The sequence below is a fragment of the Macaca fascicularis genome, chromosome 3 (genome assembly GCF_037993035.2).
Source record: "Macaca fascicularis isolate 582-1 chromosome 3, T2T-MFA8v1.1".
In the NCBI taxonomy this organism is placed as follows: domain Eukaryota; kingdom Metazoa; phylum Chordata; class Mammalia; order Primates; family Cercopithecidae; genus Macaca; species Macaca fascicularis.
In genome coordinates, this window is record NC_088377.1 from 127,439,286 (window position 1) to 127,511,374 (window position 72,089).

Consider the following 72,089-nt stretch of genomic DNA (forward strand, 5'->3'; position numbering starts at 1 on the left):
CAGCTTGAAACTGACCTTAGTGAGAGCATTTACCCCCAGAAATCAGTGAACTATACAAACCATCTCCCTCCCATTTTATTTTTTCCCTACTGGAGAGGTGACAATTAAACATTTACCCTTATAGTTTCAACTATCATTCTTAATCATAGATATCTGCTAATCAAAGCTGACAGCATTTCCAGATCAGGCTGGTTTTCCTAGGACTGTGACCTTGTAACATGACATCAGAATGACTGAAAACTGGCATAAGGATATAATGTGCAAAATATCTCAGAGTATTAACCCACTTTGAGCAAGTGTATCCTATACTTTTCAGGGCTTCCTGGAAACTTGAAAGAGAACTTCTATAAACTACTCCCAGTATCCTCAGAAGTCAAGAATAATTATTTACTTGAGAATGTTGAATAGAACAAGAGAAAAGGGGAAGGGAAGACACGTATATTAAAATGTCTTCAAAAATATCTTTAATATTTTATGTAAAATTTCACTGTAGGTAATTGTTTGTATTAAAAAAAAAGTAGGTCACAAGCTAATATGTCAAAGGAACAGGGAACTTTAATAGATGTACTAACATTAGGAAACGTGTGGCAAGACACTGATCTGGTCAAATCTTCAGAACTCCCCAAGGCTATCTCTCTGGACTACTATGTTTCATCTCGAAAAACATAGCTACATACAAAAACGTAGCTCCATACATGCTTGGTTCGGGTGTAAAATGGTACAATCATTCTGAAAAAATTGTTCGGCAGTGTCTAATATTTCTAAGTATTTTATCCAAGAGTAATAAAAATTGCAGGTCCACACAAAGCAGCTTTATTCATAAGAGCCCCCAAACAAACTAGAAACAACACAAATTCCAGTAATAAGACATTTGTGATATATTAGAATATTACTCAATGATTTAAAGGAACAGACTATTGATACACACAGCAACATATTTATACATTGTGGGATAGTCATACGTTTTGTAAATTCATACCTCGGACTACGAAGGAATTAAAAGAAACAGATTATTGATGCAATGACCTGGGTGTAGCTCAAAAACAGGAGGTGTGAGAAAGAAATACTACACAGTGAATGCTTTATAATTCCATTTATATGAAATTTCAGAACAGGCAAAACTAATGTATGGTAATAGAAATGAGAAGAGTGGTTGTCCCTGGCCTGAGGATGGAAGGACTGATTTGGGAAAAAGTCTGCAGGAGCTTTGTGGGGTGATGGAAATGTTCTAATTTACTCTTCTTCTTCTTCCTCTTCCTCCTTCTTCTCCTCCTCCCCTTCTTCCTCCTCCTCCTCCTTTCTCCTTTCTCCTTCTTTCTTCCTTCCCCTTCCCCCTTCCCCAGTCCCCTTCTCCCCTCCCCTCCCCCTCCCCTCCCCCTCCCCCTCCCCCTCCCCCTCCCCCTTCCCCTTCTCTTCCTGAGACAGAATTCCACTCTGCCGCCCAGACTAGAGTGGAGTGGCGCCATCTGGGCTCACTGCAGCCTCCACCTCCCGGGTTCAAGCCATTCTCCCACCTCAGCCTCCCCAGGAGATGGGACTACGGGCGCCCGCCACCACACCCGGCTAACTTTTTGTGTTTTTAATAGAGACGGGGTTTCATCATATTGGCCAGGCTGGCCTCAAACTCCTGATTTCAGGTGATCCACCCGCCTTGGCCTCACAAAGTGCTGGGAATACAGGCGCGAATCACCGCACACCGCCGAAATGTTCTAATTCTTTATTGGTGGTTATACAGTTGTCAAAATTTACCAAACTGTCCACCTACGATATATTAAAAGCCTGTATTAAATGTAAATTCGAACTCGGTTGAAATCTATGTGTATAAATATAAATATACACTTATTTACATTTCTAATCTAATCTGAAGGTCTATTGCAAGGAATCCCGCTCCGCTCTGACCCAAGAATTCCGCACTTTCTCTCCACCAGTCCTTCAAATACCTGGACTTCATGCCTTGAAGAAGTGGATTCAGGCTTCTTTACAGCACAGTCACCAGCAGGTCATTCCCGTCTAGCTTGCCGATTTCCCACCACTGACACAAACCCTCCCTCAGGGCGTCCCCGTCTGGACTACAGGAGAAAGTTTGGGAGGCAGGTTCAACTTTTCAACTTGGCGGGGAATTCCTCTCCCTCTTACACAGTTTGTAGTGCGGGGGCGGCGGGGTGACAGCCCCAGTGCATGAATCAGCCACCCCTCAGGCTCCGCCCCGGGGGGGGTCGGCCGGACGCTCGCCCCGCATAAAGCGGGCACCCGGGCTGCCTGGAGCAGAACGCTGCGCACCTCCTCCCGCCAGGCGCTTTCTCGGACGCCTTTCCCGGCGGGCCGCTCGACCCCCTGCACCATGGACCCCACTCGCCCCCTGGAGCTGTCGATTCTGCTGCTGGTCCTGACGGAGGCTGCACTGGGCGATGCTGCTCAGGAGCCAACAGGTATCTGGCTACTCCGGGAGCCTCTCTCCCCAACCAGCGGATAGGGCGCAGCGGGTCATGGGGCCCCGTGCACCCGCCCTCCAAGCCTCGCTTTCTGCAGGTCCCTGCCGCGCGCTCCGCGGGCAGGGGGGAACTCGCTCCCAAGTTTGCACTTTCTCTGCAGAGGCTCCTCCGCTCGGAAGGGGACAGAACTCCTCGGGATTCTCCTTCCTCCTAGGAGCTACGCCTGACCACTTTCCCTGTCTTTTGCTCTCCTTTTGCCCCTTCTTCAGGAAATAACGCGGAGATCTGCCTCCTGCCCCTAGACTACGGACCCTGCCGGGCCCTACTTCCCCGTTACTACTACGACAGGTACACGCAGAGATGCCGCCAGTTCTTGTACGGGGGCTGCGAGGGCAACGCCAACAATTTCTACACCTGGGAGGCCTGCGACGAGGCTTGCTGGCGGATAGAAAGTAAGTGCCCCGGCCGCACCCAGGACTCCCGCGCTCCTTGCGCCGGCGGCTGGTAGCAACTTCGCCAGTTTCCCACGTCTCGGTTTCTACTGGAAGTTGTAGTCTGGGTTTTCTCAAGTGTTAAGCAAACCTCATGGTTTTCAGTTTCTCAAAAATAATCACAAATTTACAACCACTAATACATTTTCTGTCTCCCAGTTGACATTGATCATAATTCAGTGCCTATGCGGACTCAGGGAAAGACTCGTTCCTTCACCATAGGGTATAATAAATGCAAGAGAATAACGTGTTTAGGTGCAACGTAAGTGCTTCTCTGTGTTTTTCTTTAGTTACAAACCTATGATTTTTATCTCTCCTACAGTACATCATTTCCTCCTGTCGATTGTCCATCAATCTGAAATACTTTTAGTGGATTTTATTATTAAAGTGTGACTTAGCTCATTATATAACTCTACTTTTGTCCCGATACCCAAACATGTGTTGGATTAGTTGCGGGATATGGTGGAGATTCATAATAATGTTGTATTTTACTTTATTTTTAATTTTTAGATTATATCTGTTAAGGCCTGTAAGAGAACATGGGGCTTTGCGATTCAAGGAACTGAGCCAGGGGAAAATGCATATTCATTTGAATAAGCTTTGATTAACTGCATATGTACAATCAGAGAACACCCAGAGAAAACAAAGTGTCTTTCTACGGAACATGAAAGATACCTCACAGCTGAGTCAGCTCTGAATACACTCTTTTAGAAAAAAGAAAGAAAAAAGTAAATATCTGGATTCATAGGAGTATTCTGGGGATTTACTATTCCAACACTAATACGACTTCTCTCCCCCCATAAAATGTTGCTGAATATACAGTGAAGTTTTGAAAGTAATAAGAAGGCTACTTTGACTAACATTGTTCTATTACTCTCCTTTTCCTAGAAGTTCCCAAAGTTTGCCGGCTGCAAGTGAGCGTGGACGACCAGTGTGAGGGGTCCACAGAAAAGTATTTCTTTAATCTAAGTTCCATGACATGTGAAAAATTCTCATCTGGTGGGTGTCACCGGAACTGGATTGAGAACAGGTTTCCAGATGAAGTTACTTGTATGGCCTTCTGTGCACCAAAGAAAAGTAAATACGATTTTTATGGTACTTCTATTTCACTTTTTTAAAAAGACATTTGGGTGGAAAAAACTCAATTTGATGCGAAATTAACATGGTGTGCATTCTCATGATTTCACATTACTTGACAAGTTAATGACTTGTCAAACTCTTAGGACTGGAAAGTGACAAAGCCATGATTCAAATTTTTGCTTTCTGCTTCTTCTGATTTGTTGTTGTTGTTGTTGTTTTGTTGTTGTTTTTGAGACGGAGTCTCGCTCTTTCGCCCAGGCTGGAGTGCAGTGGCACAATCTCGACTCTCTGTGACCTCTGCCTCCCGGGTTCAAGCGATTCTCCTGCCTCAGCCTCCTGAGTAGCTGGAACTACAGGTGCCCGCCACCATGCCTAGCTGATTTTTTTTTCTTTCTTTCTTCTTCTTTTTTTTTTTTTTTTTTTTTTTTTTTGTATTTTTAGTAGATAGGGGGTGTCACTGTGTTAGCCAGGATGGTCTCGATCTCTTGACCTTGTGATCTGTCCGCCTCGGCCTCCCAAAGTGCTGGGATTACAGGTGTGAGCCACCGCGCCCGGCCCTGAATTGTTTCTTTAGAACTATTTCTCATCTACTCAATTTACATATAAAAGATTAAAGTATTCATTAATGAATGTTATGACCTCAGATTTGTACAGAATCAGTTATACATGTGAGATAGTGGAATATATACAGAATTAAGATGGTGAAACTTGAAAATTTATTTATAAAGTTTTCGGTTAGATTTCTGTATTCTTTAGTAATTGCAAATTGCAGCACAAACATCTCTACACTTTCCTGTCCTATCCGTTTGTTACCTCTCCCACCACTACACCTGATTCATTGAAATGATGGTCTGTTGAGTAGTAGTTAATATTTGCAGAGGGAGACAATACAGATATTTCCCCTAGACACAGAGATTTTTGAAAAGTTCAACAAACAAGGAAAACTTGCTTTGGCAGAGAATTTGATGAAGCTTTATGGCTATACTGTGTTGAATATGCAAACTCTTGAGTTAATGTGGTGATGGTTGCTGTGGATGTTCTCTTGTTTGTATAGATATAAATGTTTTGCTCCAGTGGTTACCTGGAAATTAGTATGCATATATTCTTGATTAATAATGGAATGAGAGCTGCTAAAAACATTAAAGCAAAACTACCAACACGACAAAATGTACCAAATCATGCCACATATTGTCCTTGAAACTTACCCCAGTTTTACCTAACCATATCTGGTATTTGGGTTTAACTTCGTTTTACATTTAAAGGATACAAAGATGTAGCTTCAGAAGAAATTCTATCCAGTTTACAAAAATTTAGAATTACCAAAATATAGCATGTAAGCTTACCTGAAATTTGAAGCACATCTTTTTAAAGGTTTAGTATGATATTTTGGATTCAGACTGAGGCTTCTATGGGATGAGATTTTCTTCAGTTACTTCAGTAATCACCATACTTTAAAAATTCTGGTATTATCACATTTCTAATTTTCTTCTCTTTTTTCTAAAGGTCCATCATTTTGCTACAGTCCAAAAGATGAGGGACTGTGCTCTGCCAACGTGACTCGCTATTATTTTAATCCAAGATACAAAACCTGTGATGCTTTCACCTATACTGGCTGTGGAGGGAATGACAATAACTTTGTTAGCAGGGAGGATTGCAGACGTGCCTGTGCAAAAGGTAGTGAATGTTTTCTTATTCTGCCTTTAGATAAACTTTATAAATAACTTATCAGCAAAATTGTATTTTTATTTATCCATTTTACTAACAGCAATTTGCCATTTCTAGACTACTTCTACATAAGTATCTCCACAGTGTTAATCAGTTTTGTCAAAATGCTTTTACTGGCTAGCTGCAGTAGACAGTAGCCGTATTTTCATATCTTAAAGGTAAAATATTATTAACTGAGCGTATAATGAGTTTTGACTTCACAGTCCTTAAAAACAAGATGAAGTGAGCTCAATAACCGTGTCAGAAATAGTGATTTATAGTGAGCCTACAGACTGGAGATGTATGATTTTCACTGTTGTTTTATTGATTGTAGCTTTGAAAAGGAAAAAGAAGATACCAAAGTTTCGCTTTGCCAGTAGAATCCGGAAAATTCGGAAGAAGCAATTTTAAACATTCTTAATATGTCATCTTGTGAATGCTTATTTGCCTTTATGGTTATATGTGAAGAATAATATGACAGCATGAGGAAACAAATCATTAGTGATTTATTCACCAGTTTTTATTGACACAAGTCACTTTTTAAAAAATTTGTATGTTTTTTATACACAGCTAGCTGCTATTCAAATGTGAGTCTACCATTTTTAATTTATGGTTCAACTGTTTGTGCGACTGAATTCTTGCAATGCATAAGATATAAAAGCAAATATGACTCACTCATTTCTTGGGATTGTATTCCTGATTTCAGAAGAGGATAATAACTGAAACAACGTAAGACAACATAATCATGTGTTTTTTAAGATATTTGAGAATATAAAGGACTAGCAAATAAAACTCATTTTGCTTTAAAAGTTGGATTATATTTTAGGCCCAAGAAGATGAAGTCGCAGATTTACCAACACTTTAAAAATATTACTCCCATTTTATTGTGTTAGATTGCAGTACAGTGAGTGAATAAGGGGATTTATTTAAAAGATCATAACTTTCTTGACTGATTTAAAAAGCTGATCAATTTATTAAAGCCAGAAATGTTGTCCTCTGGGAAAACAATTTCTATCTATTTATCTACCAATCCCCACTCACATGTATATGTTTGTGTTTACATATAGATAGATGGAAGGATTTTCCTGGTGTTACATTATTTCCTAAGACAGAGTGGGTTGGAGACCACTAAAGTTATAAAAACCAAGGAAAGTAAAGTTTTTCCAATGTTTGTACTGTTTAAGGTGTTTATTTATATAAACCATGCATAAATTTAATAATTTAAATTTAACCAGTAAATTATCATTGATTAAATATGGTCATTCCAATGAAACAGCTTTTTTCTTTCTCTGTAATAAAATAATTTTTCAAAATTCTTACATTTTCATGGCAAGATTAACGTATTTAAAAGTATGCCTCATATTTGGCAGAATTACAAATGCATTTACCTTTTGCCTGAACAATCTTTCATTTAAAAATTTATCCCAGTTGTTTTGACAAATAGGTATATGCCTGAGAACTCTGAATGATGCTGAAAACTAGAAGCAAACCAGGTACTCATCAATTGGGGACTGGTTGAAGATTTTATGGATGAGGAGTTAGCAAAATATCTATATATGTGTATCTTTGGACTCCCAGGATACATAAGAAATACAGGGCCTAGAACAGTATGAATAAACATATATACAAACATCACAGAAGATACTGAAGATATTAAAAATGTTTACCTGTAGAGGGATGGAGGGAACAGAGGGGTGGACAGTTGTGGAGATAATATTTATGTAAATATACCTGTTATATAGTTTTGATCTTGGACCATGTAAGTATTTGACATAATTCATAATCAAAATTAAATAAAAAAGAAAAAGCATTTCCTTAAACATTCAAACCCAACTGAATACCAAATAGTGGCATAACTACACAAAGGATATATACTTATTTTCAATGACTTCAAAAATTAATATGAGAATGTCATTTGGGAAATATAAAGGTCAAAAAATTCTGAAGATATCTCAAAATGCATTTTAAAATTTATTATTACTTTTTATTTGAATAGTTTTGGAGTTACAAGTGGTTTTTTATTACATGGATGAATTATATTGCAGTGAATTCTGAGATTTTAGTGCACTCTGAAGATGCATTTAGTAGTCTCATTGTTATTAGTAATACTGGTGTTATTTTGAACCTATTGTATCTAGAATACTATGCTGTAAGAAAACAAGTAATTACATTTCTTTAGAAGTCAGGATTTTCAGCGTTAAGAGAAAATGAGATACAACTATACAACGAAAGAAATTAAGTAAAAATCTTTGACTTAAATTCGAGTTAGAAATACTCATATAAATTAATAACTGATTTTCTCTATCAAAAAATCTGTATTTCCCACTTTTCCATTGAAAAGTCCTTGAAGTAATGACAACTCAGTAGCAGTAGTTACAATTACCATCCAGACTGTGGTCTCTCCATACTATTACTAAAAAGAACTAAAAGAACCAGTGCTCTTAGGAGAAGAGCTGAATCCAGGTCTGGGGCAGGAAATATGTAAGATAAGCTTGGGCCATCTTACTGCAGTAATCAAGGAAGCTATCAAAGACTAATGAATCATGTCACAAAAACAGAAGAGTAATATTAAGGAGCTCCCACTAGCCTACAATGAGACAATATGACCATCAAAACAAATAATGACCACAATGTATATAAATACATAGAAATCTGAATTTATGATTATACACACACACTCACCTCCTTCATACCTTTTGGAAGTTTCTAGGGCATTATCTCATTAATTTGAAAACTGATGAATTAACAGAAAGAATAAAGAATTTATCCTTTTTTTTTGTTTATTTTTAAAGACTGTACCACAGGGAAAATAGTATATGGATGTCATTGATATAATTCCACCTAATATATGCATTAAAATGTTAGAAAATACCCCTAACAAAAGTATGAGTATAGGTAACCATCATCATTGGGTGCTGAAACCATTGTATGAAAGGGGACAGTCTCATGGGAAATCAGGCTAATGTCTCTGAACTCACAGATCATTCTGACATCCATAATAGTTTAGTCATAGACATTATTTGCTTCCTGATATGATACAATAATAAGTGGACCCTCCCCATCAAGTATTCTTGGAGAAATAAAATACAGTCAACCCAAAGATAGTCAAACCTCTAGATCTCACTATCATATTGCCAGATTGTAGGGAAATACTGGGGATATAGGAACAAATTATAAGAAACCAAGGAAAGTAAATCCTTAATGTTGGATACTCTACAGGACAAATACCCTGGTTTCTCCATACAAGTCAATAAATTTTTTTTTTGAAAAAACAGCAGAGCAGAGGCAGTGCTTTAAGAAAAAAGATAATAGATAACCATGACAAAAAGCAGTATGCCATTAAAAGCTTGGTTAAGGCCTGAATTTATGACTGTTTTTGGTGGGAATACTTAGAGGAGAAGGATCTCGTGTGTGTTATGGGGATGCAGAGTGAGTGAGTCAGAGCCTTTGAGGATTCTGGGGGCTCCTAGAAACCCCAAAAGGAAGCTGGATTTGGTATTTGCTCCCTTTATCTCCCATGTAGCCAAAGCCCTTAAGGGATCATGGATCCAACTCAGCCTACATTTACATCTCTTTGATCAGCATGGATAGGAAGTAGATATTTTGGATGAAATTATTCTAATGCCCTATTACCTCTGCAGTGTTAGTTTAATTAAGAAATATATAAAGTGGTCACAGGACATTCGGCAGTCAAAGGGAAATTCCTTCTTGCCACAATCATTGTGAAGGCAAGTCGTAGCTGTGGTTTCACAGATAGCCTAATTAAAAAGGAATGTCTCATTCTGTGACACAAAAAGTCAAAATAGGAATGGGATGGCTTTTAATAAGACAGTATTTTTAAAATTACCCTGGACTACCACTGATGTGTCCCCTCTGCACACACATTGTCACAATATTTAACCATAGAAACTGCAATGGAGGCCTCCAAATTGCCTGGATCATAGCACCCTCAAGTGTGCATGCTGTCTCCCGCAAAAGTCCTGTTAGGCTTTTAGCCAACAATCTTATCCAGTCAGAGAATATCCTGTGGAGTGTCTGTCCATACATTGTAATAATGTCTGTAGACATTTTAGCTCTGGTGCATCCAGAGATAAATCTCTAGGGTGTCCCCAAGGATCTGACCTAAAATAATCAGCGTAAGAAGGATGTCTTGTCATCCTTCATCAGCCTTCTTATGACCTGATGGACTTATTGTAGTGGCAGGAACTTATCTTTACAAGCTTCAGGTTTCCAGTAAAATTAGGTCCTGTGATAAAAATAAGGAAAAGTAGAAAAGTACAGAGTTGTAGATTTAAAATATCCTTTGTCCCTATATATTGTTATAAACTTAGATATGGAAGCAGGCAAACATGGGTATCAGAATCATCCAAAATTATTTCTTCTCCCTTCATCCACGTAATCAATTGTTCACCAATTATACCTAAGTAAGCCTTTCCTAATCCTTTCTTATGCCGGAAAAATTAAAACACTCTGGAGTTTTTCTTCCAATCTATGTCTGCCTCATATCCAGTCATCTACACTGATGCCAGGGTAATCCTGGAAAGAAAAAAATATGATCAGGTTACTCCTTTGCTTAAAACTCTTCAGTGGTTTCCTCTGGAATCTTCACATACTGTCCAAGCCCCTTGTGTGTCATTTAAGAATTCTTAGGCATGTACCATAACATTCTTTTCCAGATTCATCTCTCATTATCTGTAACCTATAATACAGTTGCACTAAATTATCTGAAGTTTCCAAAGCATGTCATACTGCTTTACTTTTCTGCAATGTGGTTCTGAAATTTTGTGCGTGAGAACCATCTTTAGAGCCAGGTACACAGCAGGCTTTTATGCCCTGTGCCCAGGGGTTTTTACTTAGTGGGTTTGAGCTGGCGCTCAAAGATGCACATTTTAAACAACAACTCCAGACGATTAGGATGTACACTTTACTTTGGACTTTAAGGAACACTTTTTTTAAGCTTTACCATAAGTTTCTTTCTTTGAAAAAAATATCATTCCCTCCTTGCAACTATTTAGCAAGTTGAATCTTCTCCTTGTTGATGAAGTATTCCTTGCCCAACCTGAAGCAGGTTTAATCATTTATCCTACGGGCTTGCCTAAACCTAGAGCAACTTCCTAGTTGTACTACTGCAGTATTTAATTATTTTCCTTGAAGTTTTATTCTTAGGATATCTAAGTCTTTCATGTAAAATTAATGTTATTTTATATTTCAAAATATATTATTAAACTAATTGTATACTGTATAGAAAATTAAATACATAAGGATAAAAATAAAAGCAATGCAGAATTTTACTACCAAGTGATGAATAACTCCATTTCTGTTCTCTTAAGGTGGAAATAACTTAGTAAAGACATATACACATTTTAATGTCCTTAGTTTACACTGAGAAAGTGTATTACAAATTATATCAATCTATCCCCAAATAAAAATGTATGAAAAAGGCCAATACATTAGGTATAAACAGAAAAACATTAATAAATCACTTTTCACTTTAATTAAATGGTATTTTAGTTTATCTTTGTTTTATTTGGTATTTCCAAGATTATTATAAAGGTTGAACTTTTTTAGTTGTGTAAATTTAGGTTGTACAAAATTGTATATTGATATACATATTTGTAGTGAAATGACTACTACAGGTAAGCAACTTTAACATGTCCATCACGTTCTGTAGTTGCTAGTTGCTTTTTTCTATCTTTACTTTTTGATAAGAGCACCTAAAATCTACTCTTGAGCAAATTCTCAACATGAAGTATTAATAACTGTAGTCCTCCTGCTGATATTAGATCTCTAGACTTGTTTATCTTAACATAACTACAAGTTGGTACCCTTTAATCAACATTCTCTCATTTTTCTCCCCTTCCCTGTCCCTGGTAACCACTACTCTACTGTTTCTATATATTCAACTTTTTTTCTTTTTCATTCCACACATAAGTGAGATTGTGCAGTATTTTTCTTTCTGTATCTGGCTTATTTCACTTAGTATAGTATCCTCTAGATTCATACTTGTTGTTGCAAATAGTATCTCCTTTTGTAAGACTGAATAATATTTTACTGTATATATGCATGTGTATGTGTATATGTATAAGTGTATGCCTGTGTGTATACATATCTCACAACTTCTTTATCCACTTACTCATGGATGGGCACTTAGATTGTTTTCCTATCTTGGCTATTGTGAATAATGCAGTGAACATGGTAGTGCAGATATGTTTTTGAAGTACTGACTTCAATTCTTTTGTGTATATACCCAGAAGAGATATTTCTCGGTCATATGATGGTTGTATTTTCATTTTTTTGAGAAACATCCATATTATTTTCTACTATGTCTGTACCAGTTTAAATTCCCAACAGTATACAAGGATTCCCATTTCTTCACACCCTTCCAAACACCTCTTGACTTTTTCATAATAGCCATCATAACAAGCATAAAGTGATATCTTTATATTTTGTTATTTTTTAATTACAAAATTTTTTTAAAGTCCAGGGGTACAAGTGTGGGTTTGTTACACGGGTAAACTTGTGTCATGGGGGTTTGTTGTACAGATTATTTCATCACCCAGGTATTAAACCTAGTACCCATTAGTTATTTTTCCTGATCCTCCCTTTCCTCCCACCCTACACCCTCCAAAAGGTCCCAGTATGTGTTGTTCCCTCTATGTGTCTATGCATTCTCATCATTTATCTCCCACTTGTAAGTGAGAACATGCGGTGTTTGAGTTTCTGTTTCTGTATTAGTTTGCTAAGCATAAAGGCCTCCGGCTTCATCCACATTCCTGGAAAGGACATGGTCTCATCATTTTTTATGGCTGCATGGTATTCCATGGTATATATGTACCACATTTTTTTAATCCAGTCTGTCACTGATGGGCATTTAGGTTGATTCCATGTCTTTGCTGTTATGAATAGTGCTAAAGAGCTTCTGCACAGCAGAATTGATATCTTATAGTGGTTTTGAGTTGCATTTCCCTCAGTAGTTAATGATGTTAAGCACATTTTAATATACTTGTTGGCTATTTTTATGTCTTCTTTGGAAAAATGTCTGTTTAGCTCTTTTGCTTATTTTTTACTAGGTTGTTTGGTTTTCGTTTTTACTCTAGATTTGAATTGTTACATATTTTGAATATTAACCCCATGAGGTGTATGTTTCACAAATATTTTCTTCCCATCTGTAGGCTTACTTTTCATTTTGTTGATTGCTTCCTTTGCTGTGCAAAAACCTTTTAGTTTGATGTAGCACCACATATTTATTTTTGCTTTTGTTGTTTAATCTTTTGGGTTGATATCCAGGAAATTATTGCCAAGTTCAATATCAACAAGATTTTTCCCCTATGTTTTCTTCTAGGAGTTTTTTGTTTGTTTGTTTCTGGCCTTATGTTTAGGTATTTAATCCATTTTGAGTTGATTCTGGTGTATGGATATCCAGTTTTCTCAACTCCATTTATTGGAAAAAACTAATCTTTCCTCATCATTTCTTCTTGGTGGCCTTGTTGGAAATTAATTGACCACATGTGCTTAGGTTTATTTCTGGGCTGTCTATTCTGTTCCATTGGTCTATGTGTGTATTTCATGCCAATACCATACTGTTTTGATTACTATTGCTTTGTAGTATAATTTGAAATAAGAACGTGTGATGCCTCCAACTTTGTTGTTCTTGCCTTCATTAATAGATTTACTAACTGTACTTATAGTAATAAAAATCCTTTATTGTCTTTATATGCACCTGTGCCAACATACACAAATTAATGTAATACACTATATTCAGGGAATGAAAGATAAAAATTACATGATTATCTCAATAGATGCAGAAAAATACTTAACAAAGTTCAACATATTTTCATGATACAAACTCTCAACAAAATACATATAGAAGAAAATTTCCTCAACATAACTAAGGCCGTTTATAAAAAGCCAACTGCCAACATAATTTTATTTGAAGTTTTAATGACCATGGATCGATTTTTTTCTTTTTGTAGCCTAATCTGATTTTTATATTCATATCTCTTAAGGCATACACAATAGAAATTATATGTTGACACTACCTTTAAAGCCCAGACTCCTTAACCTATACATGCATTTGTAACTGTATCTTACTCGTTATTTAATGCTAAAAGATAGAAAGGTTTTCCTCTAAGATACGGTACAAGGCAAGGTAAAAAGATGCCTACCCTTTGCACTTCTATTTGACAGTTCTATTAAAATTGCTGGAAATACTAGCAAAGACAATCAGATAAGAAAAATAAATAGAAGCCATCCAAATGGGAAAGAAAGTAAAATTATCTTTGTTTGCAGATGATATGATCCTCTGTGTAGAAAATCCTTAAAATGCCACAAAAATTGTTAGAACTAATGATTGAATTAGTAAAGTGGCAGGACACAAAATCAACATCAAAAATCAGTTGCATTTATTTACATCAATAATGATCTATCTGTAAAAGAAATCAAGATGATCAGACAGTTTTTATAAGATAATCTATGGAAAAATATGTAAAAGTTCTTCTGATATTATACCATTCTTGAATCTGAAAGATACAACCTATTTGTATATTATTTTTTAAATGCATTGCTAGATTTTGTTGGTTATATTTTAAGTATATTGAATCTATACTCATACATAACATTGTTAGATGTATTCGCAGTGAACTGCAACTTTTACCATTATTTTTTAGTATTTGCTGTATTTTTCTTTTTATTGAACTATCAAAGAAGTTTTCTAATTATTTTCATTTATGTATAAAATCATTTATATATAACATATGTAAAATCATCTTATATAAAAATTATACATAATTTATGAATAAATGATCTTACATTATTTCTACATTAGGGTTGTTATTGAGATTTTCTTTGTGACTTAATGTAAGATCAATTTACATGTGCTATTGAGAAGAAAAGATATTGATTTCACTGGAATATATATTTGTTATTACTATATATGCGTAATTTTATACTTATTTAATATATATATACACACACACATATCCAAATATGTATATATCTGCCAGTGCTTGTTAACGATTACAGACTTTATGTTTGAATGTTACATCAACATTTTTCTCTGTTGCATATTTTAGGACTATTTTCATGAAATTAAACAACTGAGTTTCACTTTCTTTTTCCTACACAATTGTACGTAAATGTTGCCTGACTTTCTGTTCATTCTAAAGTGTCTTGGATTTTCCAGGATCAGCAACAACAAGCATTCCTATGATACATTATGAGGGGTTTTGGCAGCTTGCTAGGTTGCTTAGTTCAAGAGCACTCTCTTCTGAGGGTGCATGGAAGTACAATGCCTTTAATAAATGATGACTTTTTTACAAGTTGATATGTCTTCCACTTGTTATTTTCTTTTTTAACTTTCTATGAGATCCTTACTTTTCACCACTTTATTTTTTCTTTGCATTCACTATCAAGTCTCTTTCCAAGGGATATCTACTTTTTTTAGGTTGCGTCACACTCCACCCTAAGCAATGCCTTCTCACAAGGTTGCCACCTCTCTGGTCCTGCAACTTTCATGCCTCTCCTACTTCCCGCAGTTCCTCAATAGCCATTGCTTTGGTCCACCAGGCCACACATCTTAGTTGGGGTAAGGTTTTGTCTTATCCCAAAGAAAACACCAAAGAAAAAGAGTGTTTTCCTTGGGGTAACATTATCTGTATTTTACCAAGTCCAGGACCCTACTGTACTCTCTTCTTTTTCACATAATGTTCATATTATTTCCTCACTTATGTGTAAATAGAAGTCTATATTTTCTCTTTTTCTTAGTTTTGCTCTCTAAGTAACTTATGAGTGGTTTTATTAAGGTCTCCTGATGCATCTGTATGGTTTGGAAAATTACATGAAAAGATTATTATTTCTGTACATATCCATTATTTTCTTAAGGGAATTGGAAGTCTCAAACAATGTGTTAAAATTTTCTTTGAAGTTTTAAAGACCATGGATCGATTTTTCTGTTTTTGTAGCCTAATCTGATTTTTATATTCATATCTCATAAGGCATACACAATAGAAATTATATTTTGACACTACCTTTAGAGCCCAGGCTCCTTAACCTATAAATGCATTTGTAACTGTATCTTAGCTGTTATTTGATGCTAAGACACAAACTGATGTGGTTCTAGACTAGAGTTTTGCAGTAGAGGCCAGCTGCTTCCCTCTAAGTCTAAAATGGAGGTTAATCTCATATTAATCTTGCATCGTTTGCTTAGCCAGCTCTTTAGCTATTTGATAATAAAGAGGTCTCCCCTCTGTTCTTAGCCATCCTCTCCTGGGATTTTTTTTTATCTGAATCATGGTACTATAATTCTTTTGACAAATTGATATTGTGCATTGTATATTAAAATTAATCTTTTAGGATAACTTTATTTTTACTTGTAAAATACAAATTCTTTTTTTGTATAGAGTTCTTAGCTATAGGTTTTCATTTTAAAAATATAGTCTCAGTCCTTTTTTATTTATTGAGTTCATTACAGGTAGATAAATGTTAGTATATCACCAGTTTAATTATTACATAGTAAAAACAAATGTGTTTTGAATACAGTCTACAATTTTCAGTGAGTAAACAAAGCTGTTTACCACTTTTTAACAATATTTCTATCTATAATAAAATGTGGTAAAAAAATTTTTCTGAATCTGACTTTTGTGGGAAAATGTCATTTCTCATAAGTAATAATCATGGTAGTTTTACCTCAAACTTAAGTGTTAAGCTCCGTGGAGGCAATTATGTTTAAAATAAGGATATTTCAAAATTATTAACTTAATAGTCTTAACAAACATTAAAACAAACATTTAACTGCTAATGACAGGTATTTTCCCTTTTTGAAAAATAAGCAAATAGTTATTGACTTTCTTTTTCTAGGATTTGTACTGATTTTTGCATATTACAGTGTTTTATTTCTCTTTAATAGTAATTTCTTAACTATATGGAAACATTCATTCAGGTTTACTTTATGATCTGTTTTCAAGTTAAAACCAATACCATCCCACTAATTGGATTTGTATAATATCTATGTTTTCCTTCACAAGGTAATCATTATCTCTAATGTAAGAAAGTTATCAATAATACGAAGGATACAGGTAGGGTTATATTTATGTCTTCTTTATTTTATTGCCTTTTAATTTATTATTTATCAAATTACAGACTTTTGTATTCTACCATTCTAAGACCAATGGAAGGTCTAGTACCAATGTAGGATAATGCTTTTGCTTCACTTGGATAGTTTACTTTGAGCTAGGAGACATCTTTGATTACAAATGAAAGCTCTGGACATCCACCTTTAGAGATAAGGAGAACCCTTCTCTCTGTCATTAGTACCGCTATTCTTTCATGAAATAGGATATACTATCAAATAATTACCTTCACCTGTGGGAAGTTTTATTCCTCTGTGCTGTGATAGGGTTGTTTTGTTAAGCCACTTGTCTAAATCAACTGGTCCTTCAGAGGAATGTAGGTCCACCTTGAATCCATATTACTCTGGTATTTTGCTGCCAAGATGTTCCTCATTCAGACACATCTGAGCCTTATCAGCTTACTCACAGCCACCATCTTCTGAGATATGTCTTGGAGGTGCTAAGTCTGAGAGGAATCACGTTTCTATCACAACACCTATAACCCTTGCCCTTTTGCCTGTGTCAGTAATTTCCCAGAATTCCATGCTTTATTTGTTAAGCCTTGTGGAAATAAGAGGCTGACAGTCTTTCCCTGCAGTGGGATGAGGCCCAACATTATAAGGATGATTGCGATAAATCCATGGTTCTCATTCCTTTCCAAGACTGACAACTGGAATACCTACCTGCATTCTTCAAACACAAATTCTCTTTACTACCTTAAAGGTGAAGAAAGGGGTAAAACATAAATGAGCTTTTCTCGTAGGACACATTCTCAGATCCACATCTTTCGTGGTGTATTAGTACATGTTCACACTGCTGATAAAGACATACCCAAGACTGGGTAACTTATAAAGAAAAAGAGGTTTAATGGATTCACAGTTCCACATGGCTGGGAAGGCCTTGCAATCATGGTGGAAGGTGAAAGGCGTATCTTACATGGCGGCAGGTAAGAGAGACAATGAGAGTCAAGTGAAAGGGGTTTACCCTTATAAAATCATCAGATCTTATAACACTTATTTGCTGCCATGAGAACAGGATATGGGAAACTGCCCCCCATGATTCAATTATCTCCTACTGAGTCCCTTCCACAACACGTGGCAATTATGGGAGCTAGAATTCAAAATGAGATTTGGGTGGGAACTCAGCCAAACCATATCTTTCCACCCCGACCTCTCCCGAATCTCATGTCTTCACATTTCAAAACCAATTATGCCTTCCCAACTTTCCTGCAAATTACTAACTCATTTCAGCATTAGCTCAAAGGTCCACAATCCAAAGTCTCATCTGAGACAAGACAAGTCCTTTCTGTCTATAAACCTGTAAAATCAAAAGCAAATTAGTTACTTCCTAGACTCAATGAGGGTACAGGCATTGGATAAATATACCTATTCCAAATTGGAGAAGTTAGCCAAATGGAGGGATTACAGGCCCCATGCAAGTCCAAAATCCAGTGGGGCAGTCAAATCTCAAAGCTCCAAAAAGATCACCTTTGACTCCATGTCTCACATCCAGGTCACACTGATGCAAGATCGGCGTTCACATGGTCTTGGGCAGCTCCACCCCTGTGGCTTTACATGATACAGCCTCCCTTCTGGCTGCTTTCACAGGCTGGTGTTGAATGTCTGCAGCTTTTCCAGGCACACAGTGCACACTGTTGGTGGATCTACTAGAGGATGGTGGCCCTCTTCTCACAACTCCACTAGGCAGTGCTCCAGTAGGGACTCTGTGTGGGGACTTCAACCCTACATTTCCCTTCTGCACTACCCTAGCAGAGGTTCTCCATGAGGGCCCCACCACTGTAGCAAACTTCTGCCTGGACATTCAGGCATTTCCATACATCTAGATGGAGCTTCCCAAACTTCAATTCTTGACTTCTTTGTGCCTGCAGGCTCAACACCACATGGAAGCTGCCAAGTCTTGAGGCTCACACCCGTTGAAGCCATGGCCTGAGCTGTACCTTGCCCCTTTTAGCCATGGCTAGAGCTACTGGGATACAGGGCACCAAGTCCCTAGGCTGCACACAGCAGGGGGGCCCCTGGGCCTAGCCCACAAGACCATTTTTTCCTTCTAGGCCTCTGGGCCTATGATGGGAGCAGTTGCCTTGAAGGTTTCTGACATGTTCTGGAGGCATTTTCCCTCTTGTCTTGGTGATTAGCATTTGGCTTCTCATTTCTTATGCAAACTTCTGCAGCCAGCCTGAATTTCTCCCCAGAAAATGGGTTTTTCTTTTCTACGGCATCATCAGGCTGCAAACTTTCCAAACTTTTATGCTTTGTCACCTCTTGAATGCTTTGCTTCTTAGAAATTTCTTCCATCAGATACCTCAGATCATCTCAAGTTCAAAGTTCCATGGATCTCTATGGCAGGGACAAAACACCACCAGTCTCTTTGCATAGCAAAGACCTTTACTCTAGTTCCTAACGAGTTCCTCATCTCCATCTGAGACCACCTCAGCTTGGATTTTATTGTCCATATCAGTATCAGCATTTTGGTCAAAGCCAAACACATCTCTAGAAAGTTTCAAACTTTTCCACATGTTCCTGTCTTCTGAGCCCTCCAAGTCTCTAGGAAGTTCCAAACTTTCCACATTTTTCTATCTTCTTCTGAGCCTTCCAAACTGTTCTAACCTCTGCCTGTTACCCAGTTCCAAATTCACTTCCACGTTTTTGGGTATCTTTACAGAGGTTCCCCACTACTGCTACCAATTTACTGTATTAGTCCATTTTCAGGCTGCTGACAAAGACATATCAGAGACTGGATAATTTATAAAGAAAAAGAGGTTTAATGAACTCACCGTTCCACATGGCTGGGGAGGCCTCACAATCACGGTGAAAGTGAAAGGCACATCTTACATGGTGGCAGGCAAGAGATAATGAGAGTCAGATGAAAGGGGTTTCCCCTTATAAAATCATCAGATCTCATGAGACTTATTCATTACCATGAGAACAGTATGGGGGAAACTGCCCTCATGATTCAATTATCTCCTGCTGGATGCCTCCCACAACACATGGTAATTATGGGAGCTAGAATTCAAGAATGGGGACACAGCCAAACCATATCACCTAGGTACGTTACTTTTTATTCAGATATTTAATATTTAAGATATAGCTTTCATTAGTTTAATGTTCTATTGTTTTTGTTAGTAGAACTGTTTTATGAACTATACAATCTAACTGGTGATTGCTATGAAATAAGAAAACTATGTTTTTGCCTAATTATCTTCTGATTAGCCAAATAGTAAACTTTTCTTATAAGTTATATTCATCTTACAGTTTTTTCTTAGTGTTTCCAAAGGCGGAGTCACAAATTTTACAAATAACAATTGTATCTCCTGTTGGCAATATCTTAACTCCTTATTCTTTTTTCTTTGTCTTGTCACATTGGCTGAAATTTCCAGAAATAATGATACATAATAATGGGGAAAGTATTTTTGTTTATACCTGACTTTCAGAAAAATACTTTTTATATCTTATAGTTAACTATGCCATTAGTCACAGGTTTAAAATAAAAATTATTTATCAGATCAGTGATGTATAGTAATGTTCCTAATTTACTAGGAGGTTTTTCCTTAAGTCAAGAATAGCTCATGGATTTAGATAGATTTTCAGCATATAAATGTGATTTTTTTTAACCTTTTGATATGACAAATCAGCTAATAGATATCTCAATATGGATTTATCTATAAATTCCTCAGGTAAATTTTATATGGAGGTTAGAACTTTTAATATAGTGCTGAGTTGAATTTGTTAATTTTTAAATAAATATTGCCTAGAATCCCAGTTTTTCTCTTTTTAATGCTCTATCAAATTTTGACTATAGCCCATTGCTAGACAAAAAAATATATATGTTATATATATTTTAAATATTCCATCTTTTGCTATGTTCTGGGATTGTATAATATATTAATAATTATTTATTTGATTTTTGGTGGATTTTTATAACTCACATATTAGATTTGCTCAGTGTAGCACTATTTTAGAGAAAGTTTTGTGCTAACTTCTTCCATTTTATTTATGAGTCTTTATATACTTGGTTTTGCTGTATCTTTACAGTTGATTTTGGTAATCAATTTTTTTTTCTGTAAAGTAAATCAGTAGACTTTCAAATTATGTCATATCTTTTAAACAGAATTTTTCATAATTTTATTCTTGATAATAGCTTTGTCTATTTTATCAGACTTTTAAATGAACAAATACTTAAACATAATTCTTCTGTTTTTAACTTTTGTAACAAGTAGATTTTAAAATTTTATCCTTTTTAAATCCACTATCTTGTTTATTTAAGTTCTCTTGGTTTTTTTCTTAGTTGAAGTGGCCTCAAATGAAAGTTTGAAATGTAATAATAAATGAACTAAAAAAGTGAAAATATGTGGTTAAAATCAAATAAACTAATGTAATAAGCAATAATAACAATTTTATGGAGGAAGGTTAAATTATGATAGAACTAAAACTGAAAAATAATGTTTAAGTGGAAAAGAAACTGATTGTCATGAGAGATTCTAGGAGAGCAATTGTATTTATTGATATTTGATTTTGTTAGGTTAAATACAATTATTAAAAGTAAGTAGATATCATGTCATTTCTAAATTATTAAAGATGAAAAATAAAATTAAAATATAATCAATTCAAAAGAGGGCAAGAAAGTAGAAATAAAAGAGTCAATAGATACAAAAGCCAGGACAAATAGAAAGCACAATATTTGCTTATAGAAATAAATTTAAATATAATAGTAACTATATTAAATGCCCGTGGAAGAAATTCTAAATACACATACTATTTTTCTGGAATAAACAATAAACCCCACCTCTCTGTTGTTCAACAGTGATATATGTAAAACAAAAAACAAAAAAAAAATTGACAATAAAAGTAATGAAATACATACCAGGCAAATACTAAACCAGAAAATTGGCAAATGCCAACCATTAAAAGGCCACTAATATAGATAGAATTCCATTTAATATTCAAATTTGCAAAATACAGTCACCAGGAAAATGTAACTATTCTGAATTTCTGCCCACCTAAGAACAGAATTTTAATTTATCTATGTGTCTATAACAAAACTAACAGAATTGTAAGGCTAAATTAGCAAATATACCACCATAGCAAGAAATCTTGATACACTTCTCTCAGTAAAATTGATAGATCAAGATAGAAAAAAAATCCTTAAGAGTATGCTGACTATTTAAATAACTAAAAGTTAATAGAAGAAGTTTTATCCAACGGATACATAAAACATTGTCCCCAAACAGTCGAATACATGTTCTTCTAAAGTAAGACTCAGGACACTTTTTTCTTTTTTCGTTTTTGTTGAGGTTTTCTGTTTTTGTTTTTGTTTTGAGACAGAATCTCGCTCTGTCACCCAGGTTGGAGTTCTTTGGCGCCATCTAGGCTCACTGAAAGCTCCGCCTCCTGAATTCTGGCCATTCTCCTGCCTCAGCCTCAGACTACTGGCGCCCAGCACCACACGCGGCTAATATTTTGTATTTTTAGTAGAGGTGGGGTTTCACTGTGTTAGCCAGGATGGTCTTGATCTTCTGACCTTGTGATCTGCCCGCCTTGGCCTCCCAAAGGGCTGGGATTACTCAGCACACTTTCTCTGCAAAAACCAGATGATAAAGGCTTTGCAGGACATGTGGTCTCTGATACGTTGCTCAATCCTACCATTGTAGTGTAAAAGCAGCCACAAACCACACATAAATAAATGTATGTGGCTGTGTTTCAATAAAATTTTATTTACAGAAGCAGGTGTCTGGCTAGATTTAGCCTGTGGGCCATAGTTGGCTCTAAAACATACACTGAGTATTAATAAAATTATCACCTAGGCCAGGCGTGGTGGCTCACACCTGTAAGTCCAGCACTTTGGGAGACCAAGGCATGCAGATCACGAGGTCAGGAGTTCCAGACCAGCCTGACCAACATGGTGAAACCCTGTCTCTACTAAAAATACAAAAAATTAGCCTGGCGTGGTGGCATGTGTCTGTAATGCTGGCTACTCAGGAGCATGAGGCAGGAGAATCGCTTGAACCCTGGAGGCAAAGGTTGCAGTGAGCCAAGATCATGCCACTACACTTCAGCCTGGGTGATAGAGTGAGACTCCATCTCAAAAAGAAAAATAAAATTATCACCTAACCATAAAGCAAGACTGGACCAATTTGAAAATAGTGGTATCATAAAAGTTACATTCTTTGACAGCAATGCAATTAGGTTGATTATCAGCAATAAGAAGGTAACTAGAAAATCATTTTTGTTTGGGAATTTAGAAAAACACACATGGGTCAGAAAGAAATTGTTGGAAATTAGAAAATATTTTGAAATGAATAACAATGAAAATATTACTTATCAAAACTTGTAGAAGGCAGCTAAGAAGGTACTTAGAGAAAAATTATTAGCATTTAATGCATATATTAGAAAATATGAAAGGCTTAACTTTAATAAGTTGAGTATCTAAGAATTGAGATTTTGAAAAAGAATTGGATTGTCAAATAAGATTCGCATGAATAAGAGATAAAGCTTTATTAATCATATCAAGAATACAAATAATCAAAGAATACAGTCAAATCATGGAGAGATCGAGAACACTTAGCTGGACATTCTGAGTCTTTTATTATTTCTTTACTTATTAATATTTACTTATTTATTTATTTTGAGACAGTCTCCCTCTGTCGCCCAGGATGGAGTGCAGTGGCGTGATCTCAGCTCACTGCAACATCTGTCTCCCGGGTTCAAGTGATGCTCCTCCTCAGCCTCCCTAGTAGCTGGGATTGCAGATGTGAGGCACCATTCATGTTTAATTTTTGTATTTTTGGTAGAGAAGGGGTTTTTGCCAGGTTGGCCAAGCTGGTCTCAAACTCCTGGCCTCAAATGATCTGTGCACCTTGGCCTCCCAAAGTGCTTGGGATTACAGGTGTCAGCCACTGCTACCGGCTTTTTTTTTTTTTTTTTTTTCTGCATCCAAATTTCACTGGCCCAGAATACCCCCACTGAAGGAGTTATTTAAGTCATAAACCATCTCTGCTTTATACTCACATGGTTGTAGCTTATATGATATTCCCCAAGCATTCAAGTACTATAAATCTATGGATTTCAAGTTTCTTTAAGCAATTCTAAACAACCAAGTACACCTTGCTGAGCCTTTTGTAGATGAGGCCTTTCTTTCCATAAAACCATTTAGTTTGGCAAGAAGTCTGTCACTTGTATACAAGTGACAAGTCCGTATACAATATACAAGTCTGTTACTTGTATATTTACAAAGAGAGACAAGACTACCTTCTTTTTTTTCTGGTGGTGTCTCCCCCTCCAGCCAGGAGACTAAATGCATTGCACACCTGACATTTTAATCAATTTTTATACAAAGAAACTAGAGTCAGAACAATGGAATAAAGCTGAAAAAACAATACAAGAATTAATGAAGTAGAAACAAAGATAAAATGAAGAGGAAAACAATGACAAACCAACCAACTAATCCTGGTTAATTGAAAATATTAGTAAAACAGATAAACTTCTGGCAAGATTAACAACATCGGAATGAAGACAAATACAGTCAATATAAAATGACAAAGGTACAGATGTGAAGAGATTCCAAAGATAATAAAAGTATATTTGCCACAATTCTTATGCCATTAAATCAGAAATCTTCAGTTGAATGGATGCAGTGCTAGAGGAGAATCTGCAGCCAATGAAGTCCTGACTGAGAGACTTGAGAATAAGGATTGTTGAAGCTATGCATGTTACTAACTGTAAAATGGAAAAGTAAGACTCAAAAAAATGAAACTAAAATGTAAAAGTAAGACTAAAAAAAAGGCGAGAATAAGGGAATGGAATGATTTATTATATGTTTAGTTCATATAGAAATGAAAAGGGCCGGGCGAGGTGGCTCAAGCCTGTAATCCTAGCACTTTGGGAGGCCAAGACGGGCTGATCACGAGGTCAGGAGATCGAGACCATCCTGGCTAACACGGTGAAACCCCGTCTCTACTAAAAAAATACAAAAAACTAGCCGGGTGAGGTGGCGGGTGCCTGTAGTCCCAGCTACTCAGGAGGCTGAGGCAGGAGAATGGCGTGAACCTGGGAGGTGGAGCTTGCAGTGAGCTGAGATCCGGCCACTGCACTCCAGCCTGGGCGACAGAGCAAGACTCCATCTCAAAAAAAAAAAAAAAAAAAAAAGAAATGAAACAACTAACAAAAATCAGGAGGCAAAGGAAAGAGAAGACAAAGGGCAGAATTTTCTGTGATAGCTGGAAGTCAAAGATTATCACTTAAGTCTGACAAATCAAGTCCTTGGAATTTCAATACATTCACAAATGCAAGTACATGAAAGTATGCAGTAAACTACTAGCAGAGGGTAGAAGATAGGAGTTAATTTTATTGTAGCTCATAGTAGGGAACAGCTACATAGGACCTAAGGAAAGAGAGAACCAAGAGCACAGTAGAAAAAAATACAAAATCTCTGAAATACCAGAGACCTGAAATAAAAAGCAAAGATGATAGAACACAGTGAAATACATATATTTATAAAAAAGAATATACTCCTAGCTTCCAGTCTGACAAAGAACATGAAAGTTATTTCATCTGTCTTCACAATAAGATGTAAAAATAAAAATATAAAAGAACAACCTGAAAATCAGCAACTCTTCTTAGAGCAGAGAATTGAGGTAATAGGGGAAATTGCCACCTTGACAACTGAAAAGAAAGGCGGATACACAGAATCAGTTTCCCAGGAGCAAAAGCCAAGGAGTAGAAGTCCACAGCTGAAGCCAGCAGTTAAGTGGTAATTGATTAATTGCTGGAGACTAAGCATGGACTAGGTTGAGAGATTGGGAGGCCGAGACGGGCGGATCACGAGGTCAGGAGATCGAGACCATCCTGGCTAACACCGTGAAACCCCGTCTCTACTAAAAATACAAAAAACTAGCCGGGCGAGGTGGCGGGCGCCTGTAGTCCCAGCTACTCCGGAGGCTGAGGCAGGAGAATGGCGTAAACCCGGGAGGCGGAGCTTGCAGTGAGCTGAGATCCGGCCACTGCACTCCAGCCCGGGCTACAGAGCAAGACTCCGTCTCAAAAAAAAAAAAAAAAAAAAAAAAAAAATCCTAGATATCCAGTCATACAAACTTGAATATAGTTTAACTATAATCTAGCATTTATGCGCCTAGGTATTTACCCAATGAGTCAAAAACTATGTCATGGAATAAACACCACACAAATCTTTATAATAGATTTCCTTATATTTGCTAAACATTGGAAGCAATCCAGACGGCCTTTAATAAGTGAATGGGGATGGGCATGGTGGCTCATGCCTGTAATCCTATTACTTTGGGAGGCCAAGGTGGGTAGATTGCCTGAGCCCAGGAGTTCAAGACCAACCTGGTCATAGGCAACATAGCCAGACCCCATCTCTACAAAAATTAAAAAAACAATTAGCGAGGCATGGTGGCTCATGCTTGTAATCCAAGCAATTTGGGAGGTTGAGGTGGGAGGATCCTTTGAGGCCAGGGAGGTCAAGGCTGCAGTGAGCTGTGATCCTGACACTGTACTCCAGCCTGGATGGCAGAGTGAGACCCTGTCTCATAACAAAAACAAAAACTAACAAAAAATAACTGAATGCATAAACAAACTGTGGTACATCCAGAGATTGGAGTATGGCAGAGAACTCAACAATAAAAAGAAAGGAGTTATCATGCCATGAAAAGACATGGAGGAAACTTAAATGCATATTACTAAATGAAAAAGCCAATCTGAAAAGACTATATGCTTTATGATTCTAATGATATGGAACGCTGGAAAAGATAAAACTAAAGAGACAGTAAAAAATATCAGTGGTTACCAGGGGTTTGAGAGGAGAGAGGGAGGGATAAATAGATAAAGCACAATGAAACTTTAGGTTGGTGAAACCATTCTGTATGATATTGTAATGGTGGATACATGACATTATATATTTGCAAAAACCAATTTAACTGTAAAACACAAATAGTGAACCCAAATATAAACTATGGACTTCAGTTAATAATAACGTATTGATACTGGTTAATGAATTGTAACAAATATACCACACCAATGCAAGATGTTAATAATGGGGGAATCTGTATGCAGGGAAAGAAGAAACATAAGGGCGCCCTCTGTACTATGCTGTCTGCTCAATTTTTCTGCAACTCTAGAACTTCTCTAAAACTTACATTTGATTAATTAAAAAACAAAATAAGTAATGTAATAAACTATGAAAGAATTCAAACGTACCTGTCATAGCAATGAAGGTAACTTGATTTAATTCACATGGAAAACCAAAGATCAGATCACAAAGAAAAACCTACCTCTGTACCATACACAGGAGACAAATCTGAAGTAATCTGATTTAATGTTAAAAATAAAAAGAGAAGTAAAGGCAGATAAAAAGAAAATAGATTGTGTTCTTAGTGTGAGACATGGTACAATAAAAGGTAAAAAATAGGTCTAAATGAGGTGAAGAATATAATATAACGTTAAAGGATATGATTCACAATGAAGAAGTAGCAGTTATGAATACCAATGCATCTATAACAGCATCAACTTTCAAAACAGCTGAAATTATAAGAGATGGTGGAGTGGGTAGTAAGTAACCAGTCAATCATGCATGTGAAGTCAGCAGACTGTACAGAACAGCTTTTTACTTTAGTTCCAATTTTCTCCAGGGCTTCCTAAATTATGTTTTTCATATGACATATCTGAAACTTACAGAGTTTTTGAGGACATCTTTAGATAAAGAAGACAACTTAAAAATGCAAAATTAGATATGAAAGTGCATATTTAGAATGAGAAAAGAAATCCCGGTAAAATATTAGAGCCTTGGAGATTCAAATTCCTTTTTCTGAGGTCTCTAGGAAACTCATGAGAAAAACTTATACAGATATTCCTGACTGCATCCTGGCTTCCTTTTCCCCCAAGAACTTTCTGTAACTCCCAACAGTAGCCACTATTCACATGCCCAATGCCCAATGCAAATGAAAAGTCCTGAATCTTAGTCTTCATCAGGATTGCAATAAAGCTGCCACTGTACCATGACGATTCTTTCCAATACCTGCAATTCCACAGGACATGGTGTTTCAGAATCTCTCCCAGCGTTCTTGACTGTTGGAACATCAGTTGTAGCCTCCTCACTGGGGTCACTATGGAAACGTTTTCTTCGTGGAAACTCCTTTTCTCATGGTCGTACTTGCACTGTACCATGACGATTCTTTCCAATACCTGCAATTCCACAGGACATGGTGTTTCAGAATCTCTCCCAGCGTTCTTGACTGTTGGAACATCAGTTGTAGCCTCCTCACTGGGGTCACTATGGAAACGTTTTCTTCGTGGAAACTCCTTTTCTCATGGTCGTACTTGCAATAAAACCTTCTTTCCCCACCTCAGAGTCTTGCCTTCTAGCTGTGGCCTTCAGTTCTAGTTCATATCACTGAGTTGCATATGGCTGTGTTCCTGAAGGGATCCCGAGGTGGAGGTGGAAGGTAGCCTTTGGGTTCTATGAGTCTAAGGAGGGCTGGGGTAAGAATAGGTCCTCTGAGTGAAGTAACTTCAAGATATTGGTCTCAGGCTTTTCTGTCTATCAAGTTTGACCTTCCTTTAACATACCTCCTGAATAAAAGTATATTTAACTTCTCTTTCTGTCTCTTTGGAGTTGTAAGAAAACAAAAACAAAACTTTACCTTACCCTCACTTTATTATATGATAGATTCCAGGAAGATGGAAAACAACCAATTCTGACACTATTCTTTATTCATTTATTTTCACATGTTTATTCATCGCATATGTTCAGGAGATAGATTATATCTAGAAAACATTTTTTTTTCAGGAAGGTTATTTCAGTGGTATGTTTTCTGAAAAACTCTGAATGTCTTTGTCTTCATATATGTGGAAGAACATGGCTGTGATATAATTCTCCTCCAAATCATCTAGATGTTATTTGATTGCTTTTGTCATTTAGCATCTCAGAGAAGAAATCTGCATATGTGGATCTCTGTCTGTTAATATTGCAGCAATTTAGGAGCTTTCCCATCCACATACTTCAGAAGGTTTTTTGCCAAATGAGTACCTATAATTCTAAGAAGAAATCTGAATATGCATAATATTTCTCTTCTTGCTTGTCTATTCACCACTCTCTTTTTTTTCACATTCTAAAAAGCTTACATAGCTTATCCTCCTTTTTATTCATTTTATTTTGTCACTTTCTATCCTTTCATTTTTCTTCTCCCAATTTTCCCTGAAATTCTAGTAATTTATTGTTAGTTTTCTTATACTCTTAACTTACCTTCCATCTTACGTCTCTCTGCTAATTGGGTTCTTTGCTCTTCTCATTACAGTCTGTTGTATATATTTGGATTTTTTTGTTGTTTTTCAGAAAGTCTGTATATTGCTATAGCATTCTATTTGCTAAACCTTTTTTTTCTGTACTAAATCGTTTTCAGCTGTTTGCTTTTACTTTGAGTAAAAGTTTCTGTAACATGTTTCTGTAACATGAATTTTCTGCCTACTTTCATAGTGTGCATGCTGATTTTACATTTTATGCCTTTTGACATGAAAAGAAATCAAGTCCATCCTTTAAGATAGTGTGTGTAGACTACCCTTAGCGTGATTCACTACCACTCTTTTTAGTGCTCAAATTCCCACCCCAGAACTGCAGCTAGAGATTGATTTATGTACATAGCAATTATCAAAATTTGTCAGAAAATAAACTAGCACAGATTTGCTGCACTGATATAGGTATTCTTATTTTCCAATTTTAAGATGCTTCCTGACATTCTGACTTGGAATTAAAAACAAACAAAGACCAAAACAAAAAAACAAAAAAACAAAAAATAAATCAAACCTTATGCTATGGCTCTTCTCTCGGGTTTGCAGATAGCATTTACTTGAAGAACCATAACTTTCAAGATGCAATGTTCTATGCTTATCCCTCTTCTTCCTTCTCTACTTCCTTCTTCATTGTTTATTGGGAATCACAGGTTCTAACTTGTTGTAGAAAGAGTGTTACTAATAAGGGATTGTAGTATTCTGCCTCCAGGATAGCCCCAATACTCTCTGTTCCTTAGTATTTATCCCATTGTGCAATCCCTTCCTACACTGTACAAGAATTGATTCATATAATAGATAACATATAGCAGAAGAAATGGGATGTAATTTCTGAGATTACTAAAGTTTCCATCTTGAGTATTTTTTCCGTCTCTTCTCTCTCTCTCTCCTGGATTCTCATTAGGGTTGAGGCCAATTGTGGCATCTTGAAGACACTCAGGCAGCCTATGGAGAGATGCCTTTGATAAGGAATAGAAGCTTGCCGACAGCCACATGAGTGAGCTTAGGAGTGGATTCACCAGCACCAGTGAAGCTTTGAGATGGCTGATGCCCTGGCTGATACCTTGACTGTAATCTGATATGAGATGCTAAACCACAACCATCCAGGTGAGCCACTCTCAGATTCCTGACACTGAGAAACTGTGTGAGATGAAAAATGATTGTTATTTTAAGATGCTAAATTTTGAGATAATTTGCTATGGGGTAAAATGTAACTAATATAGGAATGAAGAAAAATATTTTTGCTTGTCTCAAAAATGAGAACACACCAAGTAAACAGATATTTGACAAGTTTTGTTGGGGCTGAGCCAAGAGACTTCCCCCAGTTTTTCTAAACAAAGAAACAGAGATTGAGGGAGAAATAAAGTCTCTTTCAGAAAAAAAATAATAAAATAAAAAAGAGAGAGAGAGAGTTTTCTGTCTTCCAGCATGGCTGCACAAGTGGGCAGGGGTTTGTTTTCCAATCTAGCTCCTTTAGTTTTGCAGTTAGTCCAAATTTCTCTCAGATCCTGAAAACAGTTTTTCTAACAATTTCAGTTTTCAGTGTCATTATTTCAGTGTCATTATCTTTCTTTATTTCTAGATACTTTTGTGACATTTGGGAAAATCCATAGCAAGATTTGTTAGTATGACTCAATTTTGATGAAGAATTCCTATAATAAAATAGATTGTATATGATTTAAATTATTTTAACTTCATTGACATTTGTTTTATGGGTCAGGATATGGTATCTTGGTGCACATTCACCAACTATGATTATAAAATTGTCTGTTTCTTTTTTCAGTTCCACCAGTTTTTGCTTCATGTATTTTGAAAGTCTTTTGTTTGGTGTGCACACATTTAGCCTCACTGCAGGTTTCCGGTAGATTGATTCTTTCACCATTATATAATGCCCCTTTTGCTCTCTAGCAATTTTCTTTGCTTCAAATTCTATTTTATTAGACATTAATATAACCATGCCTTCTTTCTTTTCAAAAAAATTTCATGTTCGAATGCTATGTCTTTTCCATCCTCTTACTTTCAACCTACCTGTGTCATTTAATTTGAAGTGAGTTTTCTATCAGTAGTATATAGTAGGGTCACAGTTTTATTTTTTTCACTTTTCCAATATCTGGTCTTTGCTCAGTAGATTTAGACTATTTACATTCAAGGTAATTATTATTATTAAAAGTACTTTTGAGTATAACTCTTTGTGTAGTTTCCTTAGTGGTTGCTTTGGGTATTACAATATATATATGTGACTTACTATGGTCTACTAGTAGCAACATTTTATCACTTCAATTGAATTGTGAAAAGTTTATTTCTAATTAAGTACCTTTACTTTCCTTACCTCTAAATGTAGAGTTGTTCCTTGGTGTCTGTAGGGGATTTGTTCCAGGACTGCCTGCAGATATAAAAATCCATGGACGCTCAAATCCCTTATGTAAAATGGTTTAGTATTTGCAGATAACCTTTGCACATTCTCCTGTGGACTTCAAATCATCTCCAGATAACTTAATGCATAATACAATGTAAATACTATATAAATATTTGTTATACTGTATTATTTAGTGAATAATGACAAGAAAATAATCTTTATATATTCAGTATAGACAAAACCATCCTTTTTTCCCCCCAAATATTTTTGCTTCTTGTTTGGTTGAATTCATGGAAAAGGAACCCACGAATATAGAAGACCGACTGTAATTGTTTTGAACATCAGATGGTTTTATAATTTTTGTTTCAATTATCAAATGTGATTTATAAAACTGATGAGGGGGAATGATAGTTTTTTTATGTATACTATTTCTTCTCTTTCTGTGGTTACTTCTTCCTTCCTGACACTCTAGGATTCTTTTTTTAGATGATTTCCTTTATATCTGAAGTAGATGCATTAGCCAGTCTTTAAGGGTAGGTCTGCTAGAAAAAATATTCTAGTTTTTCTTCATCTGAGATGACTTTATTTTTCTTTAATTTATAAAGGATAATTTTTTTGGATATAGAAGTTGCATTTGAAAGTTATTTTCTTTCAGCACCTAAAACACATTGCTAAGAAGTGTGTTTCTTCTTGCTTATTCAGTATAGTTAATTATTTTGTGCAAGAAATAACTTGTTTGGCCTCCTTTATGTGCCATGTTTTCATTCTTACCTAGAGATTAATTATCACTACCTGAACCACAGAGGCTTGTACAGATAGTGCTTGTTGCCTATGAAACTTATGAATCAAATAGTACAAACAATTTTTCTTCCTGAGAGAAGTCAGGAGCAGTCCTGCTTTCTTCTGGCTTCCATGGTTTAAGATAAGAAATCCTTTGTCACACAAATTGATGTGCCATATGGACAATATTTCCTTTTGAGATGTTTTGTCTTTAGTTTTCAGAAGTTTATTGTGGTAGTATGGATTTCTTTGCATTTATCTTGTTTGGGATTCCTTAGCTTCTTGAATCTGTTCATCTGTTCAAGCATGAAGCATCTGTTCAAGCATGAAGCATCTGTTCATGCTTTTACCAAATGTGAGAAGTTTTGAGCCATTGTTTCTTCAAATATTCTTTCAGTCCTGCTGTCTTTCCTTCCTAGATTCCAATGATATGAAATCTATATATTTTGTTATGGACCCACAGGTCTCTGAAGCTCTGTTTATCTTTTTTAGTCTGTTTTCTCTGTGTTTTTCAGATGGGGTGAATTCTATTAACCTGTTCTCACGTTTATTGATTCTATGCTCTTTCATCTCCACTGTACTACTGAGTCCATCCAGTGAATTATTTGTGTGTGTGTGTTTATTTATTTTTTTATTTTTTTGTTGTTGTTGCTGAGGTGGAGTTTTGCTCTGTGTCCCAGGCTGGAGTGCAATGGCACAATCTCGGCTCACCACAGCCTCTGCCTCCCAGTTCAGAATTATTTCTTTTTGTTATTGTATTGTTAGTTCTATAATTACCCTGGAAGCCACTTATGGTTGCCTGGTCAATTCTATTTGTCAGTATTGTCAGGCTAACCTTATGTTAAAGGGATTTCTATTAAATTTCACAAAAGAATGAACCTTCATGAGCCGCCTTCTGTTGGAAAGTTGGAGTTCAGGAAATAATGGGTCTGATTTATCCTCGTTTGTTGCGTGGAATGGATTTATGTACCTGTTGCTGTGTAATTCCTCTAATCCTAGGTCCCTAAATCATCTTGCTTTCTTCATACCACCTTTCAGGGCTTCCTTTAGCTGCTCCTCATATTATCAAAGGGATTATACTTGTGCTTAGCAGAAAAGAGCAGGGAGAAATGGATCCATGCCACCTTGTCTAAACTGTTAGTCTTATTCACCTACTCTTGATTTCATGATCTGTCTGCAGCCCTTGACATGGTACTTAAAATAATTTTCTCTTGGTCCACCTGAAACTATACTTCTTATTTATTCAGAAAATGTGTAGTGTTGGGCTGCTCTTTGTGACAGGATGGCCACTGGTTTGACAAAGGCATATCCAGACAAAGAGCAGTCTAAATGCAGATTATTGACTGTGTATTGGTCAAACATCGAAGAGTATTGCTCAATGGAGAAATTTCTTAATCAGATTGGTTCAGTCTAAAAATTTTGAGCAGAGAATCTGTATAAAACTATATAATCAGCAGTTATAAAAGTCGGTACAAACATGAAGAAGAGAGTAGAAATAATAAAGGAGATTATGAGAGGCATGATAGAGAGATTGGTAAAATTCCATCTGCAGAGCTGCCTAGAAACTTAAACATCTTTTCCTTTTTAGTTATTGTCAATGTGTCTTCACATGGCCCTTCACTGTTCATCTCCAGAATGTGGCTTGGGGAAATGTTTGTTCCTCACAAAGAGTATTGTCTCACTAATACAATCACACCATCAAAACAATGCACTATACTTAAAAACTCTGATGGGATACTATTTGGAAATATTCACACATTCTTTTGTCTTGATCTTTCTCCCCATTCACAGGAGCTTGATTGTGTGACATTTTCAGGAATAGGAGCTACAACAAAAAATAAGAAGAAATGTTTTATTGTTTCAAAAGCCTGGGTCCTGAGACAACTCATAACTATAGGAAAAGAATGTAATGAGGCAGAGTTAGACTTCCAATTTCTAAAAGAAACACAAAACTTTAGATAGCCTCATATCTTATGGGAACAGCTGATGATTTCGCTGCACCAAAGAATGGGACTAAAATGTGAGGAACAGAGCCCAATCTGACAACACCTTGCAGTAGTAATGAGGAATGATTCAAAGGGATCCATGTGGCTGGCAGTTGGGAACCACAGAAGAATAAGGAAATCTCAGCAGGGCAATGCAGAGTTGTTCATAGCCATGGAGATCAGAGGTGCCCCTTCTAAGACTCTGGGATGGTATGAGCCTCCAGCAGCTTGGATACAACCTGAGAAAAAGTTAGATGAACTCCAAGATGCTAAGATTAAGTTCTATGACCTGATTACAGAGGGAATTCAGAAAGAATGTTATTTATTGACTCTCAAGTCCTTTGTGTGCCTCTTCCCAATTCTGTTCATTTTCTCTCCTCTCAGTTATAACTACTTTCATAATGTTGTGTTCATTATTCTTTTTTTCTTTATAATTCACTACATATGGGTGTACCTCTAAATTTTGTTTAGTTTTGCATGTTTTTGAACTTTTTGTAAATGGAATTATACTGTATCTATTCTTCAACAAAGTTTTTCACTCAACATTTATCTTCTTGATTTTCATCCAAGGTGATATATTTGAATGAATTCATTTATTTATACTGCTGTATAGAATTTTATATAAATACATGACAATTATTTATCTATTTTCTTAAAAAGAGCATTTAAACTTTTTTCATATTTTGGCTATTACAAACAATACTAATATGAATACTTTTCAACATATCTTCTCTTTCACATATACAAGAGCTTCTCAGAAGCAAACCGAAGAATAGAATTGCTCAGTGTATCATAGGGTAGATCAGCTGCTGATAGCTGATAGAAACTATTCCAAAATCTCATAATTTAACACTACAAATATTACTTTTAGCTCACTGCAAACCCCATGTGAATATTCCTGGTTAGTTGGTTGTCTTGGACAGATTGCCACAAATTGTGCTGCTAAAATCCTCAGCACTTGGTCTTATAGTAGCCTTGGAAGAGATCCTGAAGAAGACACAGAAGATCACCACTTTGGCTTGGATATAAGCTTACAGATTCTGTTCACACTCAATTGATTGGAAGTAATATAATGATCCTGACTAGACGTGAGAAAACTGGGAAATCTAGTTTCTGGCTGGACAGCAGCTTCCCAACCACAAATGTACACTATAGAAATGGAGCGTAAATATTTAGTGGTTCTGTTAGTGAGTTCTGCTGCAGCTAGGTTGTACAGACTGCTTATGTTCAATTTTGCAAGATAATTACCATTTGTTTTCTAAGAGGTGGCAACAATTTGCACCCCCATTAGCAGTGTAGGAATTCTAGTTGCTCTGTATCTTACGCATTCTGATACCATGTAAGTCACTTCATTGTATAATTATACAGATTTGTATTTCTTTTTGATATATGTAAATTCCTTTGAGGTGTTTATTAAATAAATTATTAAACCATTTAGAGTGTAGACTACATAATCTATTAAAGTTTGGCCAGTAGGGCCTAGACTTTATTCTTCATAGCCCAACCATCTTTTCTGAGGGTTTTAGAAATTGCCATCATATGCACTGAAAGCTTTCTTATTGTTTCTGCTTTTCCCTGTAAATTGAAATGCTTAGAATAGTACTATATAAATTATTAGCAATCAATACCTATTCTTTGAATGAATAAATAAATGAATTTCTAGGAAGCAATCACATTTCAAATCTTCATCATCTGGTTATATTGTGGTCTCTTTTATTTCAGGTTGAATTCATTGGTTTGTAAATAAGAATTGAAAATCATATATTTAAGAGGCAATTACCTCATCATGTAAATGGCCAAATATTCCTTTTGGGGGAATAAAAAGCAGAAGTTTATTTATTTCAAAGTGTGTTGCTTCTTGCTTATTCATTATAGTTACTTATTTTGAGCAAGAAATAACCAGTTTGGCTTCCTCTATGTGCCATGTTTTCATTCTTACCTAGAGATTAATCATCACTACCTGAACCACAGAGGCTTGTACAGATAGTGCTTGTTCTCTATGAAACTTATGAATCAAATGCTACAAACATTCTTTCTTCCTGAGAGAAATCAGAGCAGGAAATATCAAGTTCATGACCATCAATCACACAGAAGGAGAGAGAAGATCAGTATAAATTCTATGGAGTTTCAGGTTTGTTAGGTTTATAATGAAGGTTCAAAGGGAAAGGGAGTTAGGAAGTACAAGTTAGCATGTAATAATGATTGCTTTTTGCCTTTTCTTATTAAAGCTTTTCCTAGACTATGAATGGTGGATGATTACAAATAGATACTTTGATTTTCTATAGAAATTGCAAAACTACATTTGTTAGGAGAAAAAATCTACTTTGTTCTTTAGAATAACATTTTATCTTATGTTAAAAAGGGAAAAATACCTTTTCTTTCTTTGTAATGCCAAATATAATTAAAAAGAGATTTAGATTGCTCAGTGCTGAGGCTCATACTTCCCAACGCATAAATCATGTTTTTGTAGATCAATGAGTTTTGCATTATTTAATGGTGTAGTAGCGTAATCATCTCAGATCAGTTTGTTCAGCTTGCAAGGCCATGGGTTCAGATGCTATGGAACAGTCAGCTTTTCTTAGTTGTGAACAAGCCTGAGATGGGTTGGACTGAAGGGAAGTGGCTGATGCATCCACCCTCCCAGAGAGAAGGGCAGAGAGAAGGCATGATGAGGGGGACTTTCAGGCATAGTGAGAGGTTCTGGGACAAGATTTTATAAAGCCCTGAGACAAGATTCTCCAGTGATTTAGGGTGGTAGATTTGTGCAGTTTCACAGGAATGGATATATATCTTCCTGATAAAGGTGGTACTTTGGAAATAAATGCACCTGGTGCTGGTATAGGTTCAGAGAGGTCAGATGCTGAAGGCACGTAGGTATGAATAAACATGAGTTAGTATTTATCAGCCAATTCTTGGTGAAGGGATTAGTTTGCGTTCTCATATAAGGAGAGGGGGAAAGCCTTTAATGCTCCATCTACTACTTGGGTAGGAGACCACCATAGACAGCACATAGGTATCATCAAATTCCTGCTAAGCAAGGGAGTCTGCAAACCATCTCACCTAGGGCCTCCTCCTGCCTCTACCAGAGACATATGACAGGCACAGATCCCATTTATGTTTGGATGCAGCATTAGTGTGTCAGGAGGATGGTGACAGCAGTTATGCAGTGGTGCCAAAGAATTTTAGGTAATTATGCAGATTAGCACATTTTGTCATGCAGCAGACTAATGCCAAATAGAAAATTGCCTTGGGAGTGGTGGTGAATGTAAGAAGAAGCATGTCCACTGGGAGGGACCACTTGTAAACATCCAGCTAGAGCATCAGGATGTGCTTTATTCAGTTCAGACCGACTTTTGGGGTGATGCTTACCTCTTGGGCAAGAGCTTTCCCTGAGGGATGTGCAGTCCACAGGGACTCAGGTGAGAAACATGCTGAAACATCATTGCTGTAGCAGGAAGGGAAAACATCAGAAGTGGGGAAGGGATGAGCTCTGCCTCCGTCTCTCATGCCAGTATGACTGGAGAAGAAAGAGACTGAAGATCAGAGAAAAAATAATCCCACTTTTAAAATTTTTCTCCTGGGAAATGTCTCTAAAGATAGATTCTTAGGAAAATGAATACTCGGGGTTGACCTGTCATAAAATTGGATAATTGCAGCACACAGCCGTACCCTTTCTAGAAATATTTGAATTATTCTCTTATTTAAAACGATACAGGGTGAATAAGTTTATATAGATGCTTGCAAAGATTTTTTTCTACTTATATCTCATGAAACAATTCTTCAAACTCTTCACATCTACAAAATTTGTGTCTTTCTAGGAAGCATGTTTTGAATCAATTACATTGTTCATATTGCATCATTTTCACTTCTGTCCAGATTGAGAAGTGGCACAGTAAATCTATGGGTGGTGTGGTCACTGAATAGTTTATCCTAAGCTATAGGTATCCATTGCATAGCATCATGACAGTTTTAATCATTCACAGATGTATATTTATTGTCTTCACCACGTAAGACCTACTCTTGTATTTATTCACTTCTTTTATTTTTGTTTCCAGTTTTCTTGAGGTAAGGTTTACATAAAATGAAATGCATAACTCTATAGAGCATAATATAAGTTTTGATAAATCAGTTGAATCATGTAATTCATACTTCTATCACGATAACAAAAAATATTTTTATTATCTAAAAATGTAATTTTCTAGACCTTATCATACAATTACACCCTCCCTAGGATACCAGTTATGTGATACTTCCCCCTCTAGTTTCCTTTTTCTAGAGCTTCACGAAATGGAGCCATACAGTATGCATTCTTTTGTGTCCAGCTTCTTTTACTTGACATAATATCTGTGAGATAGTGTATATGAGTCCTTTTTCATTGTTGAGTACTATTCTATCACATGAATACTCTACAATTTATTTTTCTGCTCCCTTGTTGATGGACATTTACATTATTTCCTGTGTTTGGCTATTTTGAATAAATCTGCTGTGAATAATCTGTGCAAGTATTTAAAGTGTAGGTTGTATTTCTTTTGGGAAAACTTGGGAGGAAAATTATTGGGTTATAGGTGAATATTTAAAATTATTTCAAAAACTGCCAAACAGTACTCCAACATGGCTTTATTTTTTTATAGTCTCAGCATCATAAAAACGTTTTGATTACATTTTTGCCAACACTTAAAGTTGTTAGTCTTTTTAATTTTGGTCATTCTAGTAGCACTATCTCACTATGCTTTTAATTGGCATTTCCCTAATGATCAATGTCATTTAGCAATTTTCCAAGGGCTTTTGGGCCATTTTTATATCTTATGTGAAATGCTTGTTCAAATCTTTTTCCCTTTTAAATTAAGTTGTTGGTCTTTCTACTATTGAGTTGCAGGAGTTTTAAAATATATCCTGGATATAAATCCGTTGTCAGATATATGTTATGCAAGTATTTTCTCCCAGTCTGTGGCTTGACTACTCATTTTCTTAATAATGTCTTTTGATAAGTATAAGTTTTATTGTAAATTAAGTTTAATTTATCATTTTTTTCTTTTTTTAAAATTTTCTGTTTCCAGACTAAAAAATCTTTTCATACTCCTAGATGGTAATGACCATCTCCTATGTTTTGTTGAGACGTTTTTTGGTTATTCCTTCTTGAATGAGTTTTGGTAAATGGTGTTTAAAAATGTTCTATTTCATATAAATGGTCAAATTTATTGGCATAAAACTGTTTATAATATTTTCTTACTTATCCTTAGAGTGCCTGCAGAATCTCCTTTGTTATTCCTGATAATGGTTATTTGTGTTTGTTCTCTTTCTTTTAAAATCAAAGTTCCTATAGATTTAGACATTTTATAAATATTTTCAAGAAATTAATTTTTGGCTTTTTAAATTTTTCCATTATTTCTCTGTTTTATACTTAATTAATTTCAGTCCTTATATTTATTATTTTTTAATTATGTTTATAGTAATCACTTATAACTTTATTGAAGTGTAACTGACATTCAATAAACTGCATATATTTATAGTATTCAAATATATACATATACACATGTATGAAAGTATCACCACAATCAAGATAATATCTACTCATCATATTTACTACCTTTAAGTTTTCCTTCTGTATGATTCTTTGTAATCTATCAGTCTATCCATCCATCCACTGCTCTGCTTCCCCAAGGAATTACAAATCTGCTTTTTTTCCCCCACTATGGGTTATTTTGTATTATCGAGAAATATATGAAATGTATATGTGAGTGTGTGTGTATATATGTATATATAAAATCATAAAATCATACTGTATATTATTCTTTATCTTTTTTCACTCAGCATTTTCATCTTGATGTTCATCTATGTTTTTGTGTGTATAAACAGATCACTCTCTCTTTTTTTCTTTTTTTCAGATGGAGTCTCGCTCTGTCGCCCAGGCTGGAGTGCAGAGGCACAATCTCAGTTCACTGCAACCTCCGCCTCCCAGGTTCACGCCATTCTCCTGCCTTAGCCTCCCGAGTAGCTGGGATTACAGGCGCCCACCACTATGCCTTGCTAAATTTTTGTATTTTTAGTAGAGATGGGGTTTCACCATGTTAGCCAGGATGGTCTTGATCTCCTGATCTTGTGATCTTCCCGCCTCAGCCTCCCAAAGTGATGAGATTACAGGCGTGAGCCACCGTGCCCGGCTGATCACTCTCTTTTTATTGTATTTTATGGATTTGCCACAATTTATCCATTCACCTGTTGACAGACATTTGGAACATTTCTGATTTGGGGGTTATTACAGTAAAATTTCTATGGACATTTGTTTACAAATTTTGTATGTACACATATATATTTTTCCCTTCTGTAAATACGTAGCAAGGGAGTGTCTGAGTCATATGGTAGTTGTATGTTCAACATTTTAGGAAACTACAAAACTGTTCTCCAAAGTGGCTGCTTCACTTTATAATCCATTTATCAGCATATGAGAGTTCTAGTTGCACAACATTCTCACCAAGCCTTGGCATTGTCCATCTTTTTGATGTTAGTAATGTGTATGATACGCTATAGAGACCTCAGGTTATTTCCTTCTGAACAAAATGTTGATTTTGTTCTAACAGAAAGACAACTTAGCTGGCCTCAGTCTCCACTTTTGTCTCCTCTGTGGAGGGCAGGAGTTAAAATATCCACTCATTTCTTTCAGACTTTCAACTGGTATTTACAGAGGGCTTCCTGCAATCTCTCCTATGCACATGGTTGAGGTTTCCACTTTATGTTTTTGTGCTTTCCTCTTGTGGCTTTCTCATTTGGAGTTTTGTCCCTTACTTTCCAGTTATAATGACTGCCACAGACTCTGTAGTCTGACTCCCACAGGGTTTAATGACCTGACCTGGGAAGAAAAGTCAAAATTAGTGATTTTTTTTTTCTGTTTGGTCCAGAGTTTATAGTTGATATCTGCAGGATGCTTATGCTGATACAAACACTTCTCTCTTAAAATAAGAAAACTTCTACAGGCCCATGCCAAAACTTTTAAGACTGAACAGCTCATGCAAGACTAGTTATCAAAATAACCAAAATTGACTCAGATTGGTGGCAGTGAGTCCCGGAAACTGAATGGAAAAGAGTTATAGCCTGTTTGATATTTTCCTCTTACAAATTAAAACCATTCCATTCCTGGGTTGTGTACTCATCTGGGACTGGAATTAACCTACTAAATAATGTTGTTTGTGCTGGAAATTTCAGGTCTGAGTTCCTGTGGATTGAGGTACCCATTGTCCACACACAAGGAGCCAATGCAGTGTTTCTTAGGAATGTACCATAAGAGGCAGGGTAAACACTCAAATTATGTTACTTTTCTATGGACATGGGATGAAAAGTGGAAATCAAGGTGAAACCAAGTTGAAAGAGCAATGAGTAATATTACAAAGTAGAAGTGGAGCATTCTGTATAAATTTCCGATCTGCTGAATTTTTTTTTTTTTTTGTATATAGTCCATTCAATTTGATTTGCTGCTATACAGCTCCAGTGGTGACTGCAGAAAGTGTTAAAGGAAGCAAAGAACATTAGGAAGAATAGACCAAGTTCAGCTTTTATGGTTATTTCTGTTTAGGTAAATCTCACCTTTCACCAGGAGTGGAATACAAACAATTGAGAGATCTATTGTTAGATGAACAGATCTTCAGTTATCTTTGATGTATAATCAGAGTCATTTTTTGTCCAAGGACAGATACTTGTTAGTTACCTGCACTGATGGTGATCAGAACATATTAATATATCTTTATGTTTATATATGCTGTCCTGCTTGCTAATGGAAGGAAGAAATGTAGATAAACGGTGTAAAAAAATGTATACATCGGGCAATGCACCTTTTCAAAGTATTTCACGTGATTTTTCCTTAATACACAGTGTCGTATTATTTAGTTTCTATGTGTGAATTGAATTCAGGAAAAGAGACTGCTTGATATTTGAGTCAGTGCACTTTTCCCTATTAAATATAATATTTCATTAAATTTTAAGAATGCTTTATTAATTCCCCATTTCTTAGAAACGTGTGCCAGAGTTTATAGTTCAGTCCAGAGTCTCTTTTCTTTCCTAATCTTGCTTTTTAATTTGGAAAAGGAATTTTATTGACGTTTATTGGAAACACAGATGCTAAATTGCCAAATGTCCTAAATGTAGATAGATGTAACTTAAATCCCCTCTCCTGTTGATTTGAACTTTGAGTCTGTCAAGCTATTGATTTTTGTTTGTTAGCATGAATTTTAAATAGCATAAAATGTTGTTTTCCCAAACTTTTCCTTCAAAGAAGTACCCTTTTACCATCATTTGTTTCTCTCAGAAACTCATGCTTTAAGAGGGTTTTTTTTTTGGGGGGGCGGACAACAAATTACATTTGCTAGACAGTAGTTTGTGTTGTCCTATGACAGCTAAATATACAACTTTTATTGGTCTTTTAAATTATAGAAAATAACGTGTGTGTCCACACTTATTTCTGTTGTGGAAGTCAAAGAATGCAGGGACCTGAGTAGGGATGCAGTGGATAAAAGAGTGAGAATACAATGGTTTCCTTGACAACAACATCCATCTTATTAGAAACATACTTAAGATGAGGTTTAAATAAAGGAGAATCACTCTCAGGACCAGTAATTTCTGCTGATATCCAGAAAATAATTGACTACATTACATATTTGCGAATAATATGGTAGAATGACATCTCATTGAAGTATTTAATTTTTAGATTTCTATGGAGAAAGTAATGTTAAAAAAAAAACCAACCTCACAGAATGCTAAATACTTAAATGCATCGAAATATTCTCAACATCCTTGATTTTCCAAATTTTCTCTTTTCTGTCATGTCAGTTGTTTCAACTTTCATGGAACTGCCCTGATGGAAAAGTATTCTCCCTGTTTAGAGGTGATAGAGTGTCATCCTCAAAACAGAGTAATTCCCCAAGTGCTTTCATTTATAAAGATTGGACTTAATTACACTTAGTGAAATTGTAAAGTTCATATTATACTCCTTCATACAGTTCCCACAGTGTCCCTCTCTCAGTCTTGGGGTCTCTTATCTATAGAGAGCCCCATATTGTTCCTACCCCTCTGCCAGCCTCCGTCAAAACTTATCCTTTCTATTTATAGCTACCACTGCATAATGCTAACTATGTCGTAGCACAGGGCTGACTCATATAATAAATGCACTTATATTTTATGTCCCTAAATAGAACGTGAGTAAATTTCTAATGGTGGATGTCTTATCTTTATCTTCAGTTTTCTTTAAAAACAGGAAATGAAGTTAGCAACTTGGCGCTCTTTACTCTCCTAAAATGGCTCTTGGAAAAACCCTGCTGATCTGCTAATGCTGTGCATAACAGATAATTTTTAAGCTTATCTTATTTGCCATTTCCCCAGCATTGAGATATTGTCTACTTCATTCTGACCATTTTCTCTTCCCTTGGCTTCAGAAACATGGCTCTATCCTGGTTTTCTGATTCTCTGCCTCCTCTTTCTCCATTTGCTTAGTTCCCTGAGATACTGGTGATTCCCAGGGCTCTATTCTTGCCACTCTTTTCTTATGTTTTTCTCTCTCACTGAATAAACCAATTTATTTCCATGTTTCTATGCATTTTCTCATCCTACACCTTCTTGAAATTTTGTCTGTCACACTCACATAGGCCTTTCGAGATTCAGTTGGCTGTCAGTTCCTGTTAATGATGCTTTGAAGCATGATCTCACTTATATGTAGAATCTAAAAAATTGAACTCCATGGTTACTAAAAGTTGGGAAGGATGGGAGAAGTAGGGGGCACGAGGGGATGGCTAATCGGTGCAAAAATAATAAAAAGAATGAATTAGACTTATAATTTGATAGCACAACAGGGTGACCATAGTCAATAATAACTTAACTGTACATTTTAAAAGAACTGGAAGAGTATAATTGGGTTGTTTGTAATTCCAAGGATAAATGCTTGAAGGGATAGATACCCCATTCTCCATGATGTGATTATTATGCCTTGCATGCTTATATCAAAACATCTCATGTACCCATTATCATAAATACATATACCTACTATGTACCCACAAAAAGTAAAAATGAGAAAAGTAAAAGTAAAAATATATAAAAATTTGAACTTGTAGAAATAGAGAGTAGAATGGTGATTACCAGAGACTGAGCATGGGGAATGGGTGGGGAAATGGGAAATGTTGGTCAAAAGGCACAAAGCTTGAGCTAGACACCAAGAATGAGTTCTGGTAATCTATTGTACAGCAAGATGACTATAGTTAATAACAACATATTGTATATTTAAAATTGCTAAAAATGGATTTAGGTGTTCTCACCACAAAGAAACAATAGGTATAGGAGGTGATAGAGATGTTAATTTGCTTGATTTGCTCATTCCACAATGTATATATTTATTAAAGCATCACATTTCACCCCATAAATATGTACAATTATTGTTTGTCAATAAACTAAAACTAAAAAAGAAAATAAGTCCAGCTCAGATTAATTCTTTCCTGGTCTTGTTTAGAGCAAATGAACCCTTATTCTATAAGAACACTGATTTTTATACATACTTCTGTTATTACTCTTATGATACTATTAACATGTTACTTTCTCCAGTGACTCTCAGCGAATGAAGGGCAAGTTTGTGTTTTACCGTTCTTTGTCTCTCGCCTAGTGTCTAATACAGGGGGACTACATTCACTCAGCTAAGCAAGAGAAAATAAAATGTTTTGCTTGTTATATCATTATCTCCAGGGTAAATTAGGTGAGTACCAATAAACTCTTGAAGTTAATTGAAACCAAGAAGGATTAGCATGACATAAGGCACATACTAAATAAGTTTATGTCAAATGGATGAGAGAGAATATAAATAGATAGGCAAATAAAAAAGTAGATGCTGTTCACCTGTATTGATTCAAACTGTTTTAGGCACCATAGCAAATTTACATAACTACAGAGGTGGTAGGGTGTTAGAAAGTTCCAGTTCCAAATGTGTGTAATTAAATGGTACATTTTACCTTGAAATCATTCCATCACATCCTTTTCCATAGTATATAGATTCATTTAAATTTAACCAAGAAAGTCTTTCTTCGTTTCTACCAATTTTTAAATTTGTATTTTCTAATAGCCTTTAAAATAATTTCACTGGCTAGGCCTGGTGGCTCATGCCTATAATCTCAGCATTTTGGGAGGCGAACGTGGAAGGATCACTTGAGTCCAGGAGTTTGAGACCAGGCAAACTCCTGGGCAACAAAGTGAGGCCCCGTATCTACAAAAAAATAGACAAAATCAGCCGGCATGGTGGTGCATGCCTGTGGTCCCAGCTACTCAGGAGGCTGAGGCAGGAGGATTGCTTTAGCCCAGGAGTTCGAGGCTGTAGTGATCTATGATGGTTCCACTTCACTCCAACCTGGATGACAGGGTGAGACTCTGTCTCCAAAAAAAAAAAAAAAAAAAAAAGTGCCACTGACAAATCCATCATGTCTCCATTGTTCATGCTATCTTCCCTTATGCTTTAATTGTATAACATTTAGCTATTTTCATTTATTTGAATTAATTCGACTTCAAGTTAAATCTGACTAGGGAGCAAAAAAGAAATGCCAAAGGAGAGAGTGCTCCCTCTTCAGAAATAAAATAAAATAAATGATTTTTTCATTTGTTAATACAATTAATCTTTCAACATTCAGAAAAGTGAATCTATACCTAATGGTTAGAGTCTTTGGGGTAACACTTATGATAAATAATTATTTTGTTCAATAATACATTTGAGATAATTTCTTAATTAGTCTATCAGAAGTCTCTTGTGAAACTGAGAATTCTTTTTTTTTAATGGTGTGAGAAGTCCTTTATTTTATCATGTGACACCACATAACAGCTGCCTAACCATACAGTGCACATATGAGTAGAGAAGATGGCTCAGAAATAGAGTGTTCTAGTATTAGTGACTCAATTAGTGACTATTATGATAAAAGGAATAAAGTTTTGACTGATTTACAAGAGTTTTAAAACACATTTTATATTGAGAAGTTATTTCATGTTTTCTTAAAACAATTATTGTATTGAACTAAAAATTAGGTAGTTTGTTCACATAACAAATCTACATTCAAAGACATGCTTACAAATTTTCCACTTTGTCTGTTTTTCTGTTCCCAGCATTACTACAAAAGCCTCATTCTGTCATCATGTTGAATTCCTCAGTATCTTCTCTATCATTTTCAGGGGCATCTCTGGGAAGTAGCGATGCCCATCTTCCCTCAGAAGAACTGACAACCCCAATATATCACAATTCACACCTTTTCCCTTCTCTGAGGTGTGCTGTTTTTTGGCACAACAGAAAAAAACACACTAGTAGGATTTGAAAAACTAAGTTCTGGGCCTGGCTAGGTCATAAACCACAGAAACCTTATGTCATATATTCTCCCCAGGTGCTTGTTTCTCCACTGCAAAAAAAAAAATAATAATAATAATAATAATAATTCATATTTGTTTGGTCTTTTGTAGTCCTTTACTATTTCATTTCTCTTCATCATAACCCTTAAATTTAAGTAAGTTAGCATTATTCTCATTTTGAAGAAATTCAGTCTCAAAGAGGTTATAGTCTCCCAAAGATCCCACAAGTAGTAATGTATTAGGCAGAGCTAAACTCACACACTCTCACTCAAGATACATGCCGTGCTAATAAGTTTGCTAAAATGGATGAAGCAGCAATTTCTCAGGTCCCTTCCAATGATCCTGTTCTCTGCTTCTACTTACTATTTTTCCTCTCTTCCCTCAACTAGCATTAACATCTGAAACTACATATAATCACTAAATTTCATTTACCATGGTTTTTAAATTATTCTTTAAATTTTTCTATTTCCATGTTAAATCCAGAAAAATGTTACTTTTTCGAAAATTTCTACTGCTGCCTGCCTCTCTGAAGGCCATGGGACTTACCTATTTGTTTGTCAAAGCAGAAGTTTCCAACATTTTGCAAATACCACTAATTATCTTTTATAACTGTAAAGACAATTATTCCATACTTAAAACCAATTCAAAATAAAATAAATCCTCAGTACTTCTTATTCCCTGGAGTAGTAATTTTAATTGATTCCATTGATTCATTGTTTTCTCCTGTGGGCCTTTACTTATTTGGGAAATACTGTTAGTCTACGTTTCCATTGAGTCTCTTTCCCTAACAAGAAAATGTCGGTCTTAAGAATCAGGAAAGCTTTTATTTTCACTATCATATATGAAGAATGAACTAAACACCTAACTTGGAAAGTAAAAGTTAAATGAGGGATTCAGGACATTTCCCAAGAGGTCATATGATCCATTTAAAAGTTGGTATGATGTATCTAAAATAACAAATTAATTCTTTTACTTATAATAAAGGTACAGATGTGCTGATTAGTCATGCTGACATGTACATATGAAATATGCCCAAACCAAATGAAAAGAAAACAAAATATATCCTATGGCAATCTTGAAAAGTCAGGGAGTTCAATAAATGTTAAGACTATTCTTTCACAATGAGAGCATTAAACACTTGGTAGTTAACATAATTTAACATGCAAAAAATGAGAAAATATACAGGATGAGGGATGAGGAGTACACATAGGAATTTTTTGTGATTTTCTTCATTCTGATTGTATAGATTTCTTGTCTTCAGGAGGGAAGATTTTGAGTTCAAAAGTAACTAAATTATTTAAGAAGGGAATTCACATCTTTCTGTTCTAAATGGTATTCTTGCGCTATTTTCTCAGCAGTCCATGTTTCTTGATAAAGTGTATGATTATAGAGAAATGTCAATGCTTCCATAATGGAAATTTTGCCTTTGGGAATGCTCTTAATGTTTATTATGTCAAAGTGATGGCTTTTGGGCAATCTGAATTCCTTTGGCTCTTGACGTTTTTCAGCAGCTTTTACCTGCACGGAAGACACAGCATCTTTGCAATCAACATACATATGTTTTAGAAATGAGAACATCTGTCATCTTTACGAACAATCTCTCCCTTAATTTCTGGATAGAGACTAATCTGCTCTTGCAGGAGGCTGTTGGTAGAGGGGTGACTGGGAGGCGAAGAGGGCTTCATCTTGCTGATTTCCCGTTCCGCTGGGTTCTCTAGGTTGAAATTCCTGATCCCGCGAGTCACCCCAGCCGCCATCTCAACACGATGCCCTCAGATTCACGCCACATGAGGGAACACTGGCGCAGGAACCTCCAGCGAAGCTGAGAATTCTTAAAATATTTTATGAAATTAACTGGTCTTTTAATATTGTGCCATCATTTGTAAGAATTATATTCAATACCTTAATTTAAGCCACTCTAAAAATAGCAAAGCTGAAAAAAACGACTAATCCTTGGAACATACCATCTTGTGTATTCTAAGATTAACCATTCACCCATTATTTAATTTTTGGGAAACAACTAATTTGAAATAATGGGATTTTCTCTCTCAACATCTCAGGTTTTGAATATCTTTTGGGGAAAAGAGAAATTTCATTCTCAGACTCTTTCTACTGTTACTATAAAAATCTTTTGTTAACTATATTCACTCAGTTAAGAAAGAGAAAATAAAATGGTCTGCTTGTTATGTCATTATCTCCAGAGTAAATTATGTGGGTGCCAATAAACTCTCTAAATTCACTGAAACTGAGAAGGATTCGATTGCTACACACAAACAACTTTTCATGATTGCTGCTTATTTTCAAGCACATCCTTGTATATAATTAGTTCCTCTTCCTTAAAACAGGTCTGTTTTGTGCTTCATAATTTCATGTCTAAGATGAGAATATAATTTTCTGAAGTTGATTTACACAGCATATCAAGGGAGTAGTAGCATTATTTATTTTATTGTATGAGAAAGACTTATTAGGCAAGAGAAAATTCTACTTCTATTTTTTCTTTGAATCTGCTTTGAAGACAAAATTATGAAACAAAGACATAAAAGTGCAATTGCTATTTCTGGCAATATTGGGTGAGCAAAAGATGGCAGCCCCAAAGAAAAGAAAGAACAAAGTTGTAATAACTGTTGTGGTTGCCTTAATAGTAAAGTGCAGGCAAATTTCCAAAAACATCCCAAAGGAGAAAATTATTTTTCTCTGAATACACTCACAGCATAGAAAACAACTCATTACAGAGATTTACTTTGGGAGTTTTCTAATAGCTATAATGACAAATCTCATAAGTTCATAAGCGCACATATCACCCTAAGATATAGCCATGGAGTCATGCCTTTATATTTTCAATAAGTTATATGCTTAATCCAGTAACTAGAATTGGCCTTGCCATGTTTTTAAAATTCTGAACCTTAGTTCATTACAGATGGCTATACTGAGTCAATGCAGAGGTTGAAGAATTTTTCTGGAGATCTAGAAATCTCCTTGCTATGCACTTTCTGTCTTTTCAAGACAAAGTTAATTGGAATTCTTTAAGCATGAATGTAAGAGAGTGGGTCATTATTCAGCATTCACAGTCTTCCTTACCCAAGAATGCAAAATACTTTAAAGACCAAACCAAATGCAAAATTTGGGTTGAACTCAAGGCTAAAGAAAATGCAAGGAGGTGGAAAAATACCTAAAAACTTTGTGTCCATTTATTCTCAAGGGGTGGCCAGTTACCCTAAATTGAAGAAGAGGAATGCAAAATGCAGCAAGGAGGTTATCACATTATCCTAAGGAATTTTGATAATGATAGGAATTAACTTAGATCACCATCCACAAACCCAAAAAAATCAAAGAACAAAAATTACCGAAAACAAGAACATAAAAAAATTAATTGTATACCACCAAAATAATCTAAATGAATAACTTGTAAATCTTATTCCAGTGGAAATTACATAGCGGTGCCAAAGAGAGATATAATTGCTACATAATATCAGAAGAGAGTACACTATAATCCCCTCTGAAGAGATCATTGTACTTTTCAGGAGGCTCATGGAGCTGCTTCTCATCCAACTTCCTACAAAGCAATTTAATGATTTTTTAATATTTTTGATGAAGGAGTAAGTCTCACACACACACACACACACACACACACAGAGTTATGTTCATATTAAGTCTCCAAAGAATGATTGAAGCATTACTGGAACTGCTGAAAGAGGTTAATATTTTTCTAGACAAAAGCTGCCTTAGACACGAAGAATGAACAATTGAAGATTATTTTGTCTAAAAGTCTCATTACTGCATATAGAAGCATAGAAAGTCTTTTTGTATATACTCCAAGAAAGGAAATGAGATGAATTTTGGGAACATGACCTTATGTTTCTGGTGAGATTTAAAATTTTCATCTAATTAATATGGCATGAGGTTATCTTTCAGAAAGTCCCAGAACATATGTGAATAGGAATGCTTAAGATATACATAATTGTCCATGTTGAGTAAATCACTTTGTAAGGGTGCCAAGTCCCCTAATAAACAGACTGAGAGAAAATCATGAAAATTATTTTTCAGTCACTACTCTAAAGAAAAAATTATCCAAAGATAAAAAGAACTAGTTATATATTCACTTTTCAATTTACCTTTGATGTGATAAGATATACATCAGATTTAAGATCAATTAACTAGTAAATACTATAACTCAGTTTCCTTGTAAACACACCAGACATATGCTCACAATATTTTAAAATAGATTTCTTAAGGGAAATTTGACTTCTATCTATTTTTAAACTGTTTAAACACTTTGAACTACTTGGATGAAATATTCAAATGGATGTTAGTAAATAATAGAACATATGTTATGATTTTGTTGTTTTACATGTAAATTCCTAATGAAATTATACTTACAGAATAGACTTTTTGCTTTGGGGAATTTTTTATGCCAACAGTGGTTACCAGTGTGTCTCCGATGAAAACTGAGAGAGGCTAATAGGCAGTAATGCAACAACTCCTCCTTATACAGTGGATTTAATGAGATTAAATCAAGCTGTGTTGCCTGTGTACACACACTGGCAATGCTTCTTGTTTATGGCAACCTGGAAATCTTTCAGTAGGCTTATTACTTTTCGTGACCACATTCTTATAAGGCGTATTATCAGATATGTAGCAGCCTAAATTCCAAAAACAAAAGCAAAAACAAAACAAAACAAAACAAAAAACTACACAAGCCATATTATAATGCTAAAAGTGAAGAAAAGTCTTGAACTTTGTGTAAAAAATTCAGATGTGAATACAACCAAATTGGATAATTTGGGACAAAAGTCCATTTTAGGAAGGGTCACCCAAATCAATATTTTATCATCACTTTATATATAAACCAGATATTTGCCAAATAACTTATTTAATTTGGGAAAAAACACTCTATAAATTATAAAAATGGTTTAGTAGAAAAGTTATTCTACATGATAGATTCCTACAGGGGAGATAAATCTCAAATATAATCTTAAGAAGGTCCATCACGACTTTGGGTGAATACTTGTAGTGATTTTTTGAAAGTATTTTCCTATCTGAATGCCACAGAGACTGTCATTCCCATAATTAAAGTCACGAGTCTAGGTTAGAAAATGTTTACAGCCTGGGAAAAGAAAGACATTAATATTTTATAAAGAATTAACTACTATCAGAAAGGTGTTACCTAATACATCATGTTTAGGGTTATGAAGGAAAAGAACCTCAAGAAATTTTTAACATGGAGATAGAAAGAATACAAACTGCAAAATGTCCATAGGAAGTTGGGACAATAGAAAGACATAGAATGAAGGTTTAAGGTCGGAATATCCATTTCAGAAAGGAATCTGAAGATTTATGTGGGAGGAGGGAGAGGAGAGGGTGGTAAAAATAGAAGATAAACTGTGAATCTTCAGAATTGAGTTTGGAGGTGGTCTCTGTCTAACAGTCACGAGAGGAATGAAAAGTTTGACAAGAAAATAACACCTGTTAGAATCTGTCATTAATAGAGTGAAGTGTGGGGTTCTGCAGAAAATTCTCTGTAAGCATAAAAATCCCAGGCAAGGTTGACAGATCCTTTTTCCAAATAAAGTCTGTCAGGTAAAATTTCATGAAGTATTAGTCTGTGAATGACCAAATTTCCTCCTGCAAAGAACAGGAACTATGCCTGGTTGAAGAAAAGGAAATGGAAGGTGTCCATTAAAATAGACAAAATTCTGTTGCTAGATTTTCACTTCATACTGACAACTATTAACTAACTGCTGCTTTGGGTGATTGCCTGGGTTAGGATGTCAGGACTTCAGGACATCAGACTTTCCTGTAATCTCAAACAGTACCATCATGGCATTTTCTTGATTGGTCTATTTTCCTTTTCTGTGGGCTTTTAAGATTTTACTATTATTAGGCCATCCATTTGTTTAATTTCTCTCCTTCCTGAAGATTCTTTCCCATTGAAACAGTGTTTCTGAGAGATGATGTGACTTCGTGATATCAATCAGGAATTGCTCATCCAAGAGGAAAATTTCCCATTGGCAAATTGCTGGGCTCTCAGCAAAACCAGACACCTCCCAGGCAAAGGGCTTGAGGCTGACAAGAGACAACGAAGAGGACACTTATGTCTAACCATATGAAAAGCCTAGACGATAAGCATTTACATGTTCATATTATTCTGACAATCACGATGTTCTGCCTAGGACATAATAGTTTTCACTGTAATGAATAATACTGCAGTAAACATTCTACTCCTATAATACCTATGTCACAGAATTGTGCAGTTGAAAGAGACCACATATACTATCTAATCCAATCGTTTCCCAGTTACTGTAGCTGAAATTCCTTTTTCCCGTATGAAATCCTATATAGCATTTCTTTGTCCCTGCACCACTCCTATCTAATGTAGTGCCTTAGTAGTTTAGAGGAAGGAGAGAATTCTTCTTCTTCTTTTTTTTTTAATGCTCCGTCTTTCATCCTGAAGGATTTCCTCTGTTTTCCATTTTATCTGGGAGGTGCTTTTCACACTTCTTCACACTGATCTCACTCTTTAAAGAGTGGTTGGAGATGTCTTTCCAATAGTTCTGTTGGCAATTTCCAAATAGGAAGAGTATTCTTGATAAGCAATGTCATCAGCAACTCTCATCCTCCTTCCCCAAGCCTAGATCAGTCATTCCCCAGATCTCAGAGGCTTTTATTTTATTTAATAAGGTACTTTCAAAGAAAGGCATCGAATTTGATATATAAGGTAAAAAAAAATTCCTAACACAGGCTATTTTTATTATTTTCAAACAGTGTAGAATGATGTCAGCACAAAATTGCATCTATATCGTAATTTTCGTTCTCAAATAAGACAGTTTGGAAAAATATTTACTCTTCAAATCAGAGGATAACAGCATTCATGTACTTAGAGCTCGAAATTGGAATGTTTATCTAACAGTTCTGAACATTGTGTTTATGAAAATCGTTTGTTGTTACTGTTGTTGCTGGTTTGTCGGGGGGAGTTTAGGGGATGGGGGTGTGTGTTCTACTAGCTCCTGGTTGTATTTTCTACCATCTCAAACCAAAATAGAAACGTGTATTGGAGAACACAGAAATATTATATCTTCTTGCAAAAGTGGTCACCTAAAACTAATAGGAGGATTTTAAAATGTTGAGTATTTAATATTGTCTTCAAGTGAAATAGTGAGACAAAGATTTATTTTCTTGTTCTTTTATTTGTCTCTCTCTCTCCTTTGTCACATAAACTGCTTTTGTTTTTCCTATAGCTCAATGCCTGCCATTTAGTCATCTATATATGGTCCCTTTGGAACAAGCAAATAGAATGTTTTCTTGGCTTTTGTGTCTGGCAGGAGCAGGACAAGGAAATAATTCCAGCACACATATTTGGCTGTCTGGATCTTTTCCACAAAACAAAAATAGAAAGTAGAAAAATTTTAAAAGTTTAGCTCTCAGGAGCAGCTGTCTGGCAAACATTATTGCATATGCAAAGTAGTCCTTGTAGGACAATCCCAGGAGAAGCCATCCCCCTGGTTTACATGACTTACAGGTCAAAATGAAATTTGCTTGCATATCTTGCTTGGCTTTCTCCAAACATCTAGTAGTCACACTAGATGACTGGTAGGCAGCGGCTTTAGTATCCAGTCAAAAAAGATACTCACACATCTCAATTCTTAGGTATCTACAAGCTGGGCTACACAGTATTCAAAGCAAAATTCTCAGTGCTGAAATTATTATATAGATGTAGACATATAGTACTATTTCCCTCAAGTAAAGCAAAATAATTTTATGATTGAACCAATATCATGCCCATATGTAAAAATGTAAAGGGAAAATTGCAATGATCGAAATCAGCATTTCCAAAACTTATTTACAAGTTATAAAGAATTGACTAAAGTCAAACAGTATAACAAGGGTTGTAATGCAACCTATAATCTTGAATTTAGGAAAATGCAGAAGGCACTGATAATATATTTGACACAGCATGATAGGGCAGAGATTGTATGTTTTTCTCCTGTTTGGGTACATCCACTTATATGAGGCAATGAGCAGCAACCTGCTTGAGTGAGGTGTGGTGCAGCTGGAATCTCAGAATGACTTGGGTGTTGTTCAAACCAACATAAATTTTTATTGTCACACAAATCCTTGATTTGGCAGTATTATTAACCCAGCAGGGATTATGGAAAGGAGAAAATTTCTGATTTGATCATAAACCCATTTTGTTTCACATGTGCCTTTAAAATATTTGCCACCCCTTTATGAATGAGAGTTTTGATGATTAGCATGGCAGGTGTCATGTATCTTCTAAAACAATTGAAGGAAGGAACTAGAAACTAGAACTAGGAGTTTTGGTTAGAAGAAAGCATTTCTACTAAGTTTGAAGTATTGAGTGTGAGATGTCAAAATTATCCAGATTCAATAGCTGCAGAGTTGAACAAATAGAAAATTAATATTAGTGGTCTCTTCTTAGTGGATTTAAAATAACTTACTTATTATCAAGTTTCAACTGAGCCTAGAATATGTCTTCAAGGATGAAAGACTGGAGTTCCCCCTCACATGCGATCAATTTTATCTCTAGGTTACCTAGTGCATCAAACGAGCTCTTAGACTAATCTAAATACAGAACTTTGAATATTAGTTCTTATTTGATTTTCCCAATGAAGTTCTTCATATTTGGTTTTGGAATTTTCCTGTCATGCTGCTTCTTCCAGCATTAACTGATGCTGCACACATTAACAGCATTCCATTGGTTATTATCTTTGATTAATAGACTGAATAACCACTCTTTCTATCACCTTCCTGCAAGCTATCTCCTTACTAATACCTCTCTCTCTGTGTGTGTGTGTGTGTGTGTGTGTGTGTGTGTGTGTGTGTGTGTGTGTGTGTGTTCCTCTGCTTCTCTTACTGAATCATTTATTTAACCTTTGAGGAATTTCTGTGATATGATTATGGTAGTAGTTGTTTTCTAAAAATCTCCTTAAAACCAAATTGATTAACTATGAGTAACAGAAAAAAAAAAACTCATATGACATTTTCTACAAATTTTATACCACAATTCATAATCCAGCATATTACTTTATGGGGAAATACTAGAGACTTTTCAACAAAAGGCAAGAAAGCCAACTATCAGCACATCTGCTTAACATGGCATTGAAGCTACTATCCAATGCAATTAGAGAAATCCATTAAAGGACAAATAGTGAAAAGCAAGAGATAAAACTAGTATTATTAGCCGTTTTATGATATGATCAAACTTTTCAAAAATCCAAGAGAATCTATGAAAAAAATTGTTTTCATCTATGGGAATTTAGTGAAGGAAAAGGTTATAAAATAAGCAGATAGAAATTATTAGTCTTTGTGTATACAAGCAATAGCCAGTTAGAAATATGAGGAAAGTCTCATTTATAATAGCAAGCAAAAATAATTAAAAAAGAAAAATAGGCCGGGCGCGGTGGCTCAAGCCTGTAATCCCAGCACTTTGGGAGGCCAAGACGGGCGGATCACGAGGTCAGGAGATCGAGACCATCTTGGCTAACACGGTGAAACCCCGTCTCTACTAAAAAATACAAAAACTAGCCGGGCGAGGTGGCGGGCGCCTGTAGTCCCAGCTACTCGGGAGGCTGAGGCAGGAGAATGGTGTAAACCCGGGAGGCGGAGCTTGCAGTGAGCTGAGATCCGGCCACTGCACTCCAGCCTGGGCGACAGAGCGAGACTCTGTCTCAAAAAAAAAAAAAAAAAAAAAAAAAATAATAATAATAATAATAATTTAAAACGTGGTTAAAGCTTTAACGTAACAATACCTTTAAAAAGCCTTAACTTTAAAACATTACTGAAAATTACACACTATACTTAAAAGATTAAATTATCATGTTTTCAACTAAAGATTCAACATCATAAATATATCAATTTACTGCTACTTTATAAATTAACATAATTCTAACAGAATTCTGAAAATGTTTTAAACTAGAAATGGTTATTAAATTGATACAGAAAAGCAAACAAGGAATAATAGCCATGAGAACAGCAATTCATGCAATAACAACAGTTCATAATAAAAAGTCTCACCAAACTAAGTAAAGATGGAAACTTTTTAATGTAATAAGAACAAGCATGGGCAGTGGGGAAGAGGGTTCTATAGCTAACATCATACTTAGTACTGAAATATTGAAGACTTTTTATTTGATATTAGGAACAAGGCAAGGATGCTTACTCTCATCCTCTATTTAATACTATCCCAGAATTCATAGCCATTGTAACAAGACAAGGAGAAAAAAATAAAAAACAGAAAGATTGAAAAGGAAGAAGTAAAAATGTCTTTATATTCTGAAACAAGATTATTCGTGAAGAATAGCCATAGAAAGTTTGAAAAAAAAAATGTCAGTGAGCTTGCTTTTATAATTTAAAATATGTGTTGATAAATGAAGAAACAGAGAGAACAATGGAATAGAATAGGAATTCCAACAACAGATTCAAGTACATGCAGAAATGTAGTATGTTATATAAACAGGTATTGCAAATCCCTGGGGAAAAGACGGAATATTTAATACAGGCAGTTTTCACTTTGTATGGTAGTAGGGAACATTAAAAATGACTGTTGAAGCTAACATCAAACAAAGCAATCTTAGTAGTCAGTGGGAACATGATAACTTTTCCATGGTTTTTAAAAGCATTTTTCTCAAAGCATTAAAAATTTTCTTAATGTCGGTTATAAGTGTATCAAGGAATGAAAAAAAGTAAATGAAAAAAAGCAATATTTATTTAATACACTAACTTAAGACATTAGAAACATTGAGAAAGTTGAATTTCTTTATAAACACTTATCAAGAGTGGTTTTTAACAGTGTTAAGCTTCTTCTTATTGGCATATAACTTATGAAATATCGCTGAGAGTTCTCATGTGATTTTCTTTTTCTGGCATCAGTTCTTTTAGTACATTTTCATATTTTTCATCACAACCATATTAGTCATTTATGTCATCGAATACCTTTGGCTGTGTATGTACAATCTCTCAACTGACAGAAATGTCACCATTCCCACAGTCAGCCATTTCTTCTATAATTCCATTTATGTTTGATTCAAATTTACTTACAGCATTTTCACTTTTCTATCCATTTTCATCTTTGTTGGTCAACTCTTTCTTAATTATCCATTTTTAAAAAATATCACAAGGACTTACCAGTAGAAGAAGACATGAAGGTAACACAATTATACGTTTTGCTGTTGTATTTGAACCTAATAATAGATGTACAGTGACCAATTATTGACAGCCTTTGAAAGAAGTAGTGTGATTTGCCACTGATCAAGATGTGCATCTCTTGATGTACTTCTGTTATTTATATAGTAGCTTGTAAGCTAGCAGCAAAGCTTGTACTTTATATAATTACAGCTAATATACTGTGTGTTAACTGAAATTTTAGCCATGTTATTGAGGGACAGTGTTAACTAAACTGTGTAAACTTAAATCCATGCAAATCGAATCATTGAAAACTGGGATTGACTGTAATCAATGCTGGGGTAACTGGTTAGTCATTTGAGAAAGATAAAAACATCTTCATATCTCACTTCCATACTAGGATAAATTCTACAGTAAAAACCACAGATGTCAACATAATAAAATGAATGTCACACATAAACTAGAAGAAAATATGAATGAACTCCTTTGTAACTTGGTTATGGGAAATATTTTCTAATCGTAGCAACATAAATAATAATGAGAGAAATGATTAATAGATTTTTATTTTAAAAAACACAAAATAAAACAAAAAAAATCTCTGTAAACAAAGGATAAGTTAAACAATTACTAAAGACATTTCCATTAATGTCACGTACAAAGAATTCCTATAAATCAAAAGGGAAAAGACCAACTCCCTAAGGAAATGGGGAAAAGATATAAATAGAGCATACAATAAGAAATATTTTTTTCTTAAAAGAAGATAATTGGGCTTATGAAAAAGTGCCCAGATTCACACATAATAAAATAAATAAGAATTTAAACTATACTGAGACATTAATTGTCACCCATTAGATTTACAAAAATATAAAAGTCAAGTAAATCTGCTGAGGAGGACAGGTGGAAGCAGAAACTATCATATATCGCTGATGGGGTTTCAACATGCCATAGCCCTTAATGGACAATGCTTTGATAGTATTCAGTAAAATTGTAGACGTATTTACCCTTTGATTAATTAATCTAATTTTTAGAAATTGTTTTCAAAAAATTGACAAAAATTGGCCAAAGTGACTTAAGCACAAGTTATTATTTGTAGCATATGTATAAATGCAAAAGGTTAAATTCAAATGTTCGTGAATTAAGGATTGATGAATAATCTATGCTACATCTATTCAATAAAATACTAACCAGGCATCAAAGAATAAACAAGATTTCTATATATTGATATGAGTGATCTCCAGGATTTCTTATTAACTGAACAAATAAAATGTCAGAAGAGTTTATATCATTTGCTCTACTTTTATAAGAAATGGGAAGGAGGGAAAGGCATGCAGATGAGACTTCTCTAATTATACCTTGATATATATATCTTATTCTGAAAATTTAGATGTTTTATATTTTTAAAAATAACTTTAAATCAAATTAATAAAAATAAATAACTAAAAATTGAAACAGAAGTAAATGAAGCTCATTGTACATCAGGTTGGTAGCATTATTTCACAGAAAAAAATGATTTCGAGTGACTTTAAAGACACTTTTCAATGTGTTTCAGCACATTGTATTAACTGGCCGAAGATGGGGCAATGTATGGGAGAAACAACAGTAAATATAATGTATAGAAGATTTTTATGATTACCCATGAATTCATAACAATATTAAAGATGCTGAAATCATGAACAACAATACATAGCAATAATAAACATCAACACTGAGTACTATAGAGGCAACTTGAACACCAATATTTTGCCCTCAAAATTGGTGGTTAGAAAGAACAAATTAAGAATGTCCTGTTCTTTTCCTATATAAACTGCAATTAAAGGTAAATAGAGAGTCTAACTAATGAGAAATGCTCTTTATGGAAGCCTTCCAGTTGATAAATATGAAAAGAATGATAGAATTATAAAAATGCCATTTGGCAACACTGAATAAAATAATTGATTATGGTTTAAACTAAAAATAATAATACACGATTGATGAAAAATTAATGGAATTATCATGCTGTCTTGAGATGAACTCTTTGATCAATCTTCGTGTTACTAAAATGAGACATTTTTTGCCTCCTGAAATGATGCATTATGAAGCATATAGTACTAACTATGAAGCATTCTTCCCCGAAAAAGAATTCCTTTATACATAGCATGTTGTCAGTTACTGTGTTTGCTCTATTTTCTCTTGCTATTCATAAAATATATGGAAAAGATTTCCATACTTACTTAAAGTTCATCCTACTTGGTACTGGCACATATAGAGCACAAATCAGGGACTCTTGTCTGGATTCTGACAAGACTCTATTGAGATTCAGAAGAACAGCACTGGCATTGCTGGGTTTGATTTGAAAATGCATGCAATGGTGACATTGGACATAGACTGCCAAACCTGCCTTTTCTGGCTATTGCTCATAGGCAGATTTTGGTTATGACTCAAGTCACCTGCTGCAAAGATACAGGATGTGAATCAAAGTCAAAGGTGGCCAATATACCCAAAGTTTAATTTTAAAAATACTGTATGTTGGTTGCTATCTGCTGAGAATAGACAGCTTTGCAGATGTTTGAGTTTGGAGGGGAAAATATTCTACTTCTTTCAAAGATCTTCCCTTTAAGAATGTGATAGAGAATCTCAACAACAGTAAAATAAAGTTACTGCTCAATAAAGATACCAACTGGGCATATTCTTCTGGTCAGCTTTTTCAAGTGCAGCATTAGAGATGGATTCTTTTGATGGAAAGCGAGACTTTAGAGGAAATATGCAATCTATTCTGTTCATTATAGAGGAGAAAACTAGATTTTGAAGAGGTTAACTGATGTACAAAATCAAAAATGGCTGGATAAAGACTAATATCTCAATATACAGTCCCCAACCCCTAAACTCCTTTTCTCAGTAATTTGCAATAATGATTGCTGCAAATTGTCTTTGGCTTTCATCCTTTTTGTGAGACTGTTAATTGAATGGTTCTTCTGAAGATAGATTCTGATCTATTGAACATACTTAGAGAGTAATAAGGTCGAAAGAATAGGCTGTTTTATGTGCAGAATCTCAGTTGCAGTGATTTAGTAGAAGCATATATTACACAGAAATAAGTACTCTTTTCTTATACATAATAGAAGAAAATTATCTGAATATCTGTGGAATGTTATGGAATCTTGATGAAGAAGTTAGAAATATTTCCTTCTCTTTGGGAGATGGAGGTAAGGAATATGTATGTTTATAGTTTGTTTGTTTTACATTAACTTAGCCCCTCTGATTTGAATTAATTAGCAGAGATGGCATACAACTAGAATTGGAATGATTAAATCATATTGTTGCTTTCAGCATTATTCCATAAACCAGGTTCATTTTAATGCCTAAGGCACATTCTGCTACTTTGACAAATTAGGATAAATTAACAAAAAAATTAGATATTTATTTATTTAGTTTTTGAGAAAGAATCTCACTCTGTCACCCAGGCTGGAATGCAGTGGCACAATCTCAGCTCATTGTAGGCTCAGTCTCCCAGGTTCAAGCGATTCTCCTGCCTCAACCTCCCAAGTAGCTGGGGTTACAGGCACGCCCCACCACACATGGCTCATTTTTGTATTTTTAGTAGAGACATGGTTTCACCATGTTTGTCAGGCTGGTGTTGAACTCCTGACCCCAGATAATGCACTGTGAAACACATAGGTCAAACCATTAACTCTTCAGAAAGTGATATAGAAGCACAGATTTTCTTAGGTGGTTGCTCAAAGTGACACAAAGAGAAATGTAGCAAGGACAATAGCACCAATCTCTCAGTCTTTCTAGAACCACCAATTTCTCAACCATTCTAGAAACACCAGTGGAAGTCCCTACAAGAGAATTAAAACTGTAAGTTTTACACGCCTCAGTATAACCATTTTCATCAGATTTGGTTTTCTCACAATTACTGTCACCTAGTCATTCTGAAGATAGAGGTTAGTGTGGGGTAAGGGCTTCTGATAAGGAAGCTCACAAAAAGAAGGGCCAACAAAGAAAAAACAAGAAGGTGGAATCAGTGTAGAAGGGGAAGAAACCAAAAAGACAATTGTGTCCTTTGCTAATTTCCTCAGGAACTTACAAGAATAACTGAAACTGACAAATTTCAAGTGACCTCTTTGACATAGTTGCATTAAATTCAAGTGATTCATTTATTGTATTAATTCGATCTAACATACCACCGTGGAGTGTGATTTAGCAACACAGGAAGACAATTTAATGGTTATTATTTGGACAGGTTATTAACTTCCTAACCCTTTTCCCCCGTCATTGGTGATCATAGTAGCAAATTGTAATCAGTCATGAACTACCTTGGGGGAAATATTGAGCATCACTGATGCTGGAAAATTTATGGATTGCCAAATGGTTGGTCTCTTGAAAATACCCAAGATTCATGTAATACTAGAAAGTAATTATTCAATTCATTCATCCTTACAACCTTAGGATATGGTTATTTTCATTCCTCACCAAATCCTGTATTTTGCTTTCTTAATCACATTTTTAAAAAAATGTTCTTGCATTTCGGCTACTTGCACAGCTCTGGATGGATTTTTATTTAAATTTAAGTTAATTAATCTAACTCAAAGTGGACTTGAAATATTAGCTGAAGACTGAAGTAATTTTTCAGATTATATTTTCAAAAATAATTTCAACCATACCTCTTAATCCTATGTATAGGTAGGATTTGTATTTCATAGGTCTTGTCACAGCTCATTCAGTTTAGCAAAACTCACTACCCCCAAACAGAACTGACTTAATTCTAAGAAGATTAGATTCCAATAAATAAGTGATAATTATGCTTTTAAAAATTTCAACATAGAATAAGTTTTATTTTGAAAGACACTGGATCAAGAATCTAGCCAGGCAGGAATCCACAAGGTCATCACTTGAAAATAACACTTACCTTTGCCACATTGGGAGATCTGAAGGCATAGTACTTTCAGACAACTCAAACAGAATATACATCAAGAAGGGATTGGTGGTTATTTCATGGAAGTAGGAGTCATGGAAACAGGCCACCTGGCCTGGAGAAGAGTGGCAGATTTGAGGATTGAAAGGTAATGACAAAAAGAAAATTTGAAAAACATGGAAGGAAATTTGGAAATGCATTACACCTGTGTAAATTATATTAAAAGTAGATTTTTTGGGGAAAAATACTTAGAAGACAAAATTGAAAATAGTCTTTATTAGTAGCATTAAGAAAATCTAAATTCCAGTTCTAGTTCTGTTTCTTTTCATTTACTAGTCACTTCTACCTCTTTCTTTCTCTCTTTCCTTCTCTCCTTCCTTCCTTCCTTCCTTCCTTCCTTCTCTCCTTCTCTCCTTCCTTCCTTCCTTCCTTCCTTCCTCCCTCCCTCCCTCCTTTCTTTTCTTTTCTTTTTTCTTTCTTTCTTTCTTTCTTTCTTTCTTTCTTTCTTTCTTTCTTTCTTTCTTTCTTTCTTTCTTTCTTTCTTTCTTTCTTTCTTTCTTTCTTTCTTTCTCTCTTTCTCTCTCTCTTTCTCTCTTTCTCTTTTTCTTTCCTTTATTTTCCACAGGATCTTCCTTATCAAGGTCATTTTTACATTTACATTGTGACTCCTATCATTTTGGGTTCTTGCCCTGTTTTGTTTTATTTTATTTTTTTTAATATCATTTCTAGAAACGCACTCAGTATCTTGCCCATACTCTTTTAGGGGAACGCTTGAAGATCCCAGGAAACTTGACACATGCCAACTCCCATTGCTTAAGCTAGCCTGTCCCTTATTCTTTCTCTAGCCAGTGAATTTATCATTCAAATCCAAGATTATATTTTCTTTAGTCTGGAAAATGTAATTTTGTTCCTCATGTGTATCCACACTTATCATTCAGAGATTTTCCAGAGTACTTATTACATAACAGTTATATGTTTACTCTCAGCCTTTTTTTTTTTTTTTTTTTTTAAACATACCTAGTGCTTCTCTGGGCAAGAAAAACTGTTTACTACATTAAAAAAGCTCAATGTATAAGATAGTGTAACTTTTAAACAGCAGTAATGGAATCCAGCACACACATTGATTAATTACAATTTTTATTTTGAGATTGAGATAAGCATATAGTAAGAAATAATACAGAGAGATCAGTCTTCCCTTAAGCCAGTCTTCCTCAATGATAACACTTTGAAAAAATGTAATATTGTATTACAACTAGGATACTAACATTAATCTAGTCAAGATATATAACATTTCCATCACTGCAAGGATCCCTCATGCTGACCTTTTATGGCCACGCCCCCGTTCCTTCTTAAATACTGAAAAACAATCTGTCCTCCATTTTATAATTTTGTCATTTCACAAATGTTCTATATATGTGGAATTATGCCTTGGGTTTTTTGTGACCGTTTGAGACTGGCTGTTTTTACTCAGCATATTCTTCTCAACATTCATCCAGGTTTTTGAATGTATCAACAGTTTATTCCTTTTTATTGAGAGTAGTATTCAATGTGATGGATGTACCACAAGTTGTTAACCTTTCACCCAAGGAAGGATATCTAAATGGTTTCCAGCATGGTTTCCAGTTGTTGACTATTATAAATAAAGCTGCTATAAACATTTACATACAGTTATTTTTGTGGGCATAAATAATTATGTTTCTGGGAAAATGCCCAGGAGCTCATTTGCTGGATCTTATGGCAGTTATGTATATACTTTAAAAAAAAACATTAAACTATTTTCCAGAGTAGTTGTATCATTTTTCATTCCCACCAGCAATGAAGGTAGTCCACTCTGACCATCTCTGTCTTTTGATTAGCATATTTAGACCACCTAAATGTCACATAATTACTTATGTATTAGAGGTCAAATTTGCAATTTAAATTTTACTTTTTTGTTTGTTTTGCTTTTCATTATTTTGTTCCTAATAGTTGCTTGAAAACATTTTTTAAAGTTCCCTTTTGATTATAGTGTCTTTGAATGTACATCTCTTATGATTTTCTAGTGATTGTTCTATATGTTACAATATATGTTCGTTATATAGACATAACTTATCTTTGAATACTAGTGTTGTGTCTTGTTGTACTCTGACAATTACCATTTTCCAAGTAATATAACCCTTTCCTCTAGTCTTTGACCTAGTATTCTGGTCAGGGCTGGAAAGAAGGAAGGTGACTACATAAATTTCCAAAACTGAAAAATAAATATACCACCTGTATTAAATTCATACTGTGATTGTTTTTCTAGTACTCCCAACCCCCAGATCAGTAAATTCCACTACTTCCCCTTGTGAAGTACAGATACTCCTTGACTTATGGGGCTGTATTACACCCATTGTCAGTAAAAAACATTATGTCATAAATGCACTTAACACACCATACCTAATTATGTCATAAATACACCTAACACACCTAACATAAAAATATGATGTCATAAATGCACTTAAAACACCTAACCTACTGAACATCACTACCTAGCCTAGCCTACCAGCCTACCTTAAATGTGCTTAGAACATTTACGTTTGCCTACCATTAGACAAAACCATTGAACACAAAGCCTATTTTACAATAGGGTTGAATATCTCATGTAATTTATTGAATACTGTACTAAAAATGATAAACAGAATGGTTGTTTCAGTACTAGAAGTACGGTTTCTATTAAATGTGTATTACTTTTGCAAGCTCTTAAAGTAAAAAAAAAAAAAAAAAAAAAAAAAAAAAAAAAAAAACACTAGTAAGTAGAAGCGTCATAACTCGGGGATGGTCTGCAGATATTTGCTTTCAGTTAGGTTGCCATCATCTAGAAAATTCACTTTCTTCTTAACAGTCCTCAAATAGTTTCTGTTTCTTGCATTTAATCGTAACTGAGACAACATTGCAAAACCTCTTTTTCAGTTTGTGGTTTATCTTTTGACACTGCAGAATTATTTTGACAAACTTACTTTTCTATTGTGTAGTTAAATTTATAGCTTTTAAAAATGAATTCTGGTGTTTGTATCATACTTAGAAAAGCATACTTCTTTGACTTTAATTTTTTTTCAAGTTTATTGAGTCATAATTTACATACCAAGAATCCACTTGTTTTATGGATATAATGATTTTTAATAGGTTTACATGTCGTGTACTTCTACAATTTGACTTTGGAACATTTTCATCACCTTAAAAAAACAGAAAAACCTTGTGCCTTTTTGAAAAAATTACCCCCTGCTCTAGTCAACCATTAATCTACTTTCTGTCATAGAGATTTCTTCATATTGATTTTGTTCATTTTTGCTAAGTTTATTCTTACATCTTTTTTGAATATAGAAATCTTTTCTTTTTTTTTTTTTTTTTTTTTTTTTTTTTTGTGAGACGGAGTCTTGCTCTGTCGCCCAGGCTGGAGCGCAGTGACCAGATCTCGGCTCACTGCAAGCTCCGCCTCCCGGGTTCTCGCCATTCTCCTGCCTCAGCCTCCCGAGTAGCTGGGACTACAGGCGCCCGCCACCTCGCCCAGCTAGTTTTTTGTATTTTTTTAGTAGAGACGGGGTTTCACCGTGTTAGCCAGGATGGTCTCGATCTCCTGACCTCGTGATCCACCCGTCTCGGCCTCCCAAAGTGCTGGGATTACAGGCTTGAGCCACCGCGCCCGGCCCTAGAAATCTTTTCTTACGTTGCATTTATTAAATGATTACTACTCAGAAATAGGAAAATCAATTATTTTTAACAACTTTATTGAGATATAATTTATATACCATAAACTTCCTTCATTTTAAGTATACAGTTTGATCTTTTCTTAAAGCATGTTCAGAGTTGTGCAACATCCTATAGCCTAATTTTGAACATTTTTATCTTGCTAAAAAGAAACACAATGCTCATTAAAAGTAACTCCCCATACTTCATCTTTTTGTAGTTTACTGAGTGATTTTATCATGAAAGTGTTACATTTTCCTCAATGCTTTTTCTACATCTTTTCAGTTAATTATTTCATAGTTTTTGTCCTTTATGCTATTAATGTGGTATACTATATTAATTGATTTTTATTTGTAGTCATAGTTGGAAATGGCATATAATCCTTTTTACATGTTGTTGGATTTGGTTTGCTAGCATTTTGTTAAAGATTTTTGTCCTAAGATTTATAAGAGATGTTATTCTGTAGTTTTCCTTTTTTGCACTGACTTTTTTCTGCTTTTGGTATTGGGGTGATATTTGACCTCATAGAATAAGTTGGAATGTTTTTCCTCATCTTCTGTTTTTTCAGGAATAGTATTGATTCTTTAAATGCTTGATAGATTCACAAGTAAAGGCATTTATTTGTGTAAATTTTAAATGTATTAATTCAATCACTTTATTTATAGGTCTATTCAGATTTTGTATTTCTTCTTTCATCACATTTCGCAGCTTGTTTTTCTTGATGTTTTTCATTTCACCTTTTTTTTTCTGGGAATTTTTCCATTTCATCCTAGCTATATAAATTGTTGGCATAGGGTTGTTCATTTTATCTTCTATAATACTTTTTTATTTCTATAAGGTCAGTGGTGGTGTCCTCTATTTGCTTCCTGATTTGAGTAATTAAAATCTTCTTCCTTTTTTCTTATTCAGTCTAGCTAAAGTTTTGTCAATTTTGTTGATCTTTTCAGAGAACTAACTTTTGGTTTCGTCGATATTCTCTATTGTTTTTCTCATTTCTATTTCATTTATTTTCACTCTGACCTTTATTATTTCCTTTATTTACTTTGAATTTAGTTTGCTTTTTTTTTTCCGTTTCTTAAAATGGAAGTTTAGATCATTAGTTTGAGAAAACTTTCATATTTTTACATAGGACATTTTTATGTCTATATCACAGCTATAAATTTTTCCCAAGCACTGCTTAGTAATATCAGGCACAGTGTACAAGCACTTTTATTCTTGTCTATAACGGAAATTTTTCTATTATTTCATCACAATTTTTGGCTTTGACTCAAAATATGTAGAAACATATAGGCACATACCAAATAATATTTATACATATTATGTTGCATATATTATCTTGTTAAGGAAATGTCTAGATTACATCAAATATCTTCATGATCTAATAAAATAACTGTATAGTTTATATTAGTATTTCACTATCCATTCCATGTAGCTGAGCTGAAGCTATAAGCTGCGGAGATACTGAGAAAGTAGATACCTGAAATTATCAATTTGCGAGTCCCCAAACCCAGGAACGGAGTTCACATGTTGGCTAACAATGCTAATAAACAGAACAACAAAAAGCAAATGTCCAAGTCAACATAGACATAGCCAAAACCTGAATGATAATTAAAATAAAATTGCTAAAGTCATACCATTGTTAAAAATTATCTGCAAGGATTATCACTAATCCACTTGGAATTGTTCTTCGGATACGTAGGTATTATTTCAAGTATAAAACCATCAAAAACCACACCTTGTAAAGGATAAGGGTATATTAAATAAAGCATTTTAGAAATATTAATGATAACAAAAAAGATAAAACTGTTTTCTAAAAACAGGAACTTTATTCTTCAGACATAATAAAAGGTACAAGACACAAAATAATTCGGTCTCTTGTGAGTTGGAATTTATTAGACAAATTGTGTGAGTCTCAAGAAGTTTACATACAGACATTTTGGCTCATTTCTCATTTTATTTGAGATAGAAAGAATCTGCTTTTGCCAATCAATAAACTGTAATGTATCATCTGAATTTAAATGAGAATGACCTCCTATTGCTAGTTCAATGTCCTGCTGTTCCCCTTGCTCTCCAGCCATGAGAGCAGCAGGTACTATTTCCCCTCAGACTGACATTCATATGGAAACATTAATTGCCTAATACGTGGTTAAGATACTCTTGCTCTTCTTCCACAGATTGTTGAATAACCTTCTCTGCTGTCTTGATAAGTAGTCATTCTATAGTTTGTGCAGAACTCTAAATCTTTCTACTTTAGGCTCATTACTCTGCTAATGCTTGAGTATTTGAGTAAAACAAACCCAAGTAAGAGTCATCTCAATGCACAGATGGTACTGAGTTCATTTTAGTTCGTTAGCATTTGGAATTAATCTGAAGTCTTTTTTTGTAATTCAATAATAGTGGTAGCTATTATTTATTCTTGCTAGTCTAAGGGCATTTTTTTCTAAGTCATTTAAACCTATGAGTTGTAGACTATTATCTTTTTTATACAATAATGAAATTCAGGCTTACAGAAAAAAAATAATTTTCTCAGGATCTTACAGCTCTTCACAGGCAAAGCCAGCTTTCAAACCCAGAGTTTTAGAGACTATTTTCTTAATTTCTAAATTCAGATTATTTCTAACCCTTTTCTCTTATCCCTTCATTAGTTTTTACTTGCTACTGGTTTAGGAGTTTCACCAAGAAGAATAAAACAAAAAAAGGAGAGGAAACTCAAATGATTTTATCTTCCAGTCACAGGAGAGAAGTAACAAGCAAATGTTCCAGGTTTAATACTTTATTTATTTCCAAGTAAATAATTATGACTTCCGCAAACCAGCAAAAACTGATTAAGATCTACCTTTCCCATTGATGTCACTTCATTTCATTGGGATGTAAAGAATTTCAGCTTTGGAATTGTCCCTTATTAATATCAAAGTCATAGTAAGGGAGACTAAGCTTTATCTATTAACATCTTCACTGACAGGGATTTAAAAGCAAAATATTGAGGGAAAGACATGGATACAGAATCATTTGCATTTATCCCCCATGTTTCACTATAATATGTTCAAATGATAGAAGCAAAAAGGTTTATTTCCCTAGAACCTAACAGACTAAACGTAACTTATTTCATTCAACAAATACTTATTGAGCATCTAGTATAGTTGAGGCATTAGAAATACAGTCATACAGACTCAAAAACATTCAAGTCTGAATCTTTTAAGGTGGATCTCTCTAGATTTTGTATGAAATTTAACTTTAAGAAAGATATGACCAGATTTCATCTTTTTGGTAATCAAATCTTCCTAAGGGTTGAATTTATCATTATAGATCATGGTGAGGCAAATATGGCTTGCCTTAATACATATTAAACAAAAAGAAGCCTGAGATTGGGTTACTGTTGTTCTTGTAGACAGTCACAGAGTGGCTATGTCAGAGAACATCGTGGGGACAGTTAATTGTAAGTGATTTAAAAATTGATAGAAACAAATTATGAAATTAGCCATTGTTCTCCTATTTAATATAAAAATTGAATGTAACAAATTTTAAAGAAAGAAAATAGAATTCTTTGACTTTATAACTAGTTTATATATTACTGTTGTATAGATATCATTTTCCCTGCTTATAGACAGATCTTGCTCAGGAGCATGATATGTTACATAATTTCACGGTGACACATTTTACTTGAACTGGAATAATATCTGCTCTGCTTTAAAATCACATGGTTCAGATGAATCTGCAAGAGGCTAAAATTGTGACTAAAAAGTTTATATAGAGAATGAGATGAGATAAATTAAAAAATTATTTTGAGGTCTTTGAAATACCATCCCAATGCTAGTAACTATTATAAAAGACCTTTTAAACGTCACACAAAGTTAGTGGAGAGCCAGAAGGATCAAGATTCCAATTTTCTAGATTGAGCTATTTCTATAACATGACATATTTGTAAGCACACCGACTAAAAGATGCATGAGGTACAGTAGATAAGCTTTCTTAGCACAGTACCTTAATTTTTTTTAATTTCATTCCCATTCTATGAGAGTGACTCAATTTGCCAGTACATAGACACATTTAAGATTTTAAAGTTAAAGAAATAATCAGTGGCTTTAAAAATCTGTCCTTCATGTGGCCCAGACATGAAATAGGTTGTGAAATGAAATCCTAAAAACATTACAGTTTGAACAATGAATTACAAGCCATTTTTTTCTGTGTTGAAATTTGACTTTTAATAAGGAAATTGTAAAAACTAAAATTACAGTTTACAGAAGCAAAAAGGTAAAAAAAAAATGATGTTTATTCAGCTTCATGGGATTTCTTATCGAACCAATATCACATTATGGGGAGGTTGTTTTTCCTCTTCATTAGAAGACTATACACATAAACCAATAACACTTGGGCAAAATTATGAATGTGTCATACTAACCTGCTACTCGATTCAATTGTCAAGCTCTTAAACACCTAAATTATATACAAAAAGCTGAAAGACAGATTTTTTTTAGGAAGGAAATACGTGAGATGTCAGGAAATGCATGAAAGTCTCTCTTGTAACTAAGATGTGGAAATACTACAGGCCATTTCCACTTCAATGACTCTACATTGAGTGATGCAAAAATCATCACTTGATTAAACTGATTTCTTCATCTCATTGCTTAAATAAATGAACTCTGCAAAATAGTTATTTAGTATAAACCAGAAAAAGGCAAGGTCTTTTAAGTAATTTCTTTCAAAGTCATTACTTATTATTTTGCTTGATATAACTTATTATATTTGGATTTGTATATAATATGAATGTTTTATAATAGATATGTTACAACTTTATCGTTTTTTCTAAGCAAATATATATAGTAAGGTGACCACAGCCTTGTGGAAAGTAATCTTAAATATTAGTTTAACAGTGTAAGTGTTATAGTTTGTTGAAGTCATAAGATGTAAGTGTTGATTATTTTTAAATTGTAATTTTGGGGCCCAGAAATTTGATAGTACCCTAGTTGTAGGGCTTTCTATTGCTTTTTCCATATTATTGCATACTTTGATCATACTAGCTTATATTTTCTAATTTCCAAAAGTATTCTTTATTACTCAGAATAAGAAATGCCTCCTGCTGTGAAAAACAACTCCTAAATTTCAGTGGCCTTGCATGATAACAATTTGTGCTTTTTCCTCATTTCTGTTGAATAGTTAAAATGTCTGGTGAATCTAGGCTGCTTCTGTCTCATAACAGCACCATCGTGAAAACATGGCTTCCATGGTAATCACAGAAGGAAAAGAGTGTAGGCTTTTTGGGAGATTTTAATGGCAGACTTCAAAGGTGAACATATTACTTCTTCCTACAGTCCACTAGCCAGAATCTTCTCACATGGCTATAAGTTAATTTTGAGGGAAACTCAGAAACAGTCTTCCTCTGTGTTCAGGAAAAGGAAAAAGGAACTGTGAGCACATAACTATTTTCTGTCACAATCCCTGAACAACAAATCTGCAACTCCTGAACATTTCAGATTGTCATCAGGACTCTTGAAACCTTGTAATGAGCAGTAGGAGGAAGAGTTCTTGGGGCAGATGAATATAGCTGGTAGAGCAGATAAAGAAATTTGATAAACAAGAGCTGTCAGTCCTTATCTGCCAGTTAATGATCCCTTTCTTCCTTCTGTCTTCCCCACTAGCCATCCTTCATGATACTTAAAAGCATCCCCTTTGATTAACTTTGGGGACACTTTGGTTTGGTCCATGGAGAAAAAAGACTTTCCAAGGTTTCTAAATATCTTTACTTCTACTTCATGAAG

General features: G+C 34.9%; 1 protein-coding gene and 1 pseudogene across 2 annotated transcripts; one reads left to right on the top strand and one right to left on the bottom strand.

Moving 5' to 3' along the window:
• Positions 1-2,266: 2,266 nt before the first annotated feature.
• TFPI2 (tissue factor pathway inhibitor 2) lies at positions 2,267-34,110 on the top strand. 2 transcript variants are annotated; one of them, XR_006696813.2, is made up of 6 exons: positions 2,267-2,429; positions 2,702-2,884; positions 3,812-4,000; positions 5,507-5,677; positions 30,031-30,233; positions 34,054-34,110. XR_006696813.2 is itself a non-coding variant. In XM_005550209.5 (5 exons), exons 1-5 carry the CDS (start codon positions 2,342-2,344, stop codon positions 6,116-6,118), a joined length of 708 nt encoding a protein of 235 aa, XP_005550266.2. In that variant the 5' UTR covers positions 2,267-2,341; the 3' UTR covers positions 6,119-8,477. The 2 variants fall into 2 exon arrangements, 1 of the variants encoding a protein (XP_005550266.2); XM_005550209.5 differs by lacking the exons at positions 30,031-30,233; positions 34,054-34,110 and adding an exon at positions 6,042-8,477.
• Positions 34,111-47,824: 13,714 nt separating this feature from the next.
• On the bottom strand, positions 47,825-49,934 carry LOC102135780 (NADH dehydrogenase [ubiquinone] 1 alpha subcomplex assembly factor 4 pseudogene; annotated as a pseudogene).
• Positions 49,935-72,089: the final 22,155 nt, after the last annotated feature.

What these genes read in the sequence shown, in the direction of transcription:
- TFPI2 (XM_005550209.5), top strand. Translation starts at nt 2,342, where the DNA reads ATGGACCCCACTCGCCCCCTGGAGCTGTCGATTCTGCTGCTGGTCCTG. An exon ending in CTTCTGTGCACCAAAGAAAA is followed by an intron (nt 4,001 to 5,506) that starts GTAAATACGATT and finishes TTTTTTCTAAAG; the next exon opens with GTCCATCATTTTGCTACAGT. An exon ending in CAGACGTGCCTGTGCAAAAG is followed by an intron (nt 5,678 to 6,041) that starts GTAGTGAATGTT and finishes TATTGATTGTAG; the next exon opens with CTTTGAAAAGGAAAAAGAAG.